General features: G+C 35.5%; 4 protein-coding genes across 6 annotated transcripts in view; 2 read left to right on the top strand and 2 right to left on the bottom strand.

Moving 5' to 3' along the window:
* Positions 1–5,705: 5,705 nt before the first annotated feature.
* LOC140807678 (adenine/guanine permease AZG1) lies at positions 5,706–7,621 on the top strand. Its single transcript, XM_073164626.1, has one exon. It carries the CDS (start codon positions 5,791–5,793, stop codon positions 7,504–7,506), a length of 1,716 nt encoding a protein of 571 aa, XP_073020727.1. The 5' UTR covers positions 5,706–5,790; the 3' UTR covers positions 7,507–7,621.
* A 16,288-nt stretch (positions 7,622–23,909) lies between these two features.
* On the bottom strand, positions 23,910–28,911 carry LOC140808473 (probable disease resistance protein At4g27220). 3 transcript variants are annotated; one of them, XM_073165630.1, is made up of 5 exons: positions 28,084–28,911; positions 25,910–28,047; positions 25,570–25,678; positions 24,662–25,159; positions 23,910–24,243 (listed from the first exon to the last, which is right to left on the bottom strand). In XM_073165630.1, exons 1-5 carry the CDS (start codon positions 28,684–28,686, stop codon positions 24,172–24,174), a joined length of 3,420 nt encoding a protein of 1,139 aa, XP_073021731.1. In that variant the 5' UTR covers positions 28,687–28,911; the 3' UTR covers positions 23,910–24,171. The 3 variants fall into 3 exon arrangements, with proteins under 3 accessions (XP_073021731.1, XP_073021729.1, XP_073021730.1); XM_073165628.1 differs by having other exon boundaries at positions 25,910–28,911; XM_073165629.1 differs by having other exon boundaries at positions 23,910–24,240; positions 25,910–28,910.
* A 2,729-nt stretch (positions 28,912–31,640) lies between these two features.
* LOC140806852 (uncharacterized) lies at positions 31,641–33,338 on the top strand. Its single transcript, XM_073163372.1, has 2 exons — positions 31,641–32,026; positions 32,108–33,338. The coding sequence occupies exons 1-2, from the start codon at positions 31,641–31,643 to the stop codon at positions 33,336–33,338; spliced, it is 1,617 nt and encodes a 538-aa protein (XP_073019473.1).
* A 38,684-nt stretch (positions 33,339–72,022) lies between these two features.
* The window catches only part of LOC140808474 (uncharacterized), a 1,703-nt gene continuing 1,636 nt past the window's right edge, over positions 72,023–72,089 (bottom strand). Inside the window, exon 2 of the mRNA XM_073165631.1 lies at positions 72,023–72,089. This exon is cut by the window's right edge and continues 799 nt beyond it. The gene's annotated coding sequence lies outside the window, so the exon portion shown is untranslated.

Here is a 72,089-nt window from a genome sequence, read left to right as displayed (position 1 = left end):
TCGATAAATATCATTTGGTCTAATCAAGAGAGCATACTAACATGTGACGCTCGCGTTGTTACATCGGAATATCCTACTACTACTATGTGACGCTCGCTATGCTACATCGGAAGAAAGAAAATCCCTTGTTTTGGGGTTAGAATCCAACTCAAAATAGGAATTACCAGGTAATGCAAATTTTTGTATGTATTTTCCAAAAAAATGTTGTAATTTTGGAGAAAACTCAAATCTTTCCCTTGAATTGTAGAGCTTAAGAATATGATATTTTTGAGATGATGATTGGTCTCACTCGCCTTGACCACTTTGCATAAAGGATAGTGTGGCTTCTCTGGAGGAACCCAAGCCTGTAAGCCAATAGCATCCACACAGCTAATAAATTATGCCCTTTTGGTGAGGTTTTGAATTGATGCGTTCCTTTATTTCAATCAATATATTCTTATTTTCTATCAATCATCTATAACTATAATAAATATTATAAGCATGAGAAAATTTGCATTAATTTTTGTTGGGTGCAATAATTGTTCATGTTTGGTAGAGCGATCGAACCGTGATGTTTGAGCTGCTGTGTGGTTTAAAAGATTTGAGTTGCATCATTACTACTAGCTATAGCTTTTGGTAAAGCGGCAAGCGCTCGGTCCTACAATTGATATTAAAGTCACAGGTTCGATTCTCATTGGATTGCAAGGAATGCAATTATTCGGAGGGAGATTGTTGGATGTAATAATTATCCCTGTTTGGTAGAGCGATCGAACCATGGTGCCTGAGATGCTGCGCAGTATAAAAGATTTGAGTTGCACTATTATTACTATCTATAGCTTTTGGTAAAGCGGCAAACGCTTGGTCCTACAATTACAAAGCTAATTTTAAAAAAACAAATGGTATAAATACACAATATATATATATATAAATATGTGTGTGTGTGCGCGCGCTCGCTCTCAAATGAACGTGGATCTTTTTTCCCTACGTGCTTTTATCCCAACTGCCCAAAGATAAAAAAAGAAAAAGGAAAAAAAGTAGATGATTACGATGGTTACCTAAATAATTCTCTTAATAATTTTTTTCCAAGGGCAGCTCTCTTAATCATTAAGAATAGATATGTGTGATTATTCTATTTTTTGTGCATATATAATTGTTATGATTGTAGATGTTATATGTAAATAATTGAATCCGGAGAGATCCAATCCTTCACCATATTATTTAGACAAACATGATACGCTTATTCCTTATTTTCAATTTTATTTTGGAGTTGTAAATATCTGAAACAATTTTTTAAAAAAAAATTGTTTTATATATATCACATCAAGTCATCAACCTCTCGAGTCATCCATCAATGTGATTGGTTTTATTGTAACTTTCAAACTCGACATTAGTTTTGGAAAAATTGTTTTTTTTTTAATTATAAAAGTATGTGATTTTGGTTATCTATGTAATCAAATGTAGGTCTTGTTTCTTTTGGTAATTTTAGTTTTTGGTTTCCAATGTGACGATAAATTGTGTAATGTTATATCAACGATCTCAATGAAAAACGATTAAATTTATAAAAAAAAATCAAAATATACATGACTTAAATTGAAAGTTGGCGTGATTATTGATATTGTGTATTTAAGAAAACTTTTTATTTGAAAGGGCAAGTGCACTAAATTTTCTTTACATGGAAAGGAAATAATTTAAAATTACATTAATATCTCAAGTCGCCTTTCACTAAGCAAAGGATAGCTTGGTCCATCTTTGCAAGTGAAAGTGAAGTGAAGACTAAACAAAATATGAGGACCATTCAATGTCTATCTTATACCATTAAAAGTATAATTTTCAATAATTATTTACATTATTATTGTCAAATCATTTGAACCAATTTCACTTTTGCCTTAATTTAATTTGGATTGTAATAAGTTTCGATGAAACCCTATAATAATAAGGAAGTTGATATTTTGGAACCCTAGAATTAGGGGAGGGAGACTTTGTGTGATTATATCTTTCTAAAATAAAATTTTTAAATTTAAAATTCGCTAAAACTCTTGTGAAACGATTTTATAGATCAATTTCATGGGTCGAATATCTTATTTGGGTCATCTATGAAAAAATATTACTTTTTATACTACGAGTATTACTTTTTATTATGAATATTGGTAGGATTGACCAGTCTCACAGATAAAAATTCGCGAGACCACCTCACAATAGACTTATTCTTTAAAATTTTGGTTTTTATCCATTGAAAATCTCATAATTCAGATTGGACCACAAAAAAATTAGTGATTTAAAAGAGAGGGGTGGCTCAAATATTTGTTGGTTTAGTTCGAGTGCTTTTTGTTTTTGTTTTCTTTTTTCTTTTTTTTTTAAAAAATAATTGGTTTTGCTTGAGTTACGTGGAGAAATCATGCTCCGATAAATAAGCTTTTTAATATTTTTTTATCAACAAATAATTGAGAGGTCCAAAAAGATGGGGTTTTTTTTAAAAATAATATATTTTTAAAACTTATTTATAAAAATATTGCAGATTTTAAAACTTTAACAAAATATAGCAATCCGGAGTTTTCTGTGCCGGATTCAGAATCCGGGACAGACTGGCACGGATTCTATGAATCCGTGCCCAGTCCCTTTTTTTTAAAAAAAAAAAAAAAAAAGAGAGATTAGCGACGGTTTAACAAAAAACGGTTGCATTTAGCGACGGTTTTACTGAACAAACCGTCGCAATTAGCGACGGTTTAACCATAAACCGTCGCTAAAACAAGGATTTTTTCAATTTCATGCCTATACGAATTCATCCCATCCTTTCAGCTCAACTTTTCGGTTTCGACATTCTTCTTGAGCAGTTATTTTTTTTTCGATCCATATCTTTTTTTTTATATAAAAATTCAGTGATAAGTTTTTATTTGATATTTTGGGATGTAAATAATTAAACGTGTATACTGATGTTAATTGGTAAATTTTATAAAGATGATAAGTTTTTTTAAAATATAAAAAATAATTTATAACACGTAAATAAACTACTTACTGTAAATAATTATATTGTCTTTACTTACAAGAGTGAGAGTCTCATGTGAGACCGTCTCACATGTTATAATCCGTGAGACGGGTCAACCCTACCCATATTCACAATAAAAAGTAATACTCTTAGCATAAAAAGTAATATTTTTTCATGGGTGACCCAAATAAGAGATCCGTCTCACAAATACGACCCGTGAGACCGTCTCACACAAATTTTTGCCAGTAACAAATAATTATACTAATAACATTAGTATTATGAATAACTACAAATATTTTGATTATTCTAATACTACAAATACTCTTGTTATTATAATTAAAATAATTATAATTATTATTGTTACTATTGTTATTATTTCGAACTACTGTAAACTAAGACTATTATCAATCTCAATATAAATTATAATTATAATAATCTTAATTTACAGCAGTTTGAAATAATAACAATAGTAACAATAATAATTATAATTATTTTAATTACAATAACTAGAATATTTGTAGTATTAGTATAATCAAAATATTTGTAGTTATTCATAATACTATTGTTATTAGTATAATTATGTGTTACTAATGTAAGTAAAGATAATATAATTATTTAAAGTTAGTAGTTTATTTACGTATTATAAATTATTATTTATATTTAAAAATAATTATCATATTTATACCATTTATCAGATTATCATCAGCGTACACGATTTATTATTTACAGTCGAAAATTACAAATAAAAACTTATCACTGAATTTTTATAAAAAAAAAGACACGGATCGAAAAAAAATAACTGCTCAAGAAGAATGTCGAAACCGAAAAGTTGATCTGAAGATGAGATGAATTCGTATAGGCATGAAATCGAAAAAATCCTTGTTTTAGCGACAGTTTTTGTTAAACCGTTGCTAATTGCGACGGTTTGTTCATAAAACCGTCGCTAAGTGCAACCGTTTTTGGTTAAACCGTCGCTAATCTCTCTTTTTTTTAAAAAAAAAACGGACTGGGCACGGATTCAGAATCCGTGCCAGTCTGTCCCGGATTCTAAATCCGGGACAGAAAACTCTGGATTGCTATATTTTGGTAAAGTTTTAAAATCTGCAATATTTTTATAAATAAGTTTTAAAAATATATTATTTTTAAAAAAAACCCCAAAAAGATGTATCTTTTTAATATTGACAGAAAATTAATTTGACCATTTTATAAATAATGATAACAAAAAAAAAAATAAATTAGCTTATTTATTTATAATAAATTATTATTATAGTGTAATAGAATTTTAGTTTATTGGTACACGTAACCAAATTTGTTAATTCGGTTGATCTGACAATATTTAGAATACCACCCTTCAAAACAACATTATACGGTCGAATAAATTATAGAAATAATTTTGTCTTTAACGGACACAACCAATAAACTTTATATTTATGTATAGTATAGAGAGAAAAAATTGTCGAGTATAAATTGTGATTTTTTTTTTAATGACGTGGAACTCATAACTGTTATTTTTTGGTATGTATTAAGTAAATTTTCAAACTAGCACAATATCCTGTAAATTACGTTATTCAAGTTAACAACATTAGGCAAGCCTTACGTGAAAAACTCATCCGAAAAAATATTGGTAAGAAGAATCGAACTTCTGGTCGTTGATATAATGTTCACATGTTCTATCAGCTCGAACATATTTTTGTCGGAAACACAATTTGAATTTGAAATGTCTATAATCTGAAGAGGATTTTCATATTCAATTTCACACCTGCGGTAATGAATAGAGATTTGTCGAACGTGGAATTTTTTGGTAGAATTCATATTTGGCGAAATATTATTTTGACTGAAATCGCATGTCGACGTCGAGACTACAGCTGTAGTTGGTTATAATTTTGAAATTTTCAGGTTTAAATAATAATCAAATCCCTATTTTCATGGCATGGTGAAACTTCCTTTGACCGAGGAATCATAAAGTCAACCATCTTATCTGTATTCAACGTTGAATATCATAAAAATTCTTACATGACCGATAAAATAAAATTCCGATTTTATCGGGACGGAATAGCGTTTCTACCGTATAAATTTATTCGTGAGATGTGTTAACCATACTCATATTTATAATAAAAAGTAAAATTTTTTATGGACGATTCAAATAAAAGATACATCTCACAAAATTAACATATGATATTGTCTCAGAGAATTTTTTGTGTAATTTTAATTACCTGCAAGATTTGATTGCCAAACGAATGAAAATTAAATATAATTGAAGTACGATTAAAGTTGACTGTATTTTATGAATAGGTCTCTTGTGAGACGGTTTTACGAATCTTTATTTGTGAGACAAGTCAACCCTACCGATATTCATCATAAAAAATAATATTTTTAGCATAAAAAGTTATACTATTTCATGAATAACCCAAATAAAATATCTGTCTCACAAAATACGACCCGTGAGACCGTCTCACATAGATTTTTGCCACCTTTTATTAACTAATTAGCATCAATTTGGTGAGGTGTTTTTTAATTTTACAGAAATACTTTAAATCACCATTTTTTTTAAACTCATCTTAAACTTAATAATTTATTTTCATTTGGTGAATTATTAAATTAAAATTATTGTTATATCTTTATTATATACTTATAATTAAGATTTATAAATTAGTACTTAAAAACGATTTAATGCTAAATAATAATTTTTCATATTAAATAAATTATATTTAAATATGTGAGGTCCAAAAATAGAATCAAAACACAATATAAAAAGAAGTTCACCCAACTTCGAAAAATTAGCTAGTTCAGATCATACCAAAACAAGAATCATAAGATCCTCCGCCACGATGGACGTCGAGTCAGGCCCGCCGCCGCCGCTGACCGACATACAGTCCACGGTATCCCGCCTCAACTCGTACGTCGCGAAAACCCGAATCGGAAAACGTTTCAAGCTCAAGGATCGGAACACCACCTTCACCACCGAGCTCCGTGCCGGAACGACCACGTTTCTCACTATGGCCTACATCTTGGCCGTCAACGCCTCCATCTTATCCGATTCTGGCGGCACGTGCTCGGTATCCGACTGCATCCCTCTCTGCTCAGATCCCTCGGTCTCCCCCTCCGACTGTGTGAACAATTCTAATCTCCGCCTTATTCAACCAGACGTCACCTGCAAATTCGAGCCCGTCAACCCCGGCTACGCCGCGTGTTTGGAGAAAACCCGAAAGGATTTGATCGTCGCCACCGTTGCTTCCTCCCTCATAGGCTGCGTAATCATGGGAGTTTTCGCCAATCTCCCGTTAGCTTTAGCACCAGGGATGGGCACCAACGCGTACTTCGCCTACACCGTCGTGGGCTTCCACGGCTCTGGCACTGTGTCCTATCAAAGCGCATTAGCCGCCGTTTTCATCGAAGGATTATTGTTTTTACTAATCTCGGCCGTTGGATTCCGTGCCAAGCTTGCAAAATTGGTACCAAAGCCTGTCAGGATTTCTTCCTCTGCCGGAATCGGATTGTTTTTGGCTTTCATTGGATTGCAGAGCAATCAAGGCATTGGTTTAGTAGGTTACAGCTCCTCCACATTAGTCACCCTGGCGGCTTGCCCGAGTTCATCCCGCGCATCCTTGGCGCCGGTGACGACATTTGAAAACGGAACTGTTTCGTTGATCCCCGGTGGTACAGTATCCGGTGATATACTCTGTTTGCATGGCAGAATGGAGAGCCCCACGTTCTGGTTAGGCGTGGTTGGATTTGTGATTATCGCTTATTGCTTGGTGAAAAACATTAAGGGAGCTATGATTTACGGGATTATCTTCGTTACCGCTGTTTCTTGGTTCAGAAACACTAAGGTTACAGCATTTCCAAATACTCCCGCCGGCGATTCTGCCTATGATTATTTCAAGAAAGTGGTTGATATTCACAAAATCGAGAGCACAGCCGGGGCTCTGAGCTTCAAAAGCATCGGAACCGGTCATTTCTGGGAAGCCCTGATCACATTTCTATACGTAGACATACTAGACACCACGGGAACCCTCTACTCCATGGCGCGTTTCGCCGGATTTACAGACTCTGCAGGGAATTTCGAGGGGCAATACTTCGCGTTCATGTCGGACGCTTCGGCGATCGTGGTGGGTTCTTTGCTAGGGACATCGCCGGTGACGGTGTTCATTGAGTCGTCGACGGGGATAAGGGAAGGAGGGAGGACGGGGCTGACGGCTTTGACTGCAGCGGGGTACTTCATGCTGGCTTTCTTCTTCACGCCGCTGCTGGCGTCAATCCCGGCGTGGGCGGTGGGGCCGCCGCTGATATTGGTGGGCGTGCTGATGATGCGGGCGGTTGTTGAGGTGGAGTGGGATGATATGCGGCAGGCGATTCCGGCGTTTGTCACTTTGCTTTTGATGCCTTTGACTTATTCAATTGCGTATGGTTTGATCGGTGGGATTGGGACTTACATTGTTTTGAATTTCTGGGATTGGAGTAAAGAATTATTGGGAAAATATAGGAATAATAATAATAATAATAATAATAATAATAATAATGGTGAGGTGAAAGAAGTTGTATAGATTTATTACATTGTTCTTTTTTTTTTTTGTGTTGAAATTCGATTTTAGGATCCCATGTAATGGACAATAATGTAATTTTTTAAGTACAATGTCAAATTTTGTTACTATTTTGTATAGTCTTGGTTTTGTGTTCCTTAAAACATTTGAGTCGTAGTGATATTATTTATACAAATTTCGATAAAAGTGATAACTATTCGATTTTATAATGAATGACGTATTCAATTGTTATGACTTTAAATATATAATTATTTGAGGTTCTTTATTTGGGAGCCTCGACGAATAATCCAAACATGTAAGATTTTTAAATTTTTGAGTTGTATTATTGATAGTAAAAACACAAATCAATCTTACATTTGGTATATTTTTTTAGATGTTTCCGATTTGAAATGTTGATTATATATACATCGATCAATAATTTTATAATTTTTTTCACTTTATTCAAAATTATTTTCATCTATCGCACTTCTTTGCATTGGGGAAATGATCATTTGCAATTTGGGTATTGTATAAGGCATCAGAATATATTATACTCTCATATATTTCTAATTTAATATTATTTAATTTAAATTACACCATCTTGCTTTTTGAATATAGGACAATTTTTTTACTTAAATTTAAAATATACATAAATAAAGACTGTATATATTGATGCCCATTTGAATCATTTCAAAAAATAAAATATATCTTTCAGTTTCACAAAACATTTTTTTATTATTTCTTCCAAATGAACACTAAAAAATGTACATAAATAAATACTATATATATTTGTTTATAAAATTAGAAAAAAAAAACAATTTCTTCTATAAACAAGCAATAAGAAACCGAATTAATTAAGAAGCAAAAACATAACAAATCGACATTTTTTGTCTCAATATATTAAATTTTTAATTGAGTACCATTTTGTTTGTTGAAAATTCTAATTATTTATTTTCCAAAAGTAACATGCCTTACAAAGTTGCCATAATTAATAATAATTTATTTCTAATAATGTGAATGGTCCTGAATACCAATACCTGAATAAACGCTAGTCACTTTCTCTGGCCCAAACAGGTTCCAATTTCCCTTATAATTGCAAAGCATGATTAATTTCTATCTTCCAATAATTGTCATATATATATATATATATATATATATATATATATATATATATATATATATAGAGTTGTTGCTATATAAAATAAGTTCCCGCCAAAATTTTTACTAAATAAGGAAATAAAAAATAGAAAAATTATTTCTTGATATATTTAATAATATTATAAATTTCAATTGAAAATAACAATAAAATGGGTTGTCTTTTCAAAATTTCTTTTTCAAGTTCTCATTCCCATTGAATAATACAATTCGAAATATTTGATAATTGATAATTAATATGTAATTAATTAAAATATGAAAATTAATAAAATTATAGTAAAGATATCAAATTCTTTTTCAAATTTCAGTATTATTTATTAAAATTCAAATTTAAATTTGATGTTTTTTTTAAATTATAAACTACATTTAAGTATATGCATTGATTATATCATTCTATTTAATTTCGATTATGGTTTTAAGTTGTGTGTTACTTTTATATAATTTATGTTTACTACTCTCTATCACACTAAATAAAATATAAAAGTTTTTATATAATATTATTTTTTCAACTTTTTTTTAAAAAAGTGTCTGTAAATTGTTGTTATTATTGTTATGTATCTTAATTAGAACTTTAAAATATGTATTTTAATAGAAATTTAATAAAAATATTTTTAACATGTCCAAAAAATAATTATTTTTTAAATCAAAATTTATTGTTGTAATAAATGACACAAAATTTGAATTTTTAAAAAATATTTATTTATTTTTTAAAATTTTGATAAACAAAATAATATAAAAATTTTAAAGTATTTTTCTACTTTTTTTATTTATAGCAGTTCCACTTAACCAATGTAACAAGTCAATTTAACGACAAAATATTGTTATCATCATTTAAGCCAAATGACATTAATATTTTGATATAATAATTTTTAATAATAATATTTAAAATTTAAATATATTCATATACTATATCAATAATTTTAAATAATTATTCAAACATTAATACTTATTAATTTTAATAATTAATTATATAAAATAACAGTCCGTGCATCACACGGGTGAAATACTAGTATATATATAAAATAAGGTTTTAAATGATAGTACTGGGATTAGTGAAAGTTTTTTTACAATCAAGACTCACGGCTGGTCGAATGTGGATTCAAAATCGCGTATTTTTTTTTATTGAGAGAGATTTATGTTATTATATTTATTGAGAGAGGTTTATGACACTACATCATATTGATATTGAGAATTATAGTGAAAGGAATTATTCACATTATTTATGATATATTTGGATGAAGTGATTTGTAATTAAAAAATTCAAATTCAAGAGTTAAATTTAGGGCTAATTGCATCAACACACACCATGTAATAAATCAAAAAACAAAAAACATCTTATGTAAAATTAATAGTATTTTAGATCTCGTGTTTTTTAAAAATCAAATATAAAACCCATATGAGAGGGGTAAATATACTTAAATTTTTATAACATAAAGGTGAAATGTGTAATGCCCGGAAATTTAATCCTAGTAATCTGTAAGTATTGACCTATAATTTGATATGATTACGAAAGGATTTAATCGGGACACGAAATAAGATTATATATGAAGAGTGCAAATTTTGGACAGAACCAGTGGCGCCCGAGCGGTAGAAAACAACCGCCCGAGCGCCAATGTTTATAAAGGAATGGTTCGGGCAGAAGAGTTGGTGCCCGGGCGGTAGTTTTTGACCGCCCGAGCGCCAAAGTTTAATACGCCGAGCGTTGGACAGAGGATGTCGCGCTCGAGCGGTAATTTATTACCGCCCGAGCGCGAGACATGCAAACAGAAATTGTGTCGGGTGGCTCAATGCATGCGCGAGGTGTATATATATATATATATATATATATATATACACACATGCAATTCATTTCCGAGAAACAGAAGTGGAAATCGAGGGAAGGTTTAGCTTCTTGTGATTTCAGTTTCAACTGTGTAAAATCCGTCCGTCTGATTTTGAATCCGACTTCGGTACCGAGTTCCTAGCAACGTAGGCTACAACTGGACGTAAGTTTTACTACGTTTTGACATGTTTTGAAATTATGCTATTGTCAGAATTGAATGTAATTCATATATGATGTTCTTGACATGATAGACATCATAGAATCGAAGTCAGATTAAGAAACGGATCGATTATGGAATTGTTATGAATTTTTAGGGTATATGGAGTTATACCGGACAGATTTGAACTACAGTTGGATTACGGATTGTATTGAATATGGGTTATGGATTGTAACTATTATCTGGTGATGTGGTATTGACGAGGATACTGAATTTGTACTGTTATGTCGATAATTTGAATTAAATCCAGATTAATCAGTTTCAGTGTTGAACTGAGATTGGAATATTGACATTAGTATTCTCGATATGTCGTTTCAGATTGGCAAAGACAGTCTTGAGTTCAGAACTGATATTGCTTCAGACCGAGACTACGAACGAAAGGTATAAGTCAATGTGGTATTGGGAGATCGACTGGAGTCAGTTTGGACTCTAGTTTCCCTAAATCACATACTTTACTTTATTGCATTGATTTGAGTGATGTACTTGTTCTCTTGATTTATAGATAGCAGGTATTAGACGAGTAATCTTGTGACAGAAGTACCTGATAGTGGCAGGTAGCTACGGGTACATTGCACGATGTCACAAGATAGTGTATTGGCGATGATGCCAAAGTCTGTTACCGGATGCTTGGTTATCGATGTGGATAGAATTGTGGCTTCATCTATTACTGGTGATAGGTAATCGTATCGATGTGGATAGAATTATAACTTCTTCTATTACTGATGATTGATGTTATATCAATGTGGATAGAATTGGAGTTTCTTCTATTACTGGTGGTCGATACTATACCGATGTGGATAGAATCAAAGCTTCTTCTATTACTGGTGATTGATACTATATCGACGTGGATAGAACTGGAGTCTTTTCTATTACTGTTGGTCGATATAGAAATGCCAATATCTGGGAACCGGGATCCCTAGACTAGGACTGAGTCTAGTCTAAATTGTGTAACTACGATTATTGTCGACAGTTTGATATTGTTTATGTTTCAGATTTGATACATACATCTGTTACCTGATTATATGCTTTATATTTGTTTTTATGATCGCATGTTTCGTTGATTTATACTGGGATTTATTTTCACCGGAGTTATCCGGCTGTTGTCTTGTCTGTATGTGTACATGACAACAGGTGGGACAGGATCAGGGTCCAGGAGATGAGGAGAGATCGTGATAGAGTGGAGACACCGGACTTATGATGTACATAGGGTTGCTACTCTTGATATGTAGATATTGAACCCTAGTTGAATAAATGTATGTGGTACAGGACTTGTATGTTTATACTAAGATGTATATATTTGTATGTCACTACGTTCCGCATTTTTTAAAAAAAAATTTAGACCCTGTTGTATAATTGGATTAATTAGTCCCAATAACGATTAAGAACATGATTGCGTCCGGGTCCCTACAACAGGTGGTATCAGAGCGATAGATCCTTTAGATTGAGAGAGAAGAGGCTAGTGAGCGGGGTAGAATGTGATTTCTTTCCTGCTTTTGATTGCTAGCATGATTTACTGCTTTAATACATGCTTACCTGAATTATCTGATTTTGATATGGTAAGGTGTATTATGGAATATGGATCAGAACCGACTACTGATCAGTGGTAGGATGATCAGAAAGGGGCTGCGACATATTTATTATGTGATTGCTAATCCTTGTGATTATCAGATATGCCTCCCCGCCGTATACCGGAACAGGGTAGCACCTCGAATCCTCCCATGGATGTGACACCCACACCAATGGAGCAATTGTTAAAAAGATTCCAGTCTTTTCGTCCACCGACTTTGAAAGGTACGGAGAATTCCGTGGAGTGTGAAAGTTGGTTGGACGATATTGAAATGATGTTTGAATCTTTGGAATATACGGATGAAAAGAGGGTGAAACTGATAGGATACCAATTGCATGACGTTGCTAAACATTGGTGGATCACGACGAAACGGGCATTGGAACAACGAGGTACGACCATTACCTGGAATGTGTTCAAGACTGAATTTTATCTACGGTTCTTCCCAGTATCGTATAGGAAGGACAAGGGAGCCGAATTTGCAAACCTGAAACAGGGCCAGTTAAACATTGAAGATTATGTGGCTAAGTTTTCTACTTTGCTCCGATTTGCTCCCCATGTAGCTGAACATGATGAGGCTGTTGCGGATCAGTTTATAAATGGCCTAAATCCTGAAATCTTCACATTGGTAAACACGGGGAGACCGAACAATTTTACTGACGCACTGAACCGAGCTAAAGGAGCTGAAGCAGGCCTGATAAGGCAAAGAGTGACTTCGCTTATGCCTGCAGTACCAAGACCACAAATGCCTCCCCCAGCTCCTCGATTTGAGAGCGGCAGTGGTAGTGGGAAGAAAGACTTCCTGAAAGTTAAGGGGAAGAAATTCAAGAAAGCTGGAAGTAGCTCATCCAGTTCGAGTGGCTCTAGACAGACGGGTCAGGGCCAGAGTTATACAGGACCTTACTGTAGCACTTGTGGAGGGAAGCATTCTACAGAGCAGTGCCGAGGAGTGTTTGGCAACTGTCGCATCTGTAAACAGCATGGACACTTTGCTCGAGTGTGTCCACAGCGTGGTGCCCAGGGATTCCAGGCCGCTGAGTCATCTGGATCAGTGGCTCAGGCAGGCAGACGATCATCGGCTGTTAATTCCTTTCAGTCGGCACAGCCTACCCAGTCACAGCCGAGGCCAGGAGGGAGCCAGACAGCGAGCCAGCCTCCTAGGCAGCAGGCCCGACTATTCGCTTTGACTGAGAAGCAGGCCCAAGATGCACCTGATAATGTTGTGGCAGGTAACTGTTTTATTTCTGGTTATCCTGCATATGTATTGATTGATACTGGTGCATCACATACTTTTATTTCTGAGAGGTTTGCATTGAGTCATGCATTACCGATTGAGTCATTGTCTGCGATAGTGTCTGTTTTTTCCCCGTTAGGAACATGTTTGATATCAGTGAAGTCTGTGAAATCTTGTATACTGCAGTACGATGGGCATACTATTGAATTAGACTCTATTGTGCTTGGTTTATCTGATTTTGATTGTATTGTCGGTATCGATATGCTAACCAAGTACCGATCTACAGTTGATTGTTTCCACAAGATTGTTCGATTTAGACCTGAAATGGCTGAGGAGTGGAAATTTTATGGTAAGGGTTCCCGAGCTAGAATTCCTTTAATATCTGCAATAAATATGACACGATTATTGCAGAAAGGAGCGGATGGATTCCTGGTATATTCAGTTGATTTACTGAAACCGAGCCCATCATTGGCGAACTTGCCGGTGGTGTGTGAATTTGCTGATGTCTTTCCGGATGAGATTCCTGGATTACCTCCGATTCGAGAGATAGATTTCATCATTGAGTTGATGCCAGGAACAGTTCCAATCTCGAGGGCTCCTTACAGAATGGCACCAATCGAATTGAAAGAGTTGAAAGAACAGTTGGAGGATTTACTGGCCAAGGGATACATTAGACCGAGTGTCTCTCCTTGGGGTGCTCCAGTACTGTTCGTGAGAAAGAAAGATGGGTCGATGAGACTTTGTATAGATTACCGGCAACTGAACAAGGCAACGGTAAAGAATAAATACCCATTGTCTCGAACTGATGATTTGTTTGACCAGTTGCAGGGTTCTGCGGTGTATTCTAAGATTGATTCGAGATCTGGATACCATCAATCGAGAGTCAGGGATTCTGATATCTCAAAGACGGCATTCAGAACTAGGTATGGACACTATGAATTTATTGTCATGCCATTTGGTTTGACGAATGCACCGACGGTTTTCATGGGATTGATGAACCGCGTCTTTCAGAAATACTTGGATGATTTTGTTATCATATTCATTGATGATATATTGATTTATTCAAAGAATATGATTGAGCATGCTAATCATCTGAGGACTGTATTGAGAACTTTGAGGGCTGAGAAACTATATGCTAAACTGTCAAAATACGAGTTCTGGTTGAAACAGGTAATATTTCTGGGGCATATTATATCCGGAGATGGTATATCAGTCGATCCCAGTAAGGTTGAGGCAGTGATTTCTTGGCCGAGACCGACATCTGTACCAGAGATTCGTAGCTTCATGGGTTTGGCAGGATACTATCGACGTTTCATTAAAGATTTCTCGAGTATTGCCAAACCTATTACTCAGCTGACTCAGAAAAATGCTCCATTTGTCTGGTCTGAAGAATGTGAGACCAGTTTTCTGGAATTGAAGAAGAGATTAACCAGTGCCCCGGTGTTGATTATTCCGGCAGGTACTGGTGATTTTGTAGTTTATTGTGACGCATCTCACCGAGGATTGGGTTGTGTTTTGATGCAGCGAGGGGATGTGATCGCCTATGCCTCAAGACAGCTGAAGCCCCATGAATCTCGATACCCAATTCACGATCTTGAATTGGCAGCCATAGTCTTTGCATTGAAGATATGGCGACACTATTTATACGGTGAAAAGTTTGAGATTTATTCTGATCACAAAAGCTTGAAATATCTGTTTTCACAATCTGAATTGAATATGAGACATCGAAGATGGCTAGATTTATTGAAATACTTTGATTGTGAAATCAAATACTATCCCGGGAAGTCCAATGCAGCAGCAGATGCATTGAGTCGAAAGGTATGTTCGTTATCCTTATCGACTATGGGTGTTTCGAATTTAGTTAAAGACTGCTGTTTGTCTGCATTGGTATTTGAGACAGATTGTCAGCCTTTGAAATTATATGCTATTCAAGCGGAACCAGAGCTGATTTTGAAAATTAAAGCGGCTCAGAGTAGTGATCAGAATATACAGAAGTCGATTGCTATGGTTAGAGCTGGACATCGGTCGGAATATCAGGTTCAAAATGGCATTTTGTATGTGAATAATCGTCTTGTTGTGCCGAATGTTTCGGAATTGAGACAGCGAATATTGACAGAAGCGCACAACAGCCGATTTAGCATTCATCCTGACGGCAGGAAAATGTATAATGATTTGAATACACAGTACTGGTGGAAACAAATGAAAGCGGACATTGCTACATTTGTATCGAAGTGTCTGAATTGCCAACAGGTGAAGGCTGAAAGAAAGAAACCAGGAGGATTGTTGCAAAGTTTGTCCATTCCTAAATGGAAATGGGATCACATTTCCATGGATTTTGTGACACAGTTACCGAGATCCTCCCGAGGTTGTGATGCGATTTGGGTCGTAATTGATAGACTGACCAAATCGGCATGTTTCATTCCATACAAGATGACCTATAGATATGATCAAATGGCCGATATCTACGTCAAGGAAGTTGTTAGACTGCACGGAGTGCCGAAGTCGATTGTTTCAGACCGTGATCCTCGGTTCACTTCGCACTTTTGGCAGAGTTTGCAGCAAGCTCTCAGTACAAAGTTACATCTAAGTACCGCATATCATCCACAGACTGACGGACAGTCAGAGCGGACGATTCAAACATTGTAAGATATTCTGAGAGCTGTAGTGCTGGATTTTAGCACCAGTTGGCAAGATGCATTGCCTCTTTGTGAATTCTCGTACAATAACAGCTATCAAACGAGTATTGAAATGGCTCCTTTCGAAGCGTTGTACGGGAAGAAGTGTCGATCTCCTCTTTATTGGGATGATATCTCTGAAGTTCCTGAGACAGGACCTGACATGATCAGAGATATGACTGAAAAGGTGTAGTGACCCGTTCCAGAATCACCTACTAGCCAAAAAAACTAAGCATGCAACTAACTTAATTAACAATAATCAGAGATAACAGCGGAAAAGTCAACAACAATACCGATGAACTAAACCAACCAGCTACTCAACGTCCTCCTCCTGCTCCTCCTGAGCTGTCCAACCTGAGGCCTGCCCCGAGGGAATGGGGTGTCCAAGAATAAACAAAACCGAGGACGTGAGCGATAAGAACGCCCAGTACAAAAGTATGAGTATACAGACCTATATGAAATGCACATGCTATGATCATGATACCGGGGTAGTCAAGAAACAGGAATCACAAAAGGATCTCAACAATGCTCAGTCTAGAGGCGCCAAGTGGATAGTGCCGCGCGGTACACCTCTGGGTCACTGCATCCACTACAAGACAGACGTGGACCTAAAATGTCCCGGACCACCGAAGCCCTCCCGACCCGTCGGCCACTGTGTACTCTCGGTGTCCATGCGTCCACAAGACAGGGCTGAGCGGCCCCAAGATATAGCTTATCTCGAAAGAGATACAGCTCAACAGCAAAGGCTATCTCGAAGGAGAATACGGCTCAACATGAAATGCAACGTGCAGTAATAAACGTGACATAATAGCATGCATCATATGACATATATCAATGCACCACATAATCATGCAACACATATAAGAATGTATACTCAACCAGGATATCTCGGATAGTACTTTCGTACCTCTATCACAGCAATCCTAATCCACTGGAACCACCAGACAACAGGTCTAATCCAAGCCTTCGTCCGTCGCTAGCCCTCTGATGCCGCTAGCTCCCAACTAGAGCACAGCTCTGCTACAAGACCAGCAGCTCCCCGCTAGTGCCCAAATCTCGGAACAAGACTAGAACCTGTCAGAAACGACTGAAATGCTATGGAACTCTCTGAATTGGCGAGTCAAAATGAGGAAATCCGACCACTATTTATAGGCCATGTTCGGATCCTCCGAACACCACTTCGGAACGTCCGAACGCTACGTGTCCATTGGCTCTTGACAGCTCATGATCGGATCCTCCGATCATACACTTCGGACCGTCCGAACATGCACGTGTCCAGCTGCTCTTGACACCTCATGATCGGATCCACCGAACTCACTTCGGAACGTCCGAACTCCCACGTGTCGATCAACTCTTGACACCTAATGATCGGATCCACCGAACTCACTTCGGACCTTCCGAACCCTTCGGTGCTTCCGAACCATCTTCGGTCCGTCCGATCATGACTCGGTCAAAAATTACACATTAAACCTTCTAAATCACCAATACTCCGTTAATTACCCAATTTGGAATTCGGGTTACTACAAAAGGTGAAATTGATTCAGAAGAAAATGAAGGCAGCCCAGGACAGACAAGCCAAATATGCCAACCTTCGACGTAGACCGTTGGTATTTGAGGCAGGAAACTGAGTGTTTCTGAAGATTTCTCCTTTCTGGGGGTGTTGTCCTATTTGGAAAGAAAGGGAAATTGTCTCCACGATACGTCGGTCCTTATGAGATCATCGAAAAGATAGAAGACAGTACCTATCGACTAGCATTGTCGCCTTCATTATCAGGAATACATGATGTCTTTCATGTATCGATGCTGCGGAAATATATCCCCGATGATTCTCATGTTATTCAGCCAGACGAGATCGAGCTGGATGAGACATTGAGTTATGTCGAGAAACCGATTCGGATTATCGATCGTAAAGAAAAACAGCTCAGAACAAAGACGATTGCTCTTGTAAAAGTTCAATGGACTCGTCATGGTGTTGAAGAAGCCACTTGGGAGACTGAATCTGACATGAGACAGGAATTCCCAGCATTGTTTCAGTGATGTAAATTTGTTATACAGTTGTGTAGATACTCCTTATTAATATGATAGATTGCTTGTGATTTCGAGGACGAAATCGTGTCTTAGGGGGGAGAAATGTAATGCCCGGAAATTTAATCCTAGTAATCTGTAAGTATTGACCTATAATTTGATATGATTACGAAAGGATTTAATCGGGACACGAAATAAGATTATATATGAAGGGTGCAAATTTTGGACAGAACCAGTGGCGCCCGAGCGCCAATGTTTATAAAAGAATGGTTCGGGCAGAAGAGTTGTCGCCCGGGCGGTAGTTTTTGACCGCCCGAGCGCCAAAGTTTAATACGCCGAGCGTTGGACAGAGGATGTCGCGCTCGAGCGGTAATTTATTACCGCCCGAGCGTGAGACATGCAAACAGAAATTGTGCCGGGTGGCTCAATGCATGCGCGAGGTGTATATATATATATATATATATATATATATATATATATATATATATATATACACACACATGCAATTCATTTCCGAGAAACAGAAGTGGAAATCGAGGGAAGGTTTAGCTTCTTGTGATTTCAGTTTCAACTGTGTAAAATCCGTCCGTCTGATTTTGAATCCGACTTCGGTACCGAGTTCCTAGCAACGTAGGCTACAACTGGACGTAAGTTTTACTACGTTTTGACATGCTTTGAAATTATGCTATTGTCAGAATTGAATGTAATTCATATATGATGTTATTGACATGATAGACATCATAGAATCGAAGTCAGATTAAGAAACGGATCGATTATGGAATTGTTATGAATTTTTAGGGTATATGGAGTTATACCGGACAGATTTGAACTACAGTTGGATTACGGATTGTATTGAATATGGGTTATGGATTGTAACTATTATCTGGTGATGTGGTATTGACGAGGATACTGAGTTTGTACTGTTATGCCGATAATTTGAATTAAATCCAGATTAATCAGTTTCAGTGTTGAACTGAGATTGGAATATTGACATTAGTATTCTCGATATGTCGTTTCAGATTGGCAAAGACAGTCTTGAGTTCAGAACTGATATTGCTTCAGACCGAGACTACGAACGAAAGGTATAAGTCAATGTGGTATTGGGAGATCGACTGGAGTCAGTTTGGACTTTAGTTTCCCTAAATCACATACTTTGCTTTATTGCATTGATTTGAGTGATGTACTTGTTCTCTTGATTTATAGATAGCAGGTATTAGACGAGTAATCTTGTGACAGAAGTACCTGATAGTGGCAGGTAGCTACGGGTACATTGCACGATGTCACAAGATAGTGTATTGGCGATGGTGCCAAAGTCTGTTACCGGATGCTTGGTTATCGATGTGGATAGAATTGTGGCTTCATCTATTACTGGTGATCGGTAATCGTATCGATGTGGATAGAATTATAACTTCTTCTATTACTGATGATTGATGCTATATCAATGTGGATAGAATTGGAGTTTCTTCTATTACTGGTGGTCGATACTATACCGATGTGGATAGAATCAAAGCTTCTTCTATTACTGGTGATCGATACTATATCGACGTGGATAGAACTGGAATCTTTTCTATTACTGTTGGTCGATATAGAAATGCCAATATCTGGGAACCGGGATCCCTAGACTAGGACTGAGTCTAGTCTAAATTGTGTAACTACGATTATTGTCGACAGTTTGATATTGTTTATGTTTCAGATTTGATACATACATCTGTTACCTGATTACATGCTTTATATTTGTTTATATGATCGCATGTTACGTTGATTTATACTGGGATTTATTTTCACCGGAGTTATCCGGCTGTTGTCTTGTCTGTATGTGTACATGACAACAGGTGGGACAGGATCAGGGTCCAGGAGATGAGGAGAGATCGTGATAGAGTGGAGACACCGGACTTATTATGTACATAGGGTTGCAACTCTTGATATGTAGATATTGAACCCTAGTTGAATAAATGTATGTGGTACAGGACTTGTATGTTTATAGTGAGATGTATATATTTGTATGTCACTACGTTCCGCATTTTAAGAAAAAAAATTTTAGATCCTGTTGTATAATTGGATTAATTAGTCCCAATAACGATTAAGAACATGATTAGCGTCCGGGTCCCCACAAAATGTGTTTGATTTTTTAAAAGTAAGAATGTATTAGTCTATTAATATTTTTCATTTGTAAATGAAACCAATTTCGAAATTCCACAAATATCTAACTATTTATTTTCCACACACAAGTTAATACAAAATTCAAAAATAAAAAAACTCATTAAATAGCCTAATTAACCACATGTTAATCCAACTTACAAACTACTAAATCCGCAATCAACAATCAATTCAAATTTTACAAAGAAACACTTACAAAATCCGTTGTTACTAAAACAAACATGAGTACCAATGAACTCCTTATTCTGTACTTTCAAAACATATTAAAAATTATTTTACTAAAAAAAAGAATTTGATTTAAGACAAAACACAAATGATTGAAAAAAATAGATGTCGAAGTTTATTGCTTGACTCACTGTATGAAAGGTCTGGTTTATTTTTTATTTTTTATTTTTTTTGGTTTGGTTAGAATTTATTTGGATTTGTGCTCTAATTGCATTTATCACCACACACAATTTAAGAAATCCCGCCATAGTCGATCTCAAGCCTAGGTAAAGGAGGAGGATTGTGCCAGCGTAAAACTTTGGAAATTTTCATGCATGCACTCCCCTTTAACTATTTTTTTAATGCTAGGATGTTCCCCAGAAAGAAGGTGTTTCAAGGTCCGACTGCAACATCTTGGCAAGGACTGCTACCTCTCCAAAGGGGCTCAGGTGTAGTGTCAAATATGAAAGGGTTCGACTACGAGGACCGCTACATCTCCTTAGGAACTCGAATGTAGTAGTAAAAAAAAACCTTAATATACTTCGCATTATTTATGCATTTCAAGTAGGATTAGATGAAGCTAGTAAAAAAAAGTTTTATGAAGATCAGGATGAGATGGTTCAAGGAATTCCACCAAAAAAAGAATCTTGGTCGTGAGAAAACGAATTAGAAGAGAAAGTGATCGAGATCAAAAGAGTCGCCTGTATATTACTTTACACTTTTAAAAATGAGTAAAACTTAGAAAAAAAATGTGGTAGCCAAGAAAGTGGTGCAATAAACTAAAGATAAAGCTTTTGCAGACTTTTATCGAAAACCAGATACAATATAAGGGAAAACAAGATCTATAGAATAGCTAAATCAAGAGAGTGGAAAACAAGGGATCTCAATCAAATAAGATGTATTAAAGATGAGTCAAGTAGGGTGTTAGTGAATTACTAGGAAATAAAAGAGCGATGGAAGAGGTATTTTCATCACCTTTATAATGAAGGTCCAGATAATCAGCCTCATAGAAAATTCAAGAAAATGTGTTTTTATCGAAGAATTCAAACTTCAAGGGTAGATGAAGCTTTGAAAATGATGAAGACCAAAAAGATAGTAAGATCCAATGATATTCTTATCGAGGTAGCCATGGATGACTTGCAAAGCAATTTAACAAGATATGAAGAACAAAGAAAATGCCCAACCATTGGAAAAGTATAGTAGTTGATCCCTTGTTTAAAAACAATGGAGATATGCAAAACTATGTGAATTATAGTGGCAATGAGTCATACAATAAAACTTTGGGAAAGGGTGATTGAAAAAAAATTAAGATAGAAGAGTACATAAGGTGACAAAAAATCAATTCGGATTTATGCATGGAAGGTCGAAGATGGAGGCTATACGCCTCCTTAGAAGAAATGTTTTGAGAGAAAAAGTAAGACTTAAACATGGTGTTTATTGACCTAGAAAAAATATATGACCGATTGCACAAAGAAATTGTGTGGATGGTTTTGGGAAAGAAATATATGAGTAACATATATTGAAATCATAAGGATATATTACAAGGACGTAGTGACACTCAAAAAGATTAAGTGAAGAATTTCCTATGATGATAGGACCATGGGTGGATTCAGAATTTATCCACTTTGATCCGCGACCTCACGACTTTAAAACGCGTCACCAGGGAAAAAAGCGTCACAAGGGGTTGTTACACGCTCATTTAAATACTCAGCATCTCTCCCGTGATTTGGCAATGTGAGATTTCGCCTAAGGGCCTTCACCCCCCTTTCGGGACTCAGCGTCCTTGCTGAGGTTTGTCCAACCATCCCAAACCCATACGTAGTCGTTCTGATACCAAATATAACGGTTCTAGCTTACTTGTGAAATTGTTCGCTTTAACCCGTTGTCTCACGACTTTAAAACGCGTCATAAGAGGACCTTAAGCGAAATCTCACATCGCCAAACCACAGGAGAGATGATGAGCATTTAAATGAGTGTGTAGCAACCCCTTGTGACGCATTTTAAAGTCGTGAAACCACGAGCCAAAACGGACAATTTCACAAGTGGTCTGGGCCGTTACATTTGTCAATCTACAAATTGCAAAAAGACAAACATATATGCGTAGAAAATTCTTTGTTAAAAAATTTTAAAAACTCAAACGATTTAAATGGTTTGAATAAATCTCAACATTTGATTCAAATAAAAAATATATGAGATTGTTTACAAAAAAAACAAATCTATTATACATCTGTTTGCGTTGTGGGTTGAACTACCATAAGTTTCTTTAAGTTGGTTGGGCCTTAGAATTAATTATATATGTTACCAATAACCTTGGTCGGCCAAGTTCGTGACAATTTTTTTTAAAAAGATCGTGTTAATAGAATATGATGTTTGACCTTTTAAAAAAAATAAAATAAAAATAAATCTTTCATGTATTGTATGAAAATAAATAAATTAAATTATCGATAAATATACGTTAAAATACAACTAAAGTATGAATGTTTCAAATTGTTTAAAGATTTGTTTTAAGGACATCTTTTATTAAACTCATTGATGTTTGTTATTATGGGTGTCAAGATGGATTCGAGTCAGGTCTGACGCATGATAGTATTAAAAAATTGCTCAACTTGAATCCGAATCTGAACCAACCCGAAAACTCCCAACCTCAACCCCATTTTTTAAAAAATAATTAAATAAAAATTTATAAAAATAATATTTTAATTTATACACATAATTACAAAATCTCTAATATATGATTTAAATTTGTATAAAATTGAAAATATATTTACTAAATCAATAAACAATTGTTAAAAAAATAAAAAAATAAAAAATAAACAATAAATTTTTTTTCAAACATACAATATATAAAAGTGTAAGCAATGCTAATTAATTATATTATTTTTAAAAAAATTGAAAATTTTTAGGTCGACCCGAACCCGACCTGATTATATTTTTGGGTCAGATATCGAGTTCAACTCGATCTGACCCGAACCCGAAAACTCCCAAAGCGATCCTGATTTTTTCAGGCCAAATCGAGTCTGGTCGACTGGTCAGGTTTTTGACACCATATTTGTTATTTCTTATACTATTGTGGTTGACTAATTTATTACATACATGGTTTTTGTGTGTGTGTTTTTTTGTCTAATATTTTATATACCTATATAGGGTAATTCTGGATGTATAGGGGAAAGATTAACTACATATAATATTTTCTTATAAAGTACAAGGAACGAAAATTGAAGGCACAAATATATAAAATTTTGAATGCAAGAATGTGGAAATATATTAAAGCAGAATTTTGAAATATTCATATCAAGCTAACAACCACCTGTTACATGCACCTTATATTTTTATTAAACAAGATTAGAAGCAGGGGAAAGCAGCTTGGAGAAAGATTGAACATCTAAAATCAACCAAAAAACATTATTATATGTTGGTTTAAGTATGCAACATCGAATGACAAATTAAAGCAAGAAAATCCAACTTGAAAGGAAGATTACTTTTAGATACAGAGAAACAAAGAGCACTTGCTGAAATCAGAGGCTCTTGCTGTCTTATCACGCTTCCTACTATGATATTTATCATCCAAACTAGCAAAACATATACCATCAGCTCACGTAAGATTGTTGTTGCTTCTCTCCGTGTTTTCCTCGCCTTCTATCTGTTTCTCGTCCTCATACTTCTCATCCTCATTGTACTCACCCTGTTCTCATCTTCGTTTGCATTCTGCTATACATTATTGCATTTAAACAAAACAACAAGACCCCGATCAGGCAGCAGTTGCATAATAAACAAATTTAGGATTAAGCCTATCATAATGAAGAGTAATTAAGATAATTCAACGAGTTAATCATATTTACAAAATAAAAAAGCATGTAATATTGAAAGAAAAATATACTCTAAGCATATTACAATAATAAAAATGCTAACATATCAAAACAATGAATTCGACACATGTTAAATATACAAGTCCAGTACAGTAAGGGAATAGAACATAAACATTAGTATAATTATAAAGACAAAATATAAAGAGGGGTCGTACTTTTTTGAATGAAACAAAAGCAAAAATTCATTCTAACACATGCAACATATAAACAACAATAATACATTGTAATAAGATGATAGTTATGTATAGGATATTCGTTACCTTAGTACTTATGAAATGATGTATGCCGCTGTTCAAGTCTTTCATTTTAATGTGCTCGCCATTTATGTCGAACTGATGTAATTTTGGCGTACTTAGCGATCCCAAAGTGAAAGTTTTCATAAGGGGGCAATCAGTTATTCGAACACGGACAAGTGACGGTAACTCAAATACGTGCTTCCATTGGCAAAAACTTCTCAACTTACAATTGACATTAATATCCAAATATTTCAGATTAGGAAAGGCAGAGTTAACAGTTACCTGTGTCTCATCCTCAACCACGTCAATCATCTCTTTGCAATAGTCTATATCTAGCGTATTGAGATTAACAAGAGCTTTTGCTATTGAAGATGATATTAAGTTTCTGATGCCATCAACATGATATATAGACAGTCTCTCAAGATTATGAAAGAAAATGATTGGGATGTGACGACACCATATCTTGCTTATTTTATCGGGCATGTACCATAGATTAAGTGTCTTTAGGTCAATAATTTCAACCTGTAAAAGATAGACAAATTAAATGACAATTAATTGATTGCTCAAAATGAAATCATTTTAATCTAAATGTAGAATCCAAATAGACTTTTTTACGTAATCAAAACAGTAAAACATAACCACTTCGCATTTTGCTAGCTAAGGTTAAATTACAAATAGCACAACAATAACAATATCAACAATTTATTTGCTGATGCAACAAAACATTAGAAAAAATCTCAAAGAAATTCCATTTTAGCAATGGCCATAATTATAAAATAAAACAAAAACCAGTATATGAATCTTATACATATTGCTACGAAGAACTATTCAAACCCGATAACGATGAAATATTTGTTTCTCGATCTGTATATTAATTAGCATCTGGACACATATGACAGTTATATTATTTAAAATAGGAAGAAAAGACGTACCTTTTTATTGCAAAAGAAATGAAGAGAATGATGGTCGTGGGGGGGTTCTGAATCTATTGCCACAAAACTATTCAGCCTTGGCAATTTTCCAATCGTCAACACTTTCAGCCTTGAAAACTTGATGCTTTCAACACTTCCGTAGAGTGTTGTCAGGGATGAGAGATTCTCCAGTCTCAGTTCCCTCAATTCTTGGAATATGATGTGGCGATTTCCATCATCCCTAAATATTTCTTCTATATTGTCAGAACCACTAACGACGATCTTCTCAATCATGCCGGTTGGGCATTGGTCGATTTTGGTTCGGAGATTTGGGCAGTCTTTGATTTCTAGTTCTATCAACTGGGGAAATTTTATGATTTCAACTCCTTGGGTGAAAGCTAAAAGGTTTGGCAGAAAGTGCAGTTCCAGTGTCTTCAACTTTGGGAACTCAATAATAGAAGCCTCTGTGTTGCTTTCCATTTCATTCCACAACACTTGTTCAATCGTGTCACATGAAAGTATTTCCAGGCGTTGAAGTCGTACAAGACTCCTTGCTGTTGCCATTGAGAAGAGATATCGTAGATTGTGACAGCGGCGAATGACTATGGATTTGAGGTTGACCAGTGAAACATTCTGATTTGGACTCTCCCACAAATATCCCAACTTGGGAAGATCTCTAAGAGTTAGTGATTCTAGATTTTGGAAGGAATTGGATCCCTCTGGAATTGTACCATCAATTATCTCTTCCAACTCTCCGAGATCTCTCAGCTGCAGGTGCTCCAACATGGGAAGTTTGCAATCAATTGCATTCATCAATTTCTCCACCGTTGAACGATTATGAAATACGAGCTCCCTCAAGCTTTCAATCTCTCCTAGATTAAAATCGTTTGAACCATCTCCACTTAATGCTAGTGACTGGGTGTTCTTTCCTAGTCGCCGAATCCAATTTCCTACTGTCACGTCTCTCGGTAATTGGAGCGTGATTATTCTCTCATGCTTCATGACATTAAATGAATATCGGTACTCAGAAGCACATATTCGATATCTTCTCAACTGCTTTGAAAGCAATATTTCTTGGGCAACCAAGTTGGGATCAAATATATCAATCTCCAAGCAAATCAAATTGCTGAGAGACTCAAGTTCTGAAAGACTAGCATTCCTTTCTTCACTTACATTTCCCTTTGCTTCCCATTTGTTAAAGCAATTAACTATCTTCAATTCCTCCAACCCAACCAATCTTGATATGACACCAGCCACTATTCTTTTGAGTTTCAAGCAATTCCTCAATTCTAATAATCTTAGAAATTTCAATTCCCCAACATTTGCTGGTAACTCTTCAACATACACACACCACAGGATTTGAAGAATTTCCAAACTTGCCAACTCTCCAACAATTGATATGTCTTTCACCTTGCCATTTTCCAAGTGCAACTTTCTAAGTTTTTTTAGAAATTCCAGAGACGATGGAAGTGATTGAAAATTTTGATGTGGAAAATACAAGACTGTCAGCTCCTTCATTCCTTTAAAACAAATATCATTGACATCAAATCCTTCGGGAATTTTTGAATAATTGGAATTCAGAATCATCAAGAGACGAAGATTTGGAAAATCCAACCCAACAGGAAGCTTGGCATTGGCAATTGAAATGTCCACCGACATCCAATTGCAATTGCGAGATGAATCCATTGAGGACACATTCAAAAACCCTTGCTTTTCTTTTGAACCAATGAAAATAGCAACATCACGAACAACATCATGCATTTTTACCTCATATTCTTCACTACCAGTCATCAATAAAAAACGACTTCTAAGCCTCTCCAATAAATGAAATGTTCTGTTTCTTCCATCTTCAATATTGTTGATTCCCTCAAACATGCCTAACCCAAAGCTGAGCAAAGCCAAGTCTTCAATCTGGATGTTACAATCTTCGGGAAACAAGCAACATAGCAGGAAAAGGGACTTTTCACTTTCAGTTTCCAAGAAATCGTAACTCAGTTTCAGAGGCATATAAACATTTTCCAGAACTTGCGGGAAATTCGATGGGTTAGCTCCTCTCAGTTGTAAAAGTGCATCTTTCCAGGTCTTTGTATTTCTATTTTTCAGAGCTTTACCAACGGTTGCAAGCGCAATTGGCAAACCTTTGCATTCTTCTGCGACTTCTTCTGCTATGGGACGCAAATGTAAATCATCCGCGCGATCACCAGATTTCTGTCTAAAAAGTGTCCAAGCTTCTTCTTTGTCTAAGACTGGTACTTCAATAACTTTATCGGCTTCCATTTTTTCACATACATCTTTGAGCCGAGATGTCAATATAATTTTGCATCCTCCGTAAGGAACTCCTATATCCTCCGGCTCAAAGCTTTTCCAAACATCATCAAATATTATGAGTTTCTTCTTCGAATCCATTAGCCTGGTGCGCAATTTATGTGCTCTACCAACCAAAGTCTCCTCGCTCAAACCCAAACCTAATATTTCTGCAATCTGCTTTTGAATTTTAAGCTCGTCACTTTGTTGACTGACAACTACAGTCACAACCTCATCAAATTCTTTTCTCACCCTGTCCTCGATTCTTCGCAACATAGTTGTCTTCCCAACACCACCCGCGCCGCAAATCGCTATCATGCGGACGTTGCCATCTTTCAAAGACTTGATGATGTCTTCCTCCATGATTTTTCTCGATTGAAACTCCAAATTTGGTGGACGACAGATAGGTACCATTGCTGCCGGAGGGGGTGGATCAGCAATCCTAAGCAAATTTCCTTCTTCTCGTAGTTTTGCGATGCCTTCTGCTGTTTCTTTGGCATTCTTTCCCACCGAGTACCGCGGGATTATATTCCATAGCTTAAGATTATCGCAGCCTTGCAAAATCCTCGTCGCCTCCTCAAGCTTCTGAGAGCCTTCATTTGACCAATTTTGGACATCAGTCGTAGGAATCTCGGCACGAAGCCGAGCCTCTTCAATATTTCCCTCAATTTTGCGCCTTTTCCTTTCCAAACGACCCATTTCCTCCCTCAGGCCTTGAACATTTCCTTCGAAGCTCCACCAATAATCAAAATGGCGCTTGACGGGAGGGTAAAGGACCTCAGGATCTATTAATTTTGCAACTTCTTTAAGCGGATTTAACCAAGAGTCTGCCATTAGCAAACGACTGAATGGAGATGGAAAATCCCACGTGAATCTGCTCCACTATGTTCACAAGACTCTGAAACAAAGACAAATAGAGCAAATCTGTTTAATTTTTAGTTTTCCTTCGAATCTGAAACAGATCCAGCAATAAAATGGAATGAGATTAAAGAAAGAAATGGGATTTCGATGGATTTGAGAATGAAATTACAAAGAAGAAATAATGGAGTTGAGTTGAAGTCTTCCTAGTGGGTACCATATAGCAGCCCCAAATGGACCTACTTCTCATTGCTTTCATTTAGATAGATTTATGCAAAAATACAAATTTTTGAAGTACAATTTCACATTTTGTTCCTATTTATATAAGAGATGTTGTGTAGCTACAATTGTTTATTTTGGAGAATAACTTAAATATGATTTTTTGTTTTGTATTCATTGAAACATTTGAGTTGTAGTGATATATTTATAAAGAGATTTCGATAAAAATGACAAATATTCGATTTTATAATGAATCAAGTATTCAATTGTTACAACGTTAAATATGTAATTATTTAGAGTTCATTGTTGGGGAGTCTCCGAGAACAATCCAAACATATATAGTTCTTAAAATTCTTGAGTTGCATCATCGATGATAAAAACATAAACAACTAATCTTACATTAGGGATATTTTTTAGATGCACCTCACTTAAAATGGTGATTATATAAACATAGATCCATAATTTTATAATTTTTTACTTAGTTCAAAATTATTTTCATCTATTACACTTTTTTGAGTTGGGGAAATGATCAATTAAAATTTGGATATTGTAAAAGTATAGGAATATATTATACTTTCATATATTTCTAATTTAATATTGTTTAATTTAAATTATACCATCTTGCTTTTAAAATATATGACAATTTTTTGTAATTATATATATATATAGACTGTATTTGAATCATTTCAAAAATAAAAAATATTTTTCAGTTTCACAAAACATTTTTTATTATTTCTTCCAAATGAACACTAAAAAATATACATAAATAAATACCATATATATTTCTTTATAAAATTATAACAAAAAACAATATCTTCAGTAAACAAGAAATAAGAAACCAAATTAGTTAAGAAGCAAAAACATAACCAATCGACATATTTTGTCTCAATATATTAAATTTCTAATTGATTACTGAAAGGAATATTTTATTCCGAAATCAATTAAAAGTTTATTTCGATTTTGCACTTCTAGACAAATTTGATAGATTTGTTTTCCTAGATATAGTGAATCATATTATTAGGAATTATTTACTTAAGTTGGAAAATTATCTATAAGATATAAGGTATTTGCTTTAAATTAGAGTTTGATTCCTATGAAACTCTAGTTTCCTTATGTATAAGTGGGAAGTATCCTTGAAGATTTAGGTCAAAGAATTACTCTATATAAAGTGGGACAATTATTGAAAAAGGTGCGCGACGAGGAGAGAAAATCAACTGACGGCTACTGGAACTTTGCTGGAGTTAATTCAGTATTGAAGATTTACCTAAGGAGCTTGAGTGATTACATCAAACACGTGATCGTATTGCTGATTAGTGTTGTCAACATCCAATAACAACACTGACGCAGAGTGTTTGTTCGAAGGGTGTTTTTCGGTTTTGTGTTTGAGCAATACGTTTTGTTTATTTATGCATCTAGTATTTACTTCGCGTTTTTTGATGCATTTGAATTCCTTGAATTGACAAGGACTTTAGTTTTGTTTAATCTCACTAGTATTAATTTTGGTGTAAACGATTTACATATTTTCTAGTGAATTTTTCGTCATGAGGTTTTGCACAAGTATTAGTACTTGTCATAATTTAACATAAGTGTTCATTTATTAAAATTTTATTTGTGTGATAAAAATTTAATTTTCGCTGCCGTGTTGTGTGCCGTGTTGACAACACCGAGCACAACACCAAATTCTGATAAACTAGTTTTAATTTATTTATTTTCTGTATGTTTATGCGCAACAATCCTTTCAATTACCATTTTGTTTCTTAAAATTTTTAATTATTTAGATTTTCAAAAATGACATGCCTTTACAAGGTTGCCATAATTATAATAATTTATAATTCTCACCTAAAAATATAAATGGTCCTGAATGCCTGAATAAATGCTACTCGCTTTCTCTGGTCCAAACAGGTCCCAATGTCCCTTATAATTGCAAAGCATGATTAATTTCTATCTTCCAATAATTGTCATATATATATATATATATAAAATAAGTTTTTAAATGATAGTGTTGGGATTAGTGAAAGTTTTTTTTGGGTACAATCAGTTCTCGGGGCTCGTTTGATATCCCATGGATGAGCCCACTATCCCTGGCCCATCCTTAGCCCAAAAAGAAGACAGGCCCGCCAAGGTCCCTAGCTCAAATAGAAGACAGGCCCACCAAAGGCCCAGATATTCTCCTATAAATATCAGGTTTGAATGTTCAGTTGATTCATTCACTATATTGTTTTCAGCAGCGCCCTTAGCTGCTCCCCCCCTATATCCTCAGTCACTACTTGAGCGTCGGAGGGGCTACGCCAGGACACCCTCCTGGCCCCCTTCTAACGGTTTTATTCATGGTTTTCAGGCTCAGGGTAATTTCGAAGCCCACGTCTGAATTAGTGACGTTTGCGTGGATCGGACCCTAAAATTCTTGTGAGCATCACTTGGCGCCGTCTGTGGGAAAACTTGAGTTGAGACGTAGAGATGGTAGGCAAGAAAGGAAGTAGAAGAGCTACCTCAGCATCATCGCGTCCTCAGAGGGGACCCGAAAAATCTCATGTTGAGACAAGACAGGAACAACCGCGTCTTGAGACGAGACAAGAACATCTCGTCAAGAGACAAGAACCGAGCAGCCCCTTTGCGAGACAAGGGTCGAGCAACCTCGTCCTAATGAGAATGTGGGGAACTTGACCCTTGAACAGTTGGGCCAATTTATCACCCGAACAGTGGATGATGCCATGAAAAGGAATCAAGAGTCTCTGTTTGCAGAAGAGCAAGCCGCTCGCCAGGAGCGAGAGGAGAATGTAGAGGGCAGTCAGAATAGGATGGAGGAGACGCGACCCCTCCCAAGTGAGGAGAATCCGGAGATGGAGGAGATGTGGAGGGAGATAAGGATGATGAGGCAGCAATTAGGAAACAGAGTTGCAGCGCCCAAGAAAGGAAGTCCTTTTTCCCTCGCCATTTTGGAAGAGGGGCTTCCTCCAAATTTCCGACAGTCAAACGTTGGAGAATATGATGGACATACGGACCCCGAAGAACACTTGGGGAGATTTGAGAATGCGGCTCTGTTGCACCAATATTCAGATGGGGTCAGGTGCAGGGTTTTTCTGGGCACGTTGGTGAGGTCAGCCCAGCAATAGTTTAACACCTTGCAGTCCAACTCCATACGATCTTTCGAGGATTTCTCCGCTGTTTTCTTGCACAGATTTGCTAGCAGCAGAAAACACCAAAAAAACTATTTGAGCCTGTTTGTGGTGAAAAAACAAGAAGTTGAAACTTTGCGGGAATTTGTCCAGCGCTTCAACAGCGCAACTCTGGAAATACCAGCGGCTACCCCCGACATCATGATAAGTGCCTTTACACAAGGACTAAGGGGAGGAGAGTTTTTCAAGTCGCTGGTCAAGAAGCCTCCGTCGAGCTATGATGATCTGTTGGCTCGAGATGAAAATTATATAAACTTGGAAGATGCCCAACGGTACAGAAACATGGAGAACCGGTCTGGAGGAAGTAGAGTTGAGGGAGCAGAGAGAGGAGGAAGGAAGATGGGTGCGAGGGAAAGAGAGGAGGACAGAACTAGAAGTAGAAGACAATTCTCATCACATGTTCCTCTGAATAGAAGTCGGGATAAGGTGATGGAGGTGAGGGAGTCAGGGGAGAGGGGAGAGAAGTCGCAGAGGGTTGAGAGCTGTGCTCGGCCTTCGCGGGATAGACGAGAAGGATCCTCATCCAGGAGTCGACAGAGGTCTCGCTCGTCTCCTAAGCATGGTCAAGGCCCTCCATGGGTAAATCAGAGGATCGGGGAGCAGAGAGGAGAAGGTCAATGTCAAGATGTCCCTCAGGAGCTCGTCAAACCGAGGAGGAAAATGAATGAGGATAACCACCCTACGAGAGGAATGATTCATATGATCTCGGGGGATGCTACTAATGGAGACTATGGGCAAGCTCGGAAGACACATGGAAGAAAGTTAGAGAACTTTGAGATATCTATGGGTGCGGACTTACCACAAGACCCCGTCATCAGCTTTGGGCCGGAAGACCTCCGAGATGTTGTGACTCCACATAACGATGCTTTGGTGGTAACGGGCACCATTGCCAATTATGATGTGGCGAGGATATTTATTGATAATGGAAGCTCCGTGAACGTCTTGTTCAAGAGCACGTTGGATCAAATGAAGATGGAAGGGTTTGAGTTTGAGCCGGTATCCACCCTGCTGTATGGGTTTGCAGGACATGCCATCCTGCCTTTGGGTCATATTGTTCTTCCCCTATCCTTGGGGACTGATCCTCGGCAGGTAACAAAGATGATAGCCTTCACCGTGGTAGATACCCCGTCAGCGTATAATGGAATTCTAGGACGGCCATCCCTGAAAGATTTTAGAGCCGTAGCTTCCACTTATCATCAGAAGCTTAAGTTTTATGTGGGAAAAAGAGTTTAAGTCTTGTGCGGGGACCAAAAAGCCGCGCGTCGATGTTATGAGGGGGTAGTGAGGGAGGAGGGGAAAAGAGCACGTTTGGAGGTTAACATGATTTGGAAAAAAAAAAAGTGTGTGACTTGGTCCTGTTGAATGTACAAGAAGAGCAGAGGGGAAAGATGGACCCAGACTGGGATGGACCTTTCAGAATGATTGAAAATTTAATTTTGGTGCTTATTACTTGGAGAATGCTCAAGACAAGGCTTTAAGGAGTCCCTGGAATGCTTACCACCTTAGGGAATATCATTCTGAATTTTATCGTTGATTTATTTCATCTTTGCATTTTCCCATGTAATCAGTTGGAATGCAATAAAATCAAGTTCTTCTTTTCAATTCATGAATGTTGATGTATTATGAAAGTGAGAAAAATTAAATTTTTCTGCTAAGGCATCGCCGGGCAGAGGAGCAGAGTTGAGTAGGAGATAAATTTTATTTTCCTGCTAAGGCATCGCCTGACAGAGGAGCAGAGTTGAGTAGGAGATAAATTTTATTTTCCTGCTAAGGCATCGCCTGGCAGAGGAGCAGAGTTGGGGAGGAAAAAAATTTTATTTTCCTGCTATGGCATCGCCTAGCAGAGGAGTTAGAGGGTGGAGGTGTTGAATTTTTATTTTCCTGCTAAGGTATCACCTAGCAGAGGAGTTAGAGGGTGGATGTGTTGAATTTTTATTTTCCTGTTATGGCATCGCCTAGCAGAGGAGTTAGAGGGTGGATGTGTTGAATTTTATTTTCCTGCTAAGGTCTCGTCTAGCAGAAGAGTTAGAGAGTGGAGGTGTTGAATTTTTATTTTCCTGTTAAGGTATCACCTAGCAGAGGAGTTAGAGGGTGGATGTGTTGAATTTTTATTTTCCTGCTATGGCGTCGCCTAGCAGAGGAGTTAGAGGGTGGAGGTGTTGAATTTTTATTTTCTTGCTAAGGTCTCACCTATCAGAGGAGTTAGATGGTGAATATGTTGAATTTTTATTTTCCTGCTAAGGTCTCACCTAGCAGAGGAGTTAGAGGGTGGATGTGTTGAATTTTTATTTTCCTGCTAAGGTATCACCTAGAAGAGGAGTTAGAGGGTAGATGTGTAGAATTTTTATTTTCCTGCTATGGTATCACCTAGCAGAGGAGTTAGAGGGTGGAGGTGTTGATTTTTATTTTCCTACAAAGGCGTCGGCTTAGCAGATGAGTTATGAGATGATGAGGTAAGAGTTTTATTTTTCCTGCTAAGGACTATTTTAGCAGAGGAGTCAAGGGCGCGGGGAAGTGGAAACTATTTCCCTTCAAAAGCTTAGTAAAGGACCTTGAAGATGGGGGCGACGAGGGCATACTGTGTAAGGAAAATTTATTTCGTTTGGCGTTAACGAACAATGTTTGCCGCTGCAAAAATTACGGGGATCGAGAGCATGTTTGGGCATCAGGGCGAGCTGGCGGATGAAAGGCGAGCTCGGGTGTCGAGCGTGCTGTGGGCGTGCGGCGAGCTGGCGCGCTCGGCTGGGCGGGCGACACGGAGGAGCTTGGGCGAGCATGCGGATGGGCTCGGGCGACGCGGAGGAGCTTGGGCGAGCATGCGGATGGGCTCGGGCGAGCGTGCTGTGGGCGCGCGGAGAGCTGGCACGCTTGGCTGAGCGAGCGTGCTGTGGGCGCGTGGCGAGCTGGCGCGTTCGGCTGGGGCGAAGCGCTCGGCAGATGGCGAGGCGAGGGGCTCAGCTGGGGCGAGACGAGGGCGTGTGGCGAGGCGCGTAATGGCAGTGGCGCTCGGCAGGGACGCTAGGCAGGGGCGAGCGGGCGAGGTGCTCGGCTGGGGCAGGGCGGCTGGCGCAGGGCTCGGCTGGGGCAGGGCTGGCGCTCGGCAGATGGCGAGGCGAGGGGCTCGGCTGAGGTCAGGGCAAGCGTGGGCAGAGCTCGGCTCGGCTGGTGCAGGGCGAGCGTGGGCAGGACGGCAGGTGGGCGAGCTGGGGCTGGGCGAGGCCTTGAGCGTGCTTCGCGAGGCGAGCGCACCGGGCGAGCTTGGGCGGGGCTTCGACTCAAGCATGGGTGGGGAGAGCTGGTGAACGGGTTGGGGAGAAAATTATGTGAGGGAGAAGTGGAATTGTAGTAGAGGAGCTCAGACCAAATCTTACCATTCAGGAGGAGATTGCGATTTGATTTGATATCTTTCCCTTCGTAGCAGGATTGCAACTTGATTTGTTTCCAAATTTTTTGAGACTGACAGAGGGTGGGAAGAAAACGCACAACTCGCACCCGGTAACCCGAGGACAGTACAACTAATCGAACTTCGAACCTGCGATTCAGTTTGACTCGGGAGGGGGAGACTGATGATACCCCATGGATGGGCCCACTACCCGTGGCCCATCCCTAGCCCAAAAGGAAGACAGGCCCGCCAAGGGCCCTAGCCCAAATGGAAGACAGGCCCACCAAGGGCCCAAGTATTCTCCTATAAATACTAGGTTTGAATGTTCAGTTGATTCATTCACTATTGATAGGATCGATTAACGTATCAAGAGTGTTTAGAAGGGGGGTTGAATAAACACTCACAACTTAATATTGATCTTTATGAATTTTGAATTCAGTTTAGTGATAAACTGATTCTCGGAATCTTGTTGGTCAATGACAATCAGTTAAACTAAAGTAGTTGCGGAATATAACTGACTGACAGATAGAATACGAAGCTGAAATAAAATGCGCAAGGATTGTTTCTGGATGTTCGGAGATTTCAGTTACTCCTACGTCACCCCTTCTATCACAAAGATAGGATTTCCACTAAAAGACTTTGATCGAATACAATACTTGTACTGACCCACTTCAGTTATGATTTACCCAGAGCCTAAACTGAAACTCTTAGTATTACAAAATATTCTCAGTGCGTAACTGATCTTAGCACTATAGAATTAACTGATTATTACAAAGTGCAAGTGAGCTCAAATTGTAGCCTTGATTGCTACGAATAAATCAAGTAAGAGTGAGCTGAGATTTTGGCAGAGTAACAGCAAACTTTGAATAGAATGATCTCCCTATCTTTTCAGCTGTTCTTCTGTCATATTTATAAGCTTCATTTCCAAAGGTAATTTGATGTATTTGAATCTTTATATCCGTTGATTGCTTCTTTATTATTCCTTGGGAATTGTTTGCTTCATTTATTGTAATGCGGCGTCTTAACTGCTTCAGCCGAAATACGTTGTTCTAAGCTGCATTGGTTGAAGTGCGGCATTTTGCAATCTGTTATGTCTCTTGTTCTTTCCCGAGTCATGTTCAGTTGAGGGATGTTTAGCTTACAAAGCATACGACTGAATGTATTAACTGATCAGTTTCCAACTGATGCTGATTTCAGTTGTTAAGTCCAGTTACTGAATGTAATTACGCGTATCAGTTTGTCGAACTTCAGTTTTCTTGATAATTTGATTTGTATTTTCAGTTGGTTCATATTTTGTCAAACGCCGGAATTTAGTTTCCAACAATTTTCCCCTTTATGGTGTTTGACAAAACTGAGTAAACAATAACTGAACATCTGAACCAATTGTAGATAAAATTTCGACCGAACTTCATTGTAGATAAAATAAGAGATTGATCAGCTGAGAAAATAACTATTGAACTTCGTTGTAGATAAGATAACAGATTGATCAGCTGAGTAATAGTTTATACTATTTTACAAGAAAGATTTTCTCTTCAACTAGAGGATTTCTTCTGCTGTTCTAGAATCTCCTTGATATCTTCCCCCTTTTTGTAAAACAACTCCATTTTCACGGATAATTTTCGAACATCGGTTGACAGAAAATTGACAGAGTTGGATATGTTTTCAACAGCTGAGGTTATAACAAGTTGAAGCGCATCTATCTTTCTGGATACTAGTGTTTCCACAGCATCAACTCTTTTGCCGATAGAGTCTTGAGTCACTGAGAGACTTTTAACCAAACCTCTGTTCTTCTGAATATCTCCCACTGTTCGAGAGAGAGATGTTAAAGCATTCTGAATTGCAGTCAGTTTCGGAGAGTATGTTCCAGTTTCAGAGAATGCTCTAATTGAGTATGCTTAATCTTGTATATATGATTCATCATCTCATTTATATTCTGCTGAATTCCCTTTATTTCTTCAAGTACGTTATCAAGATTTGTAGAAAGGTGAGGCTGAGACTGACCGGACGTTCCTGGTTCTTTCAAGGTTTGATCAACAAGAACTAATGCTTGGTCAGTTTCCATTGTTTCAGCAACAGTGTGAGCTGAAATGTAAACATAGTCATTTCTTCGTGAATTTGAAGTGGTGAAACTGGATTTTGATCAACAGATATCGCTTGGTCAGTTTCCACTGGTGCCTCTTGCTGAGAATTTATCGAACTTGGTTCTGGCTCCTTTGTTTGAAGGAGCAATCGACTCTCCACATTATCAACAACTGCTTGACCTGAAGATTTTTCTAGTTCATCCGTTTGAGTGACTTGTTCATCAGAGATTTCTGGCTGAACTGGTGTTTCTTGTTGTGCTTGCATTAAATCTGGGACTGGCTCTTCAGCAGCAAGTGGTTCAACTAGTTCTTCAGATGATATCTGAGCTTGTTGTTCTGGTTGTTCAGTTGAAAGAGCAACTGATTCAGAATGTATTTCTTCTAGCTGAGCTTCCAGAGCTACAGCCTGAATCATTTCATCAATGTTTGCAAAAGATAGTTCAGTTTCAGAATACAGTTGATGTTCAACCTAAGAAGATGGAGGCATATCCTGAACTGACTCTTCAGCAGCCGGTTGTGTACCTGGCTCGTTCTGTTGTGAGGAGGATGAATCTTTTTCTGCATTCGAACTGGAGGATTTGGAGGATTTTTCAGGAAGAACTAATTCCTGATCTTGTTCCCAAAATCTGATGTCCCTTTGTAGACCACTAAGATCTGCGTCCAGTTGGGTGAACACAGCTCTATCATAATATGCAGTTGGACTTGTGGGATTGTAGTTGGATTTCAGCTTTGCCACCATTCTTGTCAACTTTTTGGCTCGAACTTGATCAAAGAAGTATTTTTGTCTTTCCAATGCCTGAGCAATGGTAGCAGCTTTGACAATTCTCAGCACAATTGTTTCAAGTTTAATAAACTTTTTCAGTTGGGATCTGTGATTCAGTTCTTTGGCAAAAATTTCAGTTCTAAAACTCTTCCAATTATCAAAATATTTTAACTTTGATGTGGCAAATGCATTGACCTGTTCCCAAACCAGGTCAATGTGAGTTTGAATGACATTGGATGGTCTTGGTTCTTCAACCAGCTTGCCTTTTCCTTTGTCAGTTGTGAGAATGTGAGGGATATCCAAACCAGAGCGAGTGGTGTCTACTGGTTCCCTCAATATAACGCCTTTGGATCTGACTGGAGGGAAAATGGTAGGACAATTTATCTGAGTTAAGGGAGCTTTTACTTTAGCTGGTGCCTTTTCTTCAGTAATTGACTCACCAGGTGGAACAACCTGCAAAGGTATAGCCTGAACAGGCTGTTGGGCAGTTGATTGAGTCAATTTCTCAGTTGGAATGAATTCCACAGCTGTTGTAGGTTTAGTTCTTTGCGTCCTTGGTTTCTTGATGAGCTTCGGAGAGAGAGTTTTCTCGGAGTCGGATTCAGTCAAAATCAATTTCCTCTTTGTTGTTTTTAGCTGAGCCAAAGTCTTGGCTTTCTTGACTGATTTTGGAGCGGCTTGCTGAGCTCCAATTTCCTGTTTGATCTTTACAAATTCTGTAGGAGAGATATCTAATCTAGTCTTTGGTGGCAGAACATTTTTCGCATTAAAGACCTTGAATTTTGTTGTCTTTTCTGAATTATCAGCCACTAAGCCTTGAACTTTCAGCAAATAGCTTAACTGCACTGCAAAGCCTTTGGACTGTTTGGAAGATAGGAACATATTTTTCAATATGTTGAATAAGAGATGCTTCCAGTTAAATTTTTGTTCAGTCATGATGATGGTGGTGATGGCTTGAAATTTCTCTAACGTTAGTGCTGCGAAAGATCCTGCTTTCGCCAATAAACCCTTTGCAATAATATCCGCAATACTAAGATCAGCTTTCGACCGACCTCATTAAAAAACCTTAAATTAAATTTAGAATAATTAATAATGAATTTAAATATTTTTGTTTGAGCATCTTATTTCCGTTGGGCACAGATTTGTATTATTCTGCATGCCACCATCTCCACAAATCAATAAAGAAAAAGGCAAAAAGTGACAATGATTATATATAAAATTTGCATAGATAATATACATAGTAAAAAAAATACATATTGTGGGAAAGGCGGGATTTATATTTTAGCGCTTGCATATTCCGGAGTATTGAGAATCATAAAACGTGTTTAACCATCGTTAATTATTTGATATTTGTGTTTGGATTTGATTGGATTAAAAGTAATTAAGAAATGGATTAAAAAATAATAATAATTAAGATTAGGTCCATACTTAAATACAACATATAGGACCAAAATTTGTAAATAAAAATTTTTAACAAAAAAGTATTCATTAATCACAATGATTAGTGGATTCCATGGAGTGTCTTTAATTTAAGCTCGCAAGATATATTATAAATTTTATTTAATGATTAAATAGGCTTATGTGGCAATATACGAAAGAATATAATATATCTAAAAAATTATCAAGTTTATATTTAGGGTCAAGCTTGGTTCGATTTCAGATAAAATTTCAAACTACATCATATTTGATAGATTTTAAAAGCAAATCAGACCATGAATATTTTTTTAATCACCAAACCAAACCATGGATTTTGGTTTGGTGTGGTTTTGATGACTAATTTTAATTTTTGAGTTTTATAGTGAATTAGTGCATGAGATATTGCAATTTGGAAAAGTGGCCATTGAGATTTGATAGAATTTGAGTGATCGTCGATGCAGGAGCGGATGACTAAGTTGGTGCTGGCTGGCGAGGATGGACGGTTCATGGTAGAAGGCACTTATTCGAGTCATTCTAGTATTTCCGCATTAAATAAATTTGACTTTATTATGAATTTTTAAATTTTTTAAATATAGTTTTTAAGTTAAAGGCTATTTTAGTATGTGATGGAGATGTCAAATGATTAACTGCTTGAGGATTTGTTTTTATTATTTACGATGACGAATATATATTTTTAATAAGTTTGTATTTTCGAAATCATGATATTATTTTTAATAATAATAAATTTTAAAATATCGAATAATAAATGGTATTCAAAATTTTCAGGCCAATAAATACATGGTATTCGAAAATCTAGTACAAGACATGTATTAATTTGGAAAATTAAGGCTGATATATCGATCAACTTGGAAGTAAATATTACATACAAGACAATTTTTGCTCAACAAAGAAGCTAGTAAATTTCAGTGCAGTCTAGGTACATCATAAATCTGCACAAGAAAGCAGTCTACATTTAAAAAAATTTTAAAAATAAAATAAGCTCTAGTACTCAATTTCAATCTAGGAATTCAAAACCAAAATCATATATGCATGATGTCCACCCCCACTGAATCCCTCTCAATATCCTGTTTTCAACAAGTTTTAAATTTATGAAGATATATTTAAAAATTTGGTCCTCTCAAGGCTTTAATTAAACAATAAATTGGATTGATGCATTGAAAAATCGCATGTGTTAATCGAGCATTTCTTCTCTTCTTTGCTAGTGTTGAATAGGAAAAACAAAACAAAAACTAACTTCTTGAGCCTAATACTAATCTGTAATTTTTAATGGGATCCCTAGATAATTGGCATCTTTCCAGCCTCCCTGTTTTTTCCCATAAACTAGATCCAGTAGGGTTAACAAGATACTAGTGTTAAGAGTGATTATAAAATGAAAGGGAAGGATGGAACACTGATACGATTCGGTTCGTGTGATATGATAAGTAAATGATATATAATAAGACTCTTGTTAAGTAGTCATGCATTATGATAGGAACTCTCAATTCTCTAGCAAATATAGCCATTTTCTTTTTCGCTTGTTTCAATTGTACTTATAATTCATTTGATAATTTTCTTAGTCGATGAAATCGTAAAACTATATGATTCATCCGAAAAGAGCGTGATAAAATGAAAGGTAAAGATAAATAACATATTGTGATAAATTATATAATGTTTTGTTTGATTGTAAATTGTTTGAGTATTTTTTTAATTATATTTTGATTACTAAAATACCCTCGTCATATATTAATTATATTCCTAAAATGATTGAATACATAATTAAATTTTCTAGAATTAATTTATTTTAAAAAATTTAATAAAATTAAAATACTATAATAATTATTAAATTTTCACTAGTTTTAATTACCGGAAAAAAGTAAAAAGTTAATTTATATTATAGAAAATAATTAAAATTTAATAAATATATAAATATGCATTTATTGTGATAATTAAAATAGTAATACGAATTTGAATATTAAATAACGGTTGGTAACAATTATATTATTACTGTTAAAAATAATATATTAAGAATAATAATTAAAATATGATTAATAATAATTAAATTAGTTATATTATTAGTAAAATTATAAATTATATTTATATGTTATTTAATTTTTTCAATTTATAATTATTTTAAAATTTAGGGTATTATAGGAAAATTTAAATTAATCAAGCACTATTCCTCTTACTCCAATGTATTATATAACCACGTCCAATATGAGAATAAAAATGCCTAAAGTGCGGGCTGAACGAACGGGCCTATCTCAGTCTTAATCATGCTTATCAAACACTGATAAGTGAATGATTAAAAATCAATCCTCACTTATCATGTACATTGTCTTGATATTACTTAAAATTGTATCAGATTATCTTTAATAATTCTCATATGTGGAGTCCACGAGAAAAGTCATGGACTCAAACGTAAGAATAAACGTGGATTGTTAAGGTTACACATGGGTGATGGCCCGACTCTTTGGAGTTTACTTTTATTCTTTTATCTACTTTATTTATCTTACCTAGGTTTTTATGTTATAATTTGAGTTCGTATTAAAAACATAAATATAAAATTACATAAAAGTTTGAAAATATATTCATTTGACTGGACAACTATTTCTAACGGACCCTTGTCGATATACATTTACGCTGAGTTGGATCACCATTAAATTTTTAGACAGTACAAACACTACGTAGAATTTACATCACATGGTCTTTTTTGTGCTATAGATGGGAATGGCCCATATTAAAATTTTATATGTATCAGAATTACTTTATTTAATATTAAAATTTAAAAATACCGGTGAGTGGGACTGGCCTAAGATTGCAGAAATACTATGGTTAGTGGCATTCGGTATAAAAAAAAAATCAAAAATTTTAAAAAAATCAAGTTATTAGATGAAAACCAAACTTCGACAAATTATTAGAATAAAACCCAAAACATACCATCTTACACGATCTTAAATGGTCTTGACAGGTTAGTGTGACATTATGATCCAAAAGGTGCATAGTCGGTAAAATCTGGATACTATCTAGCTATGACTAATGATGTTGAAAGTAGTAACACAGAGCAGTGCATAATACACAAGTGCTTCCAGAAATTGCGGGGTATGTTGTTACCGAGTAAGATCACAATTCATTTATAGTGTGCTATTTATAATGCCTTAGCAGTTGGAGTGCTATTGGTGCGACGAGGTCTCAAAATTGATTATGAGTGTCTGAGATGCAGAACTACCCGAGGATTGTGAGCATGCATGCATACAGGTTTGGAAAGTAAGATCCATTTGGCCTCTGTTCGGTCTCGCAGGGAGGTAGGTATTCCCGTTTCATCTGGATGGTATAAGGTCAATGTTGATGCAGCTATCAACTCACTTTCCTCTTCCTCTGTCGTCGGGACTCGAGAGTCTTTGGCTTGTGGATACAGACACCACCGACTTAGTTTGTGCCATTGAAACTCCAGGGCCTTTTTCTAGTGAGGCACCAATTGTAGCAGATATCAACAGTTCATGTTCGATACTTTTGGGCTTTTTTTTAAAAATAAAAATAAAAAAATTAATAAAGATGTTTTGGTGGAGGAGTTGATATTGTAGACCCAAACCTTTCAATGCTTTTGCACATTCTTTTAAGAACCTAAATATGGGTGAACGAGGCCTTTTAAAATCAAGTAGATCTTCGGTTTAACGATCTCACGGATCTATATAATTAACAAAAAAAATGAAAATTTTAATGTGAAAAATAATAGTTTGGACATAACAATATAGATAAATGAAATTCGTATGTTTTAAAAATAAATTAGATTGTTAAGTAATTGAGGAGTTGAGTGTGAAAGCTTGTATATCAATATTGAACTATTAAAGTCTCAAAAAAATATAAAATCAAACATGGAGCAAATTCTATTGTATTTGTCAATTACAGATTTGACTCTATGCCTTGCCAACTTTCAAAGTTGGATCATGCCATTACGCCACATCCAACTACCCTATTCGTTTGAGAACGAGAGGTCATGTTAATTGGAGTTGTTGGATCAATTGAATTTGGGTGATTTAACAATAGACTACTGATTATAGATGATTGTTTAATAAGGCTGCGTTTGGTTTGGAGGATAAAATAAACTAACGATAATAAGTAAACTGGATTAATAAGTGAAAGAAAATAATATTTCCGAATTTAATTGATATAATCTTTTTATTTAAATTATTTCCCTAACAATATCTATTCTTTATTGATTTGATTGAATATAATATTTAATGTGATTTTGTCTTTCTAAGATGATGAGATAATTATGGAAATATACGTTAGATGTGATATTTATTATAATGATTTAATGAGATATGATATCAATGTTTAAATAGAGTTTATTTCTAATAAAACTCTTACTTCCCTTGTTTAATAGGTTTCCTTGTGGAGATAAAAGTCTATATCTATAAATAGGAGATCAAGGACATTATTGAAGGTTGCTTCATCTCGACAATATACACGCATATTTCACATTGTGAGTTTCAGAGAGAAAGGTCATAAACGTTGATGCTGCTTTGGGAATTGTCGTCGGACGTGTTGCCTTGAATGTTGGAAACATCTGCAGACAACATCCTTAACGAAGTTGGCTGAAGAGTGTTTCTGTGACTCCAGCTTTTGGCACACGTTTCTTTTGCTTTCTTATTCACGTTTTAATATTGTTGGTTGTTTTTAGAAAATTTTATTTTCTCAAAGTGTTGAGGAAATTGATTTTCGTGAGAATCACTAGTGATAGATTTTTGTAAACGTTTTGGTTTTCTAGTGATAAATTTTTGCCCTGAGGCACCTGGTGTGCTGTCGTTGACCACCAAATTAATTCCTACTCTTTTGAATAAAAACGAGTGTAATGGTGAGCAGGGTCGAATCCACAGGGAACGGAGGATGATTTCTTTCGAGCAAAATGCAAATAAAAGGGGGAATTTGTTGTATTTGAATGAAATAAAATACTAAATTAAATTTAACATGCAAGAAGAAATAACCAGTGTTCTAAAAAGCCCGCTTAAGCCTCGCTTAAGCACGCTTAAGCTTGGAGCTCGACAAAAACGCCCCGTTTCGAAGAAAAGCGGAAAAAAACGGTCAAACAGGCTGTCAAACTACAATTGGACCGAATTAAGCGTAATTAAGACTTTAATTAAGAGCGCCTAAACACAAGTAATCACGTCTGTTTATTTTTTATTTTTCTTATTGTGAACTTATGTTTTTATTTTAAAATAATAAATTAGGTTTATAATTTAGATGTTTATTTTTTTAATTTTAATTATGATTAAGTGTGTATGAAAATGATTTGACAAATATTTAGCATTTTTTAATGTGTTCTAGTTGCAAAAACAAATAAAGATTGTAATTTTGAGATTTTTATGTTTTTATAAATAGAGAATTAATGCATCAGACTTAAATTTATAATATTTATGCATTATTTTATCTATTTATTGGTGTGAGATAATTACAATTACATTAAAGATAAAAAACGCTTTTTCACGCTTAAGCTCGTGCTAATCTCGCTTAAGCTTGAAAAGCTTGAAGCTCGACATCTACGCTTCGGGACGCTTCGCGCTTTTTAGAACCTTGGAAATAACTAATCAAGATGAATAACTAATGAAATGTAAATTAATATTACCAAGCTCGATTCAAGGGATTTCTATTATTCAATTGTATCACTGTTCATCGACTAACATATTATTTATTCATGTAGTTACAAGTAATTAACCTTAGAATTATAGGGATAGCCTCTAAAATTCTTGCGTTTTCCTAATTTAATTGACCAAACCCAGCATCCAGTCAAAACTTATCAATAATTAACTGGGCACGATAGCGTTCCATATTAATTAAAAATATCATTTTCGTTTTGTGAAAACAGTTAATCCTAAATCTAACAACCGAGATAGCTGCAATTGATAGATTGAGTTTCGTTGATTTATTTAGATTAAATATGCTATGATAGCACAACACACCTAATCTATCGCTACTCATGTATCAATCGTTCATGACAATTACGGATCACTGAATTCATGGATAGCAGTAGAAAATTATATATCAAATTAAATTGTCAGATTAATCAACACACCACTTTCATATAAATAAATCATAAATCAACAAATACTTGAACAAAACACGAATATTAAATTAAATCACAAAAGCCTCACAGTGATAAATTGAAATAGTAAAAATATCCCCTGAATAGAAATAAAACTTAGCCTAAAAGTGTGGAGAGAGTTGGAGAGAAAATCCTTGAGCCCCTTATTTCTTGTGCTTCACGTGAGATTTTTTTGGAGAGGAGAGCTGGGAGCTTGTGAGTTGAATAATGAAAAATCTGCTGCCTCCTTTCTCTTTTTGTTTTCACGTGAGATTGGGGTAGTCTTTTTGGGTCTAAATCTAAAAAGCCCATTAATCTATAATTAACCTAATTCTTAAAATATAAAATAATAGATACTATTTTATTTAGATTTCCCTTTCTTGCAATTTTTGGCAGCTGAAGTATCGTCATAAGGCGTGGCCACGCCTTATTCCAGGACTTCTTCTGGTTTGGTCATTTACTTTCAACTCTATCTTGGAAACTTCAAATGTGACAAACATCACCTTTTTAGCTCAAATTTGCTCCAAGATCGTAAAAGTTCCTCCTACAATAAAATTACACAAAAATGTGTCAATTAAACATATCGGAGGTTAAAATAACGGGAAATATGAAAATAAAATATTAACTATTACTAGCCTATCAAAATCTCCCACACCTAAACTTTGCTTGTCCTCAAGCATAAAATAGATCAACTCATTATCTCAATTTTCGTCCTCCTTCCGCTTCCTCTACTTATCCAAAATATTTTTCATGCAAGAAGACATTTTAATTTCAGAACACCTCACAAAATAACATCATGAACAATCACTGCAATCAGAATGTGTAGAAAGTAAAATGCATGGGATTTAACAACTCCTCACAAGGTTCGCTCATTCCGCTCATTAGTGTCTAGGAAATATATCAACAAACTCTCATGTCAAATCCATTGAAAACTCTTACCATAGGCTTGCAAATATATCACATCCTTCCACTAAATGAATGAATTAAAATACACAAACAAAAAGGGCTACCAATGGGTTGTAACGTGGCTAGGAGTAAGGTAGGATAAAAGGGAACAATGAGCTATGGAATTGGAGAAATCATATGCACTTTTCACAAAGACAATTGCATCCAAATAATAACATCTTCAACCTCGTTATAACATCAAGAGCATTTTTTTTGTTTTTGTTTTTTTTTCCGGCTCTTTTTTTCCTTTCTCACTTCGTCTACTTCTCTTCTTTCTTTCTCTCTCTTTTTTTTTCTGCTTTTTTTTTGGTTTTTTTTTTTTGTGTAGACGATGACTATAAGGATTTGAGATTGACTAAATCCCAACAATTCACACTATTTTGGATTGAGTGATGCTATTTGTGAAAAGCTTACATGATTCTCCAATTCAAGGTTCAAAACGGGGGATAACCAACAAAAAAGATTTATCGCGGCTTGTAATGTGGTTATTTTTATTCAAAGAAAAAGGCTGAGGCTCAAAATTAGTTCACTAGGGGTCTATGAATCAGGGTAGGCTCAAAGAACGGCTCAGATGATGCGAAAGAAAATGGTTTAAACCTAATGCCCTTATCATTTTGTCTATGCACCTAATCCACCACAAAGTGTTGACAAAGACATGTATAACAATGCAAGTTCTAGAAAAATTAACAATGCAATGACAACACACAATCAAATAAATTGGAGCATGATATCATGATTGCTCATAGGCTCAAAGCTCACCAAAGAAAAAATATAACAATTGTGTTAAATCCCACACATTTGTCATCTCTAACTATCATCAAGAGCAACTTATTCATAATGCAAACGTGAGAATGCAAAAACATTTGCACACAAAGAAAACATCATTATTTTTTTTCCGCATCGGAAGCAATCAGGATTTAGAAGAAAGAGATAACAAATGAACTAGATGCTAGGAACTAACAACGTCACTAATTTTTTTTTTAACTTTTATGCAAAAAATGAGAAGAAAAAAGAAATTAAAACGAGAAATAAGGCAATATACCCTCCCACACCTAAATGTGGCAATGTCCTCAATGACATAAAATTAGATGCACAACATAGACAGTAAAAGCAAGCAAAGAAAGTTAGAGAACTCCCCTGAAAATTGTTGGGCATCATAGAGCAAGGTGTCCTATTGCTGTGGAGGACGCTGCTCTGAGAGAGAGGAAAAAAAAGTAGGTTAAATTTTTTTTTATTAAATTTTTTTATTTTTTTCTTTAGGAAAAGGAAAAAAAGAATCTCCCAGCAGTAGAGGTATATGAATAAGGCGTGGCCACGCCTTATGTGAAAACCTCTACTGGAATTTTTTTTAAATCAGTAGATGTGTTTCAACAAGGCGTGGCCACGCCTTGTGCGAAAACCTCTACTGGAATTTTTTTTTTTGCACAGAAGTATTTTTCTTATAAGGCGTGGTCACGCCTTGTTAGAAGACATCTTCTGCACAAAGGTAATAAAAATTGTACTATGTAAAAAAAAATAAAAATAAAAGAAATTAAAAACAATAAGAACAAGAAATTTGGCTTGCCTCCCAAAAGCGCTTGATTTTTAGTCGTCAGCTTGACCCTCAAAAGCACTCATTCAAAGAGCGGCTTGTTAGAATTTTTATCAGAAATTCATGTTTTTGCACGTATACATGAATATAATATGCGGAAGCTTTAATCGAGAATTACCTCCAGCCATTGAAAATTTGTTGAAGCTTTCTGATTTCCTTTAGATTGAAGCCTTCTAAACACTCCAACACTCCTTTAGATGGTGTATTTTCTGTATGAGATTGTGTGTTTAGGGACCTCAATGCCTTCGGTATTTATAGGCACACTCAAACCATCACCGAGTGTTTTGGGAGCGAGATTCAGAAGGAGTATCATGTACGCATCTATCTTTCTTGGCCGTCGCCAATATCAATTTGTACACGTCTCTTAATATGTGTCACGTTTTTCTTACATTGTCCCACTTGACACATATATCTCATTTACCATAAGAAAAAACAAAATACATGAATCATGGCGATAGGTCATCTTATAACGAATATTATCTTCCATGTATTACAATGCATTATGTCTCTCAATTCTGTATAACTTAATAAATAAACCTTATGTTTATTCGAGGTCCAACTTAATTGATATTTCTCAAATCAATAAATATGTGCACAACAAATATGAGAAAATATCACATCATAGTTTCATTAACTTTGTTCTTACAACAAAATTACATAAAGGAACCAAGTCCCATTCTTTCTGTATGATCCTTAAATTTCAATGGTGGCATGCCCTTAGTCAAAGGATCCGCAATCATCAATTCAGTGCTAATGTGCTCGATAAATAACTTCTTATCTTTAACACGTTCTCGTATGGCTAAATACTTAATGTCGATGTGCTTGCTTCGACTACCACTTTTGTTATTTTTAGCCATAAAAAGAGCAGCTGAATTGTCACAATATATTCTTAATGGCCTAGATATAGAATCCATAATCCTAAGCCCTGAAATGAAACTCTTCAACCATACACCATGTGAGGTTGCTTCAAAACAAGCTACGAACTCAGCTTCCATAGTGGAAGTAGCAGTCAATGTCTGCTTTGCACTTCTCCAAGATACAGCTCCACCAGCTAGCATGAAAATATATCCTGAAGTGGATTTTCTTGAATCAATGCAGCCAGCGTAGTCTGAATCAGAGTAGCCAATTACTTCCAAATTCTTTGTTCGTCTGTACATAAGCATATAATCTTTGGTCCCTTGAAGGTACCTCATTACTTTCTTTGCAGCTTTCCAATGTTCTAAACCTGGATTACTCTGATATCTTCCCAACATCCCAACAACAAATGCAATGTCAGGTCTAGTGCAAACCTGAGCATACATCAAGCTTCCGACAGCAGAAGCATAAGGAATGTTTTTCATTTGTTCCCGCTCTAGATCATTCTTTGGGCATTGGCTCAAATTGAATTTATCGCCTTTCACAACGGGAGCTATACTTGGTGAACAATCTTTCATCCGATATCTTTCTAAAACTTTGTTTATATAGGTTTCTTGAGACAGACCTATAATACCTCGAATTTTGTCTCTATGTATCTTAATGCCAATGACATAAGATGCATCACCCATATCCTTCATATCAAAGTTTTTAGAGAGGAATTGTTTCACTTCATATAACAGACCCTTATCATTGGTTGCAAGTAATATATCATCCACATATAGAATAAGGAAACAAATCTTGCTCCCACTGACCTTCTGGTATATACATTGATCTATGGGGTTCTCAACGAATCCGAATGAAGAGATAACATCATGAAATTTTAAATACCATTGACGGGAGGCTTGTTTCAATCCATATATAGATTTCTTAAGCTTACAAACCAATTGCTCACCATTACTAGAGAAGAATCCTACAGGTTGTTTCATATAAACCTCTTCCTCTAGTTCTCCATTGAGAAAAGCTGTTTTCACATCCATTTGTTGTAAATCTAAGTCAAAATGTGCAACTAATGCTAGAATGATACGAAGAGAATCTTTCTTAGATACAGGAGAAAAAGTTTCCTTGTAGTCGATTCCTTCATGCTGATTGAATCCTTTAGCAACGAGTCTTGCTTTATACCTTTCAATGTTGCCTAATGAGTCTTTCTTTGTTTTGAAGACCCATTTACATCCAATGGCTCTTACACCATCAGGCAACTGAACAAGATCCCAGACTCCATTAACTGCCATAGAATTCATCTCTTCTTTCATAGCATTAAACCATAGCTTTGACTCATTACAACTCATGGCTTGTGAAAACGTTTCAGGATCATTTTCGGCTCCGATGTTAAAGTCTGATTCTTGTAAATACACAACATAATCACTAGATATTGCTGATCTCCTTATTCTAGTAGATCTCCTTAGGTTGTTTGGTTGATCAACAATTTCTTGTTGTTCATCATTAACAACTTGATCTACTGGATTTTTATCAGCAATTTGTGGAACTTCAGTAATTGGTTGTCTAACACCCATTTGGTCTTGAGGGGTGTGAATAACGACCAATCTGTCATTTGAATAAGAGGATTGTTCATTAATGTGATCATTCTCAAGAATTATGTCATTTGAATTATCACTCCCACTAATCAAATTATTCTCAAGAAATTTTGCATTTCTTGATTCCACAATTCTAGTGTTGTGAGATGGACAATAGAATCTGTACCCTTTGGATTTTTCGGCATACCCAATGAAATATCCACTTATAGTTCTTGGGTCCAGTTTTTTTTCATGTGGGTTGTAAACTCTTATTTCTGAAGGACAACCCCAAACGCGTATATGTTGCAAACTCGGTTTCCAACCTTTAAATAACTCAAATGGCGTCTTTGGGACAGCCTTAGTTGGAACTCGATTTAATATATACACAGCTGTCTTAAGAGCTTCAGTCCACAAAGATTTAGGAAGTTTAGAGCTACTCAACATGCTCCTCACCATGTCCAATAATGTTCGATTTCTCCCATCAGCTATGCCATTCTGGTCAGGAGAACCAGGCATAGTATATTGGGCAACAATCCCATGTTCTTGGAGAAACTTCGCAAACGGACCAGGTGCCTGTCCATTCTCAGTGTATCTACCATAATATTCCCCACCTCTATCAGTTCTCACGATCTTAATATGTTTTCCACATTGCTTCTCCACTTCAGCCTTAAAAACTTTAAAGGCTTCTAGTGCTTCGTTTTTATTATGAAGCATGTAGATATACATGTATCGTGAATAATCATCAATGAAAGAGATGAAGTATTTCGGACTTTGCATGTCCATATCTGGACAACAAATATCTGAATGTATGATTTCTAATATTTATGTACTCCTCTTGGCACCCTTTTTAGACTTATTGGTCTGCTTTCCCTTAATGCAGTCCACACAAGTCTCAAAATCAGTAAAATCTAAAGTACTGAGTACTCCATCATTTACTAATCTTTTAATTCTTTCTATGGAGATGTGTCTCAATCTCCTGTACCACAATATAGAGGAATCTTCATTTATAACACATCTTTTAATACCTCTTTGAACATGCATAGTGGTGTTATTATTTTGTAAAGAAATAGAGAAAAGACCAGCAACCATTGTACCATTTCCAATAAGATTTGATTTATAAAACAAATTTATTGATTTATCCAAAAACTGAAAGGAATAACCAAAAGGTACAAGTTTTGATACTGAAATTAAATTCCTAGAAAAACTAGGAACATAAAAAGTCTTTTCTAATTTTAAAATATAACCACTATTCAACACTAGGCAGCAAGTCCCAATAGCCTCCACATGCGAAGACATCTTGTTTCCTGAATAGATGCTCCGCTCATTTCCTATTGGCTTCCTTAGTTTTTGCATACCCTGTAAGGTATTTGTAACATGGATTGTAACACCAGAATCAATCCACCATGTGTTATAAATTATATCTACCATATTAGATTCATAACAGACAAATGAAGTAGGAGTACCTTTCTTTTCAAGCCAGTCCTTAAATTTATTGCAATCCTTCTTAATGTGTCCCGTCTTTTTACAGAAGAAACACTTGGATTCTTTCTTTATGTCAGGTTGGGGTGAAATTATTCCTTTCCCTTTTCTTTTGACTTTGGCTTGCTTCTTATACTTTCCTTGTGTGGTCATAAACACATTATCACTTGTTTCCATCAACAGCCTTCCTTCCTCTTGAACACACATGGTCATTAATTCATTGATTGACCATTTATCCTTATGTGTGTTGTAGGAAATTTTGAAGGGTCCATATTGTTGTGGAAGAGTGCATAAAATGTAGTGCACAAGAAAAGTTTCAGACATTTCCACTTCAAGTGTCTTTAGCCGAGCCGCTATATCCCGCATTTTCATTATGTGCTCTCGCACACCTCTCACACTGGTGAGCCTTAATGAAGAGAATTCCATAATTAGGGTGCTTGCTAGAGCCTTATCTGAAGACTGAAACTGTTCATCAATAGCCTTCAGTAATTCTTTGACATAATTATGCTGATCGACAGAACCACGCATACCAGCAGAGATTTTGGTCTTTATGAACATTACACAGAGTCGATTAGATCGCTCCCATTTTTCATAAAGATCAACATCATCCGGAATGCTGTTTTCAGTAATAGCAGATGGTTCGTCTTTCCGTATAGCATAATCAATATCCATCCACCCTAATTGAAGAAGAATTCTTTCTTTCCAAATTTTATAATTATCGCCCTTTAGATCGGGAATGTCACATTTCATATCAGAAAAAGTCGCAGGTTGCATAACTGCACAAAATATCATATGCTTAAAATTTTGAGACAATATCATGTTTTACCAATGTAATTCATGTTTTAAAAATCTAGTGACATAAAATTTGCCTGTGGGCTAAAATTTTAATTCAATAAGATTTTTTTGTAACTTTATGATAAAACTATCAAAATGTATTTTCCTTAACTCCTGTGGGTAAATTAAGAAAAATATAATTTGATATTTTAACCTAATTAGTTATATAAATATAATAAAAATCCCTGTGGGGTAAATTTTATTATGTTTATATAATTAATTACAATTGATGTCCATTATGTGATCCAAATCCACTTAATGCATAATTTTTCATAATTAAGGATGCTGTGGCTATTCCTCAATTATTTAAAATTATACGGTTCACTGGACAAAATTTTGGCTTTACTTAATGCTTTATATAATAATTATTTGGCAATCAACACTTTCCAAGAGTGCTCCCAGGAAATATAGGTAGTGCTAAGACCCTTCAAATACCCAACTCCTAGACAGAGCAACGTTCATCAGGGAGACCAGTGGCTAGTCAAGGCAATTTAAACCGATCTATGAAGAACTCCCTCAGATTCATGTTTTCTTACGTTACTTTATAATTATTATTCAACTTAATTATCCACATTTATGTGAATCTTTATAAGCCAAAATTTTTCATATTAAATAACTTTATATTCACATTTTTACTTAATATGAACAATTACATTCCCCATCAGTTTTTCTCTTCAATCAGAGTAGTGATAAAGTGAGGATCACAAAAATGTGGGCTCCTCATCAGTTTTTCTCTTTTATCAAAGTAGTGATAAAGTGAGGATTATTTGTTCATTTGTGAATATCTGAAATATTTTATTATATTCACATCTTACTTTATATGTTCATTTCAAATTATAAACAACTTAATATAATTTAATATGAACATAATGTGAATATTGATGTACCAATTATTTTTCAATACAATTTGCATTAAAAAACTTAAAAAATAAATGCAAACATAATATTAAATTTGCAGGTCCATATCAAATAAATATCCATAATATTTGACATAATATCTAACATGCAAAAATAATTTTTAAACATGTATCGAAAATTACACTGAATTTAGAAATATTATAATTTATTTCCTAATAAATTTATTTAATAATTTATTATTATTATTAAAATAATAATAAATCATTAAAATTTAAAAATTTGACCGAAATGTACATTATTTTATTATTATTATTATTATTATTATTATTATTATTATTATTATAAAATAATAATAAATAATAATAAATAGTTAATGCAGATCAACCAATTTGACCAAATGTTATAAATTGATGTGGGTCCCACTAACTTGATTTTAAATCCATTATTATCCGACAAAAAATTGAAATGAATTGAAAATTTGGTACGTGTGGGTCTTATTTTGTAATGATACAATTGAATGCAAAATTATTTTGCTCCACACACTTACACGTGAATCGAAGAATCTCATGCATTTCAACTTCATGAATTTCCACAATCATTCTTCCATCTTTCTTCACACACGCAACCGATAATTTTCTCTCAAAAAAACAAATTTCTCTTTTAATTTTCATAAACTTTTCCTTTCGAGAACTTCAAAGTGCAACGTGAAGAAATTTTTCGAAGAAATTTCAGGTACGTAAATTTCTTAATATTATTATGTCTGATCTTTAAATTTTAAGTTTCTTACGTAAAACTTAAAATTCTTTTCCCAAAATTTCATGATATGAAATCAATATTTTCAAAGCAGAGGTATCACTGCTCTGATACCAAATGTTAGAATTTTTATCAGAAATTCATGTTTTTGCACGTATACATGAATATAATATGCGGAAGCTTTAATCGAGAATTACCTCCAGCCATTGAAAATTTGTTGAAGCTTTCTGATTTCCTTTAGATTGAAGCCTTCTAAACACTCCAACACTCCTTTAGATGGTGTATTTTCTGTATGAGATTGTGTGTTTAGGGACCTCAATGCCTTCGGTATTTATAGGCACACTCAAACCATCACCGAGTGTTTTGGGAGCGAGATTCAGAAGGAGTATCGTGTACGCATCTATCTTTCTTGGCCGTCGCCAATATCAATTTGTACACGTCTCTTAATATGTGTCACGTTTTTCTTACACGGCTGACGCCCAAAGTACGTGTCATATGACACCATAAATGGGTCTTGGTTCCATGTGCCCTCGAGTTTGGCTTGATGTATATAATGTAAGCTCGTCTCCTCAACAAAACGTGACTTTAAATAATAGGCATGAGATGAGAGTATCATCGTTGGCTCTTGAAGAACAAAATCTGTTGAAATCGGCAATGGAGAAAGACAAGGATCTCCTAGATGTATGTATGATAATATTATCGATGAGCTCAAATCGATAGTCTCAGGAGCTTGTTCATCTCTCAACTTCATTGGTGCCTCATCTTCGTGTGATATTTCTTCCAAAAGTTCTTCAGACTGAGGTTCAACAGTTTCCTCATTCAATGCCACACGCTTGTTTACCATATCATTCAATCGACTTATGATTATTTCAAGACTACATCCCTTATCTTCTTGATGCTCAAAAGGTTGGTTAGTAAAATCAGATTGGCTAATTTCTAGAAGGTATTGGTGGCTCCAACTCTGCAGCGAAGGATTCCAATATTGATGGTAGTCAAAGTCGGCCATATCATTTAGCAAATATATCACACCATCTTCATGTCGACTAAGTAATGGACTACCAGTTGTCAGTGCTCCATTAAATACCCATCTTCGTGTAACTGCATCCAAACCTTTAAGGAAAATTCGAATAAGAACATAGTTAGAAAAATCATGATTCCTGAATGTTGTTATTAAATTATTGAATCTCTCCCATGCTGCGTAGAATGGCTCTCTGTTTTGTTGGGCAAAAGTTGTGAATATTTGTCGATGAAACATCTCGAAGTATTTCACAACAAAAAATTCTCAAATTCTTCTTCTCTCGATGAATCACCTGTAAGGGAAGAACAAAGCATAAAAAAATAACGAAACTCGAAAAAAATTAACCTTGCACCGTTCCCCGGCAACAGCGCCAAAATTTGGTGTGCTGTCGTTGACCATCAAATTAATTCCTACTCTTTTGAATAAAAATGAGTGTAATGGTGAGCATGGTCGAATCCACAGGGAACGGAGGATGATTTCTTTCGAGCAAAATGCAAATAAAAGGGGGAATTTGTTGTATTTGAATGAAATAAAATACTAAATTAAATTTAACATGCAAGAAGAAATAACTAATCAAGATGAATAACTAATGAAATGTAAATTAATATTACCAAGCTCGATTCAAGGGATTTCTACTATTCAATTGTATCACTGTTCATCGACTAACATATTATTTATTCATGTAGTTACAAGTAATTAACCTTAGAATTATAGGGATAGCCGCTAAAATTCTTGCGTTTTCCTAATTTAATTGATCAAACCCAGCATTCAGTCAAAACTTATCAATAATTAACTGGGCACGATAGCGTTCCATATTAATTAAAAATAGCATTTTCGTTTTGTGAAAACAGTTAATCCTAAATCTAACAACCGAGATAGCTGCAATTGATAGATTGAGTTTCGTTGATTTATTTAGATTAAATATGCTATGATAGCACAACACACCTAATCTATCGCTACTCATGTACCAATCGTTCATGACAATTACGGATCACTGAATTCATGGATAGCAGTAGAAAATTATATATCAAATTAAATTGTCAGATTAATCAACACATCACTTTCATATAAATAAATCATAAATCAACAAATACTTGAACAAAACACGAATATTAAATTAAATCACAAAAGCCTCACAGTGATAAATTGAAATAGTAAAAATATCCCCTGAATAGAAATAAAACTTAGCCTAAAAGTGTGGAGAGAGTTGGAGAGAAAATCCTTGAGCCCCTTATTTCTTGTGCTTCACGTGAGATTTTTTTGGAGAGGAGAGCTGGGAGCTTGTGAGTTGAATAATGAAAAATCTGCTGCCTCCTTTCTCTTTTTGTTTTCACGTGAGATTGGGGTAGTCTTTTTGGGTCTAAAGCTAAAAAGCCCATTAATCTATAATTAACCTAATTCTTAAAATATAAAATAATAGATACTATTTTATTTAGATTTCCCTTTCTTGCAATTTTTGGCAGCTGAAGTATCGTCATAAGGCGTGGCCACGCCTTATTCCAGGACTTCTTCTGGTTTGGTCATTTACTTTCAACTCTATCTTGGAAACTTCAAATGTGACAAACATCACCTTTTTAGCTCAAATTTACTCCAAGATCGTAAAAGTTCCTCCTACAATAAAATTACACAAAAATGTGCCAATTAAACATATCGGAGGTTAAAATTACGGGAAATATGAAAATAAAATATTAACTATTACTAGCCTATCAGCACCGCACAAGTATTAATACTTGTGCATATTCAATCTTGTCCATCGCAGTTATACTAGACACCACGGGAACCCTCTACTCCATGGCGCGTTTCGCCGGATTTACAGACTCGGATGGCAATTTTGAGGGGTAATACTTTGCGTTCATGTCCGATGCTTCGGCGATCGTGGTGGGTTCTTTGCTAGGGACATCGCCGGTGACAGCGTTCATTGAGTCGTCGACGGGGATAAGGGAAGGATGGAGGACGGGGCTGACGGCTTTGACTGCAGCGGGGTACTTCATGCTGGCTTTCTTCTTCATGCCACTGCTGGCGTCAATCCCGGCGTGGGCGTTGGGGCCGCCGCTGATACTTGTGGGCGTGCTGATGATGCGGGCGGTTGTTGAGGTGGAGTGGGATGATCTGCGGCAGGCGATTCCGGCGTTTGTCACTTTGCTTTTGATGCCCTTGACTTATTCAACTGCGTATGGTTTGATTGGTGGGATTGGGACTTGCATTGTTTTGAATTTCTGGGATTGGAGTAAAGAATTATTGGGAATAATAATAATGATAATAATAATAATAATAATAATAATAATAATAATGGTGAGGTTAAAGAAGTTGTATAGATTTATTACATGTTTTTCTTTTCTTTTTTTTGGTGTTTAATAGTGTTCAAATTTGATTTTAGGATCCCATGTAATGGACAATAATGTAATTTTGAAGTACAATGTCACATTTTGTTCCTATTTATATAAGAGATGTTGTGCAGCTACAATTGTTTATTTTGGGGAATTACTTAAATATGATGTCTTGGTTTTGTGTTCCTTAAAACATTTGAGTCATATTGATATCATTTATAAAAATTTCGATAAAAGTGACAAATATTCGATTTTATAATGAATGACGTATTCAATTGTTATGACTTTAAATATATAATTATTTGGGGTTCATTATTTGGGAGCCTCGACGAATAATCCAAACATACACGATTGTTAAAATTTTGAGTTGCATTATTGATAGTAAAAACACAAATCAATCTTACATTTGCTATATTTTTTAGATGTTTCCCCATTTGAAATGATGATTATATATACACCGATCAATAATTTTGTAATTTTTTTATTTGTTCAAAATTATTTTAAGGGTAAATTGTAGATAAATCCCTAATACCTAACCAAAATTTATTTCAACTCCCTAAACCTAAAAACCTTTGTTTAAACTCCCTATAAGTTTAAAAAAGACAAAATTACCCCTTATTCTTTAATAATTTTAATTGATCCTCCGCGCTTTCAAAATGGTATCAGAGCGTAAGGTTAATTTATTTCAAACACAGATTTTATTTTTACTAAGTAACTAATTGTATGAAAGGAGAATTTCGAAAAAATTATGAATCCGAACTTCGGTTTGAGAAGAATAATTCACAAGATCTATTCCAATATTTTGGAATATACACAAGTTTATCTAACTATTGTTAGATATCAGACACAGACAGGGAAGCAGCAGCACCCTCAGGTAAATTCTCAGGTAAACTTATGATTCAAGCAAATAAGTTTCTGGAAATTGTACCAGACTCCTCTAAGCTCTCTTTAGATCTTAGAGAAATCCAGAAAACAGTACAAAATTATGGCAATACGCTATACTTTGTACCTCAACGAGTAGAAGAAATCCTTAAAAACCAGGAAGAAATTCTTGGAATATTAAAGGATATTCAAACAAGAATCCAAAAACTAGAACAACAATCAGGTTCTAGTAAAAGGACTTCAGGAGGATGGTTACCACCCTCATTTGGCACTGAACCCTTGTTACACCAACAAGGAAAGGCCAGAGTGGTGCCAAAACCATTAACTGAAGAAGAAAAGATGATCAATCTAATCAAGTCTGTCGCAGAAAAGAAATTGATCTGATGACAACATTAGAAAGGATTGGTTTGGAGGATCTACAAGAGCTTGCGGAATCCTTCGCAAATCTCAAAGTTGTAGATCTGAAGATGAATACGGCAGGAGGTGAAATACCTGCTATAACCTGGTCATCTTCACAGGAACCACCAAGGGAAAGTGTGGGATCTCAGAATGTTAATATGAGAGAATCCCAATCAGATTTTCATACTGGTGGAGGATCACACCCAGCGGGTACAAGGACAATGAGAAATCAAATTCCCTTGCACCAAACACCCTACGGGAAGACTGTTTTAGATCCTATACATCCTTATGGGGTTATGCTTAACCTTGATGTATTAGATTTCAAAAACAGAGAAGATCTCATAAATGATTGGACATCAGCTATGAGAATCGCAGCAGGTACACTTGATCTCAACAAAGAAGGATTCATTAAACTTTTAGAAATAAGTCTCATGGGATCAGTGAAAATTGCTTGGGACATGACTTCTTTAGAAATGAAAGAGTCAGTCCTGGCCGGAGAATCTCTAAGCGAGATAGCCGGAAAAATGGCTACCCTATTTAAAGCACAATTTATAGGGGTAGACTATTTTAACAGTCAAGATACAGAGAAGAGGAAGAAATATACTCAAGCTCTGTATAGTCTTGAATTACACGATATATGTTTAGTAGATGAATACATCATGTTATTCACAAAATATCGATGGAATTCAGGAGTCGAAGAAGATATATCTATGCAGCTTTTCTTCGCTAAAATGCCAAGCCCTTGGAGAGAAATGCTCATAAGGGAATACGTACCTGGAAACCCAGATACGTTAGCACGAAGAGCTTCTTTCCTTAAAGGAAAGTTGGCAGAATGGTGCCATATGGCAGCATTACAAAAGAATTACAAACGACTAAGAGGTATCAACAAAAGAACTCCTTTATGTTGTAAAGAAAATGATCTTCCAACCATTATTGGAAGTAAACCACAGAAGCATAAGAGGAAAGGTTTCAGAACTCATTCTTATGCACGAGGTGGAAGAAGTTCTTGGAAACCAAGAACTGTATGGTCTAGACAGAAAGCCAGATCTTATAAATCTGGACATAGAAGCGGACCATCAAGGAGTAGGATATCATCCCAAGCATCGAGTACATCTCGAAGCACAGGAAGAACACCTACGAAGAAAACTTTCAGAAGAGCTCATACTCGAGCAAATGAAAGTTTCAAGGATTGCAATTGCTGGACATGTGGAGCAAGAGGTCATATTTCGACCAACTGTCCAGAAAATAAAAAAAGAGGTATTAAACGCTTCGATCCTACCCCGGATATTGAAGAAGCAGTTTATTACCAAGATCTTATTCAAGTATACCGATTTGAGGACATTGCCTCAGATGAAAGTATATATGAAGAAGAAGAAGTTCTAAGTCAAGGAGAATCCGATGGAACTGAATCGGAATCCGACTGAGGACGAGGTGTTTTGACACGAAACACATGAAGATTTGTCTGGATTTTTTAGCCAGACAACAATATCTAATAATATGGTCCAAAGGATCATGAGAGAAAACCCCAGTCTACAGAGATATCAAGGATTCTCTGCAGGACAGATAGAAAAGTTCTTAGGAAGTCTTGGCCTAAGAAACAGAAAGCATCATCTAATCTATAAAGTTTCCAGAAGGGAAATGGCAATCCCAATGGAACTTACGGGAAATAGAATGGAGATGCAGTTAATTCCTTCTGAAGAGATTAAAGAGGAATTACAAAAACTCAAGATAGAAGTAGCAAGGACTATGTCCTGGATTCATATTGGAGCAATCCAAATAATGATAAAAGCTACTTTTAAGGAAGGAATAGATTCACCTATTGATATTGCTATATGCGATAAAAGAATGGGGAATCTACAAGATTCAGTACTGGGGACAATCTCAGGAAATCTCTGTGCAGGAAAGATTTTAGGAGTAATCTATCCAAGGATAGCCTACAACTTGGCAGATCGAGATTTCAGCCGAGCCTTGACATTGCATCAGAACTTCAAGGAAAAAAGGCTGATGAAAGAAGGTAATAGGCCATATTTTATTACCTATCAAATTTCATATGCTCTATCTAATACACATCATTCTGAATTGTTTATTAGAAATGAGTTTATTGAAATCCCTGAGATATTCGGAAAAGTTGCTCAGGCAATTTATCCGGAAAGAGTTGAGTTTCCTTTAATACAGGAAACCGATATCCAGATCCAAGACAAACCGATTTTACAAAGGAATCAGAGTCTTAGATTGGAATCAAGAAGACTATCTTTTCAAGGAGATAGAATTACGAGTTACAGGTGGGGAAAAACGCCTGTCATAGAAGCCCAACAGGAGCCGAAAAGTTTTTCTACAATAGGAAAACTAAGATGCCCAGAAGGGTGGAAGGAAATAGAAATAGTATTTGATATTACGAAACAAAGGAATCAATTTCCTTGTAATTCAATATACTATTTGGAACAACCTGTGATAGGGAATTACCAAGGACTGATTAATATCGGAGAATTGGAAGTTCACATTCAAGGAATTCCAGGGAAGGAATCAGATCGACTGATTCTTGGATTAGAGTTTCTCGAGGAACATAAACCTTGGAAACGTCTAGAATATGGAATGGAGTTTATGGCTAATGATAAGATGTGGAAAATCCAATGACCACAAGCCCATTTTCCATCTACATCCCAATAGGGATGTTGTATGAACAATATAAAGCAGAATATTTTGCTGCTTATATTGATTCAGGTGCTGGAATATGTACAGCAAAACGAGGAGTTTTTCCAAATAATTTGGAAGAAGAACTACCAAAGATTGCTGGAAGAGATTTTTCCAGAAGAATCTTAATCTTATGTAAGGGGATTAAGATGACAGAAATCATGATTGGCGGTGCTGGGCAAACACCTTGGTACAAGGTTAAAACACCACCAATTTATTTTCATGATACAGGAGCTGACATATTGTTAGGAAATAATTTCCTACAGATGTTCAAGTCCTATACTCAAGAAAATGAGACTAGAAGACTAGTGTTTACAACTCCTTGTAATCACAAAATCATAGTACAGAGACTAAGAGAGGCATTTTACAGAAAATTGCCGATCCAGTTTCGCAGCAAGCGTGGTGATTCAGGACAACTTCTGAACCCAAAAATGAAAGATTCTAAACGTTTTGGAGAAACAATGCTCCAGTTAAGAGCAGATCAAGTACTCCAACCAGAAGATATAGAATACCTTAAAATAACTCTACAAACAAATGAAGTAGAGTTCGAATCTAAGGTATCTTTGGAAGATGTCAAGAAGAGGATCAAAGAAAATTACAATGAAGATCCCTTGGCATGGTGGGACAGAAATCAACTCAAAGCTTGCCTCAAAATCAAGGAAGGCAAAGAGTATGAATTTGTCCGTTGCAAGCCTATCCCAATGAATATCATTGATCAAATGGATATGCAGATTATAATCAAGGAACATTTGGACCTTGGTTTGATCAAAGCAGGTATGTCACCATATAGTAGTCCAGGTTTCCTGGTGAGAAATCATGGTGAGATAAAACGAGGAAAACCCAGACTTGTTATTAATTATCAAGAAATTAATAAAATTCTGGAGTTTGACGGGTATTTTATACCTAGTAGAGAACACTTGATTAGTTGCATACGCAACGCCAAGATATTCTCTAAGTTTGACTGTAAGTCCGGATTTTATCAGATTCGGATGGAGGAAGGAAGGAAGAAATTCACAGCTTTCTCCACACCTCAAGTACATTATATTTGGGAAGTATTACCAATGGGATTGGCTAATTCACCTCAGATATTCCAAAGAAAAATGGATAATCTTTTCAAAGATTATTTCAAATTTATGTTTGTTTACATCGATGATGTTTTAATAGCATCTAAAGATATGAATGAACATGTTAAGCATTTAGAGATTTTCTCTAATATTTGCAAGAAAGAAGGACTGGTTTTATCTGAAAAGAAAGCAGTCATTGCTACAAGAAAGATTGAATTCTTCGGAATTGAAATCGATGAGTCAGGAATAATTCTGCAAGATCACATAGTTGAAAAGGTGCAGAATTTTCCAGAAAGTCTCAAAGACAAGAAGCAACTTCAAAGTTTTTTAGGAGTTGTTAATTTCGCTGGGATGTTTATAAAAAACCTAGCAAAACACAGGAAGGTGTTCAGTCCATTATTGAAAAAGGATGCAAGGTTTATATGGACAAAAGAACACAGAGAAGGACTTATCTATTTAAAGGAAGTTTGTAAAAATCTTCCAAAAATGGCTATTCCTCAAGACGAAGATGATTTGGTATTATATACCGATGCCAGTGATCATTGGTGGGCGGCAGTTCTTACTAAGCTCACACCAGATGGAGAACAACCATGCAGATATTGTAGTGGGTTATTCTCAGATTCAGAAGCCATTAGATGGCATATTAACGAAAAAGAATTTTATGCAGTAAAAAGGGCTTTTGAAAAATGGCCATTATTTTTACTTGCCAAGAAATTTACTTTGAAAGTTGATAATACACAGGTAAAAGCTTTCTTAAAGAATAGAATTGAATCTAAACCAGAGAAGGCTAGATTATTAAGATGGCAGACACTATGTCAGAATTATATTTTTGATATTGTGATTATAAAATCTCATGAAAATATTCTTGCAGATTTTTTAACAAGAGATGGACAGCGGTGATATCGATTTCATCATCAAGATGCAGAGGCATTTGAGGGAACACCTTGAAATGCTTCAAAACGAGTTTAACAAGCTAGTCGTAAACGCAGAAGTTGCGGGAAGACTACAACAAGCCGATAAGAGAGTTGTCTCTGATCGAATTACAGGATGTTTACAGGCATATACTCAGTTATAGTCTGTAATTCAAAGGCCTATCTTCCAAGGCATTGAGAAGCCACTGGTTTCAAAAATGGAGAGTTTTCGAGTACAGGACTCTATACCTGTAGCGGGGGATTCAAATACCCCTTGCACAAGTGTTAAGTCGGGATCATCACCAGATGAATCGGCTGAAACAAAAATTGAGACTCCTGATCCTTATCTTGAGTCTTCAAGTCAACCCTTCACCTCGGGGATTGAAGAGGGAGAGATCAACCTTAGGCCTCGTATTGACAAAGGCAAAACTAAGGTTGGTACTAATGAAGTTACAATTTCTCCATTTCAAGTTTACCAACAGAACTGGGAGAAATTAAAAACAAGAATTGGCATTAACCCAGCTACCAATAGGGTTGATGTTTCAGGAAAATATCCCAGGGTATGGATGAAACCAAATTCATATCCCAAGGAGGTCAAGGCATGGTATGAATTCGAGGCTCTTGCCTCAATTTATACTACATCACCCAGCTTTCCGGAAATTTCAGGATTACCAAAGTGGATCCAGGAAGCTGTTCACGAGACTTGGGCAAATAATGATTATTTGTCCAGAGGAGATGTTTTGGAACTATACTTTTTCAGTGCAGCACCAGAACCAGCAGGGAAAGGCTCTCACGAAGCCTTTCATTTCATCAAGTTAAGGAGGCCGGATACAAATGTTCAAAAATTTATCAAGGACCCTCCGACAGAAGAAACACCCCTAGTTGCTTCAATATCTGAAGATGAAATTTCTACCAGAAGAGCTTGGGGTCTATGGGTCTGTCTCACTGAGATGGACAAAGTCAAGTTTCCGTTCAAATTTTATAATCATTCGGTGAACGAATCATTCCTGTTAAACACTATGACAGGAAAAACCACAAGTTTTGCAGAAGATTTATTCGAGAAAAAGAGAAATCTTTTGTGGAACAGCAAGCTGCCGGCTAGTAAGGAGACTCGCCGAAAATTCTGCAACATGGCACATATAGGAAGATGGTCAGAAAACATCTGCATTGAATGCCAAAACCAGAAGGAACCTGAATTCGGTAAAGGATTTAAGCCGAGATCTGATCGGAAACACTTTACCGATACAAGCACAAGTGGGGATGAACCACATTCACATTTTCCTCGAGGACACCGAAAGCCAAAGATTCCTCGACAAAGTTGATAGTGGACATGTGACTCATCCACTAACAAAAGAAGGACCACCATGTGAATAATCATGTGAGTGGAAGGACAAGGACCACCAAGAGTAGGTGGAAGATGACACGAATACCACCAATGAGTGGTAAAAGACAAAAGGACATTGGATACCATATCTCTAAAAAAGATTAAAAGAATCCAATGAAGAAAAGACAAATAACTGGACCCGAAAATTTCAGCTATAAATAAAGATAAATGGGAACCAGTTAAACACATCAAAATCAAAACTTAAAGATGTACCGAGCATATCTGAAAGTTTTGAAAAAACGAATCAGTTACAAGAGAAAAGAGGCGGAGGCCCTTAAATGGCTAGTGCAACGTTTCCAGGAAAAGGGAGACGAAATTACAGCCGATATCTTGTTCACTCATCGTCAATGGTATCTTAGAAAGATAAAAGAAGATGAGGAGTTAATTTCTAGATTAATAATCTAGAAAAAGACAGGTCAAGAAGGGACCACTCAACCACTATATGGTCCCCAAGCAAGCTGTAAAGACTCATGAAGGTTTGAAATCCGAGTTTCAAATCCGGAAGAGCCTCTATAAATAAAGAAGCAGAAGGAAGATGAAGGCATCGATCAACCCCCTCATTTTTCTTCAAATCATTTGTAATATTTTCTTTCAAGTTTATGTGTGTAGAGAGTTCAGCTACGATTAGTAGCTAAACAAGTTTCTCCTCTTCTACAGGAGGTTACTATGTATTAATAAATGTTCTGTGTTTGAATAAATAGATCTTTGCTCTCAGCCCCTCTCATGTATTATTTTCAAAATTTTATATTTTACTGTACACTCTAAGGTAGGAAACGAATTAGAGTTGTGCCAAGTGCTGCTGAAGGAATATGCTTAGTAACCATCGGTTGCGATCGCGTGGTTGGACTGTGAGGAGCAGTTCGTAAATACGGTGGATATAACTCGGTGGTACTCCGGTCAAAAAGGTAAAAGATTTAATTTATTTTACGGAAGCATGATGGACCATTATTTTAAAATCAATTACAAAAATAAAAGGATAAGGGTATTATTGGAAATTTTAAATTATTGGGGAGCTAAAACAAAGAATTTGAGGAATATGGAGTAAAGATAAAGTTTAGGAGGGATATGGGGAGTTATTGAACATTTGCCCTTATTTTAATCTATCGCACTTCTCTGCGTTGGGGAAATGATCAATTACAATTTGGGTATTGTATAAGGCATCAGAATATATTATACTTTCATATATTTCTAATTTAATAAATTTATATTTAAATTATACCATCTTGCGTTTTGAATATATGACAATTTTTTTACTTAAATTTAAAATATACATAAATAAAAAAAGGGTGAACCCCACCCCCGAAGGCCCCACACAGAGCCGCCCCAAGCCCCGGCGTGAAGGGAGGTAAATCAGGGTTATGCACCGGCAGCAGGTACTCAGAGGAGAGGTTGGCTGGAGCAATTCACCATAAAGGGGGAGCCGAGACTCGAACCCTTGCCAACATGGATTAACAGTCATTCACTCCAGGCCCTTACCACACGGCCTATGCCCCTGGGGGCAAAATATACATAAATAAAGACTGTATGTATTGATGTCCATTTTAATCATTTCAAAAAATAAAATATATCTTTCAGTTTCACAAAACATTTTTTATTATTTCTTCCAAATGAACAATAAAAAATGTACATAAATAAATACTATATATATTTGTTTATAAAATTAGAACAAAAAACAATTTCTTCAATAAACAAGCAATAAGAAACCAAATATATTAAGAAGCAAAAACATAACAAATCGACATATTTTGTCTCAATATATTAAATTTCTAATTGAGTACCATTTTGTTTGTTAAAAATTCTAATTATTTATTTTCCAAAGTAACATACCTTACAAGGTTTCCATAATTAATAATAATTTATTCCTAATAATGTGAATGGTCCTGAATACCTGAATAAATGCTAGTCACTTTCTCTGGCCCAAACAGGTTCCAATTTCCCTTATAATTGCAAAGAATGATTAATTTCTATCTTCCAATAATTGTCATATATATATATATATATATATATATATATATATATATATATATATATATATATATAAAATAAGGTTTTAAATGATAGTACTGGGATTAGTGAAAGTTTTTTTTTATAATCAGGACTCACGGCTGGTCGAATCTGGATTCAAAATCACATATCTTTTTTATTGAGAGAGATTTATGTTATTATATTTATTGAGAGAAGTTTATGTCACTACATCGTATTGATATTGAGAATTATAGTGAAATGAATTATTCACATTATTTATGATATATTTGGATGAAGTGATTTGTAATTAAAAAATTCAAATTCAAGAGTTAAATTTAGGGCTAATTGCATCAACACAAACCATTTAATAAATCAAAAAAACAAAAAACATCTTATGTAAAATTAATAGTATTTTAGACCTCGTGTTTTTTAAAAATCAAATATAAAACCCATATGAGAGGGGTAAATATACTTAAATTTTTATAACATAAAGGTGAAATGTGTTTGATTTTTTAAAAGTAAGAATGTATTAGTCTATTAATATTTTTCATGGTGTAGATGAAACCAATTTCAAAATTCCACAAATATCTAACTATTTATTTTCCATACACAAGTTAATCCAAATTCAAAAAGAAAAAAAAAACTCATTAAATAGCCTAATTAACCACATGTTAATCCAACTGACAAACTACTAAATCCGTAATCAACAATCAATTCAAATTTTACAAAGAAATACTTAGAAAATTCGTTGTTACTAAAACAATCATGAGTACCAATGAACTCCTTATTTCTGTACTTTCATAACATTTCAAAAATCATTTTACTAAAAAAGGAATTTGATTTAAGACAAAACACAAATGATTGAAAAAAAATAGATGTCGAAGTTTATTGCTTGACTCACTATATGAAAGGTCTGGTTTATTTTTTATTTTTTTTGGTTTGGTTAGAATTTATTTGTATTTGTTCTCTAATTGCATTTATCGCCACACACAATTTAAGAAATTCCGCCATAGTCGATCCCAAGCCTAGTTAAAGGGGAGGATTGCGCCAGCGTAAAACTTTGGCAATTTTCATGCATGCACTCCCCTTTAACTATTTTTCTAATGCTAGGATGTTCCCCAGAAAGAAGGTGTTTCAAGGTCCGACTGCAACATCTTGGCAAGGACTGCTACCTCTCCAAAGGGACTCAGGTATAGTGTCAAATATGAAAGGGTTCGACTACGAGGACCGCTACATCTCCTTAGGAACTCGAATGTAGTAGTAAAAAAAACCTTAATATACTTCGCATTATTTATGCATCTCAAGTAGGATTAGATGAAGCTAGTAAACAAAAGTTTTATGAAGATCAGGATGAGATGGTTCAAGGAATTCCACCAAAAAAAGAATCTTGATCGTGAGAAAACGAAGTAGAAGAGAAAGTGATCGAGATCAAAAGAGCCGTCTGTATATTACTTTACACTTTTAAAAATGAGTAAAACTTAAAAAAACAATGTGGTAGCCAAGAAAGTGGTGCAATAAACTAAAGATAAAGCTTTCGCCGACTTTTATCGAAAACAAGATACAATATAAGGGAAAACAAGATCTATAGAATAGCTAAATCAAGAGAGTGGAAAACAAGGGATCTCAATCAAATAAGATGTATTAAAGATGAGTCAAGTAGGGTGTTAGTGAATTACTAGGAAATAAAAGAGCGATGGAAGAGGTATTTTCATCACCTTTATAATGAAGGTCCAGATAATCAGCCTCATAGAAAATTCAAGAAAATGTGTTTTTATCGAAGAATTCAAACTTCAAAGGTAGATGAAGCTTTGAAAATGATGAAGACCAAAAAGACAGTAAGACCCAATGATATTCTTATCGAGGTAGCCATGGATGACTTGCAAAGAAATTTAACAAGATATGAAGAACAAAGAAAATGCCCAACCACTGGAAAAAGTATAGTGGTTCCCTTGTTTAAAAACGATGGAGATATACAAAACTCTGTAAATTATAGTGACATTGAGCTAATGAGTCATACCATAAAACTTTGGGAAAGGGTGTTTGAAAAAAAAATTAAGATAGAAGAGTACAGAAGGTGAAAAAAAATCAATTCGGATTTATGCATGGAAGGTCGAAGATGGAGGCTATACACCTCCTTAGAAGAAATGTTTTGAGAGAAAAAGTAAGACTTAAACATGGTGTTTATTGACCTAGAAAAAATATATGACCGAGTGCACAAAGAAATTGTGTGGATGGTTTTAGGAAAGAAATATATGAGTAACATATATTGAAATCATCAAAGATATATTACAAGGACGTAGTGACACTCAGAAAAAGATTAATTGAAGAGTTTCCTATGACGAATAGGACCATGGGTGGATCCAGGATTTTAGGTTTTTGGGAGGCCGCATAATAAGTGACGACAATGTGCAATGGTGTCGGAGCTACCAATTTCCTGTGCGAGTTGCCGATTTCTCTCTTTTAACTTCTGGTCTATGCGATTTTTGTTACGACTTAGAACACGTGTTTAAGCCAGCAGCTTGCTAATATACTTTCTTCGAGGTAAGCAAAAATGTAAACTCCATATCTTTCAAATGGACAATAATTTATGGGTAAAATTATAGTTTTGATAGTGTGCATTTGTTTGTAACGGCCCAACCACTTGTGAAATTATCCACTTCGGTCCGCGACCTCATGGCTTTAAAAGGCGTCACAAGGGAAAAACGCGTCACAAGAGGTGTTCTACACAGCTCATTTAATAATGCCCAGCATCTCTCTCGTGATTTGGGCATGTGAGATCTCGCCTAAGGGCCTTCACCCCCTTTTCGAGACTCAGCGTCCTTGCTGAGGTTGTCCCACCATCCCAAACCCAAAGTCGTTTGATAAAATGTAATTCTTTACTTGTGAAATGTGATTTACCTGCTTCATGACTTATCAAACGTCACAAAGGGGACTTAGGGAAATCTACATCGCCAAAACCACAAGAGAGATGCTTTAATGAGCGTGTATTTTCAAGGACATTTTAAAGCCGTGAAACCACGGGCCAAAGTGGACAATTTCACAAGTGGTCTGGATCGTTACATTTGTCAATCTACAAATTGCAAAAAAACAAACATATATGCGTAGAAAATTCTTTGTTAAAAAATTTTAAAAACTCAAACGATTAAAATGGTTTGAATAAATCTCAACATTTGATTCAAATAAAAATATATGAGATTTTTTTTTTAAAAAAAACAAATCTATTATACATCTGTTTGCGTTGTGGGTTGAACTACCATAAGTTTCTTTTAGTTGGTTGGGCTTGAGAATTAATTATATATGTTAGCGACCAATAACCTTGGTCGGCCAAGTTCGTGGCAATTTTTTTTAAAAAGGTCATGTTAATAGACTATGATGTTTGACCTTTTAAAAAAAAAATGAAAATAAATCTTTCATGTATTGTATGAAAATAAATAAATTAAATTATCGATAAATATACGTTAAAATACAACTAAAGTATGAATGTTTCAAATTGTTTAAAGATTTGTTTTAAGGACATCTTTTATTAAACTCCTTGATGTTTGTTATTATGGGTGTCAAGATGGATTCGGGTCAGGTCTGACGCATGATAGTATTAAAAACCTGCTCAACTTAAATCCGAACCTGAACCAACCCGAAAACTCCCAACCTCAGCCCGATTTTTTTAAAAAATAATTAAATAAAAATTTATAAAAATAATTTTTTAATTTATACACATAATTACAAAATCTCTAATATATCATTTAAATTTGTATAAAATTGAAAATATATTTATTAAATCAAATAAACAATTGTTTAAAAAAATAAAAAATTACAAAATAAACAATAAATTTTTTTCAAACATAAAATATATAAAAGTGTAAGCAATACTGATTAATTATATTATTTTAAAAAAATTGAAAATTTTTAGGTCAACACGAACCCGACCTAATTATTCTTTTGGGCCAGATATCGGGTTCAACTCGATCTGACCCGAACCCAAAAACTCCCAACGCGATCCTGATTTTTTTGGGCCGAATCGGGTCTGGTAGACTGGTCAGGTTTTTGACACCATATTTGTTATTTCTTATACTATTGTGGTTGACTAATTTATTACATACATGGTTTGTGTGTGTGTGTGTGTTTTTTTGTCTAATATTTTATATACCTATATAGGGTAATTCTGGATGTATAGGGGAGAGATTAAACTACATATAATATTTTCTTATAAAGTACAAGAAACGAAAATTGAAGGCACAAATATATAAAATTTTGAATGCAAGAATGTGGAAATATATTAAAGCAGAATTTTGAAATATTCATATATATTAAGCTAACAACCACATGTTGCATGCACCTCAAATTTTTATTAAACAAGATTGGAAGCAGGGGAAAGCAGCTTGGAGAAATATTATTATATGTTGGTTTAAGTATGCAACATCGAATGACAAATTAAAGCAAGAAAATCCAACTTGAAAGGAAGATTACTTTTAGATACAGAGAAACAAAGAGCACTTGCTGAAATCAGAGGCTCTTGCTGTCTTATCACGCTTCCTCCTATGATATTTATCATCCAAACTAGCAAAACATATACCATCAGCTCACTAAGATTGTTGTTGCTTCTCTCCGTGTTTTCCTCGCCTTCTATCTGTTTCTTGTCCTCATGCTTCTCATCCTCATAACCTCATTGTATAATAAACAAATTTAGGATTAAGCCTATCATAATGGAGAGTAATTACGATAATTCAACGAGTTAATCA

This window comes from Primulina eburnea, chromosome 12 (assembly GCF_022965805.1).
Source record: "Primulina eburnea isolate SZY01 chromosome 12, ASM2296580v1, whole genome shotgun sequence".
Taxonomy (NCBI): domain Eukaryota; kingdom Viridiplantae; phylum Streptophyta; class Magnoliopsida; order Lamiales; family Gesneriaceae; genus Primulina; species Primulina eburnea.
Note: the sequence above shows the minus strand (reverse complement) of the source record. Positions and strands in the feature narration are given on the sequence as shown.

Bases quoted from the DNA above. Each gene is read 5' to 3' on its own strand.
- LOC140807678 (XM_073164626.1), top strand. From the start codon at position 5,791: ATGGACGTCGAGTCAGGCCCGCCGCCGCCGCTGACCGACATACAGTCC.
- LOC140808473 (XM_073165628.1), bottom strand. From the start codon at position 28,686: ATGGCAGACTCTTGGTTAAATCCGCTTAAAGAAGTTGCAAAATTAATA. The intron at 25,679-25,909 runs GTTGATAGAACT...CAAGTTTTCAAG, and splicing joins GAAATCATAAAATTTCCCCA to GCTGAAAGTGTTGACGATTG. The intron at 24,244-24,661 runs GTAACGAATATC...AATAATGTATAG, and splicing joins ATCATTTCATAAGTACTAAG to CAGAATGCAAACGAAGATGA.
- LOC140806852 (XM_073163372.1), top strand. From the start codon at position 31,641: ATGAAAAGGAATCAAGAGTCTCTGTTTGCAGAAGAGCAAGCCGCTCGC. The intron at 32,027-32,107 runs GTCAGCCCAGCA...TTTCTTGCACAG, and splicing joins TTTCTGGGCACGTTGGTGAG to ATTTGCTAGCAGCAGAAAAC.